The following is a 72,089-nucleotide window of genomic DNA, read 5'->3' as shown; positions in this document are numbered from 1 at the left end:
ACGACATTATTGACAATAGTTATAAAGAGATACACATAAAGACATATAGCACTATAACCCCTTAAGCAAAGCATTCAGCATATTACTGGTACAGAATCCAGGAACATTGGTTAGGTTAACTTTCAATCGTTACATTAACTGGTATACTGTTGAAAACGTTGCTGAACCAAAACAAATGAACAAACAACTATTGGAATTAAATATGGCACACCGGCCGGCCTTTCAAACAAATCAAATTAATGAAATTTATTTTTTGCTACTAACCTACACTGCCGCCAAATAGTACGTTATCAAAAGTTGCTTTCACGTTAAAAACTTAAAATAGCAACAAACACGTAATTCAATTACCTTTATTCGTGAGCTCCTGCAATATATAGTACAAAAACCTAACGAAATCTACAGAAATATTGCTAGTTTTTCATCATCCACGTCTGACCATCAGTATGGTTGCAATCCTCTCTTGCATAGTTTAACACCAGATTAATATGGTAGAGTGTATTTGACGGATATGAGCTACCGGCTCAACGCTGACATTCTACTTTACATCTTGTAAACCCAATAATTCCGCTCAGCTTGTTCATTTTGCACAAAAAGCATCGATCAGTTCTCGCACTATTTAAAACACCGTCTGATGCAAAATCATAGTACATTTGTCTGTTGCAGGAATAAGGCTTCCTTATCCATCATGTAGTTGTAACATCTGAACTGCAGGATATTACTTTGTGATATGTTGCAAGTTTTCTTTAAAGACCTATAAATATGACTTAGTTGTGATGCAGGCTATGTTTTCAAACAGCAGAAATTGGACTACAGTTACAGATGATGTAATCGCTTGTATCTGTAACTAACTTATCGTGACACTTTGTATGGAATTTTGTGTCCAAGTAATCAATTTAAAGTTATATATGGCATAAATTTTAAAACATGCTCGCATTTACCGAGGATATTGTAATTTACATGAATATATCCAAAGATACTTGGTTGATTTTGCAGAGTATAAAAATGTATACGTTTCAAAAGATTGACATTTGAAGTGACCAGATCGTGATTGGTTAAATAGGTCACATGCCAAAAAATTATAAAGATTAGTAAAGGAGGTGATGATTTATTTCCGTTAGACAATATGTATGTATTGGAGTATTTTGGCAAAAGTATGGAACACCAAACTGGACATAAACAGGGAAAATGAAATAAAATTACCAAAACTTTAAAAAGATTTACATGTACCGTTACTTTACTCTACGACAATTGCAATATTAGGTAATCCAAAACATCAAGGAATAGAACATACTTATTCCTCTAACATGAACTTCGTGAATCTCATTATACTGGTGTAGTACAGCTATACTACAAGATGACAGGTGAAAAAATCCGTCCCTGAATTAATGTATTTTCACAACTTCATCTGCAAAATTAGTTAGTCTCTTTTCAGAATTGTTTTGGCAACATAGATAATAATCTTACCCTGTAGAAACAAAGTGGTCTTAAACTGAGCTAAATACATCAAGCAATGTGTATAATGCCACAATTATTTAATAAAATGTTTAGACATTAGACACATTGTTTGAGCCAAATATATGTTACTGTCTGCTGTATTTAGAAAATTGTATTTCTCTTTTCTTTTCATGCGAATTCTGTATAATTACCATAATGGAAATATTAAAGAATACAGTTGTCCTGTGGTACATCTTTGAGGAATGAAACTTAGTGATGGTCACTATGCGGCAAGTAATGACATTTGCGGGAACAAACAATTTTGCGACCCATTGTACACTCTATATGGGATAAAATTTCATCTTATTCTGACATACGATATTCAGAAACAGATTGATGATTTGTATATATCTCGATGAAAAGGTTATCAATATTTTGTCGCATATTCATTTTTATAAAACCATTTTTTCTCGTATGGCTGACTCAATTTGAAAACTATCGACGTTAGTTAAACTTTCTTGATTTTACGTCGTCCGTTAATTTGGTTTCTTTAATAACATCACAAACTAATACGAAATTTACATGTTGATACAATGTATTGAAAATATTGACAAATTCCTTTTGCTGAAAGTATTTCCCTTTCTGTATTTAGCCTTTGTTTCAATGTAATCTATTCGCAATTGTCAGCAAGTTAGTATCTTAGTAATAGCATTTCTTGCATACTGGAAGAGGTTTGCCCATGTTTTTACCCGTGTTGGAAAACTGCATTGTACATCTGGAGTGCAAGTTGACTTGTACTGTAATTGACATAATGAACATCATTATAGAATATTTATGCAGTGCTTGATATTTTGAAACATTAAACTAAAATAAATACCTTCTTTGTTTCTTATAGCGCATTATCGATTCAAAAACATTATTTGAGAAACATTACACTACAGGTGATAAAACAACACGGGAAACACATTGTAATTTATTCTTGAAACTTCATGACGTCTTTCCCGTTACAGGACATATTTTCTGTGCTTTATATACGGTTCTGATAGAAAAGAGAACTATAAAGAAAGAAATTACTTGACTTTTAAATTATATTTGTTAAATGTGGTATTCAGGAAAAAGATCTGTTAATGTTAGGTGCAGATAGCAATATCCGGCTAAATGACATTGGTTTTCTAAATCTAGCCTTCATTTTGATGTATATTCGAATGAAGTCGCTTTCGTCTTTCATAACTGTTTTCAATAATATACTGTTTGTTTCTTTAAGCGAATTTGTTCTTACATCTCATTATTAACATATCACTACAAAAAAGCCTAAAAACATACGCTTCTTCGGCAAAGTAATACCATAAGTCTTGCTCTCATTTTGATATAATAATGTCCCTTTGTTGTACAGAACCCATAATTTGTTCTTTCCTTTTCATGAATATTTAGTTAGCTCTTGTCAGTGAATTAGTATTCCGTAACTACAATACAAATTTTAACTGAATGCAACTTCACATACCTCTTTGCAATAATAATGTTAACTGAACGACGTACCTTAACTCATACTATCATATTGATGAGTTTATACCCGTTTGTTTTTTTACTTAATCAGTTATTACACAAATCATTTTCTAAGCTCTTTCTTAAGTTTATTTTTAATTCCCTGATGTGAAATGGGACAGAAACATGGAAATGTTGTTGATATATCTGTATGACCACCCATCCCTACTCACCCCTCAAACCCACATCTACTCAAAAGTGTTTAGTTTTTTATGTTTCTTGATGCTGTCTTTTGGATAATTGTCTTGTACCTCACTACCCGCTTACATTTCTCATACCTCTTCTACCCCCCTCCCCCCTCCTCTTGGCCCTTTCATCAGTAATACCTTCATGCATATTCGAAAACGATTTAATTTAGATTTTGTTTTCGTATGTGCTTGTTTGTATGTGTATTCCGGTTGTGTATTTTGAATAATTCTTTAGTCATATATAAATGTCAGTTTGTAATATTGAGTACACTGTCCATTCTTTATCATCTGCCTTAGTGAAATATAACAGATACTCTTTAAAGCAATATTTTATTGACACTGGTCTTTTTGTCCTAAAACTTCTTGTTTTTGTCGAGTGACTAACAAGAAGGGAAACACTTTCGCTGATTTGATAAAGTCTTGTTATGGCCGGGCCGGGAACCGAAGAATATCCGTACTGCGAGAAGAACATTAAAAGACCTTAACACTGCCAATAAGGTTTGCAAGACCTAAACACTGCCAACTTCTTTGCAAAACAGCACAGTAATTATTAAACTGTCAAAGAAATGTTACTTTATCACTCTTTAAAGACGGTTTGTGACAATAAATCCCAATAACAGGTAAATTATTATTATTACAGAAATTGTATACTGTATATTTAACATAAAACTTTTCTTGACAAATTATCGAGGAACAGAATGTGTATCAAAATTAATTTTATTCGATTGTGGGGTATGCATGTCAGTGGTTGTCTGACTGCAGAAACTCTGTGCAAATTTCATGACTGAACTTTGCAGCAAGAAGGATAGCAGACAACGGAGCCAGACCTTGGTGATGAAAATGTAATAAGGCTACAGTATGACAGACAGTCATAGCCAAATTTGATTAGTTCTGTATAAGACGAGAGAGTTAACAGTGCTTTTTCAATATAACGTTGTGACATTTACACTGTGCATGCTTTTATTGTCATCAATCGATTCAAGTTATATTACAGTATAGAGATTTGTGTATATTAAGAGGAAAGAATGATCACAAGAGTTAAGAAATTTCTGTCCCACTTTACAGTGTCATGTATCAAAATAATTGTAGTTTCTGATATATTTAATGCCATTTTCGAATATAAATGTATGAAACACACTTAACAGCTACAAAAAGATGTTATTTTATGAAAGAATCTGTAGCAGTATTTCACGAAATCTCACTATGTTTTGAAGTAAATGCAAGTGCTCACAGCCATATCCATCAAGTGGTATAATTTAATACTCGGTGCTGGACAAAGTCGTCCTAACAATAACCCACTCATGTTAAATGTAATGCGTCTACCAGTTGCAAAGGTCAGAGATCAATGTTTTTCCTAATTCCACATGCTATGAATTTACGTATCATCATATCATTAAATGTTTGATTTTAAATCTGGCAAAACTAATTATTATTTTTACATTCATTATGTGTAATGAACAGGAAGAAAGGTTTATTTTTGTTTAAAGAACATTTGTTGACTATCAAGAATGGCCTTTTTTGTGACGTTGTATGTTCGATCTGACGTAGTTCACAGAGCATGATCAAATGTGTCGTAGGTATAAATCTTTCAAAATCGGGCAATTATACATTTAACTGAAACCTATTTTTCTGACTTGAAATTGAATCGATACGATTTTTGTGAAGTTGTTGTGGATTAAAAGATATTCTATTTTAAAGGCACTGACCTCCAGATTTGGCTTAAAATAATCCTTCTTTCAGATTGAAATTTGGTCATATTATGAACATTACAATATGAGGTTTTGTTTCTAAAATATTTTAAAAATTCCAAATCAAGAAACAATATGACCGCGTCGGGAATCGAACCGGACCGCCGCGGCAATTAAGACATTTCCCCGTTGTCGTAACCAACGTAACGCTATACGGGAATTAGTGAATATAGATATTTATAATTGAGACAGTTTGCCTGGAGTAAAGCTGTTGATTTTCATCGTAAAAAGTAGTACAAACAGCAAATTCTCATGTGTTTCCGTAACATATAATTTGTCAGTAATTAAGTTTTAAAGCCTTAAGAAATATAGCATTTATTTCCAGATTTCTAAACAATTTTTTTTTGGTTGTCGAACGATCTGGAGGAGTCCCTTTAAAATGTCTTGTAATTTTAAAATAAATCGCGTCACATATCGCCGAGAAGAAGTTGAATTGAAAACGAAACATCATTTACATATACAGGTTTATATTAAATTGCTAAAAGCATACGATGTTAAAACATCGCAATGAAATAACATAAGTAGTTTACGTTGAACTTCATATTTTATGACATATGCCTGTTCTGAAAAGGCTATACAATAGTCAAGTCGTACGTTACTGTTTGAATGCGATCTAAAGCCCAATAAGAGATAGACGGTCCTACTAGCAATCGTGATCGTAACTTTTAGCGGCAATTGATTCAATGCCATTGACGTTGAACTCTTGCCCATTTGGAAAGGATGTTATTAAGCGAGGAGTTCCCATCCAATGTCTGATGACTATTCCCGCCGAGAGGAACGTATTGCTGATATGTGCTTCTTGGAAAATGGTCGATATAATTGAGGCATTTTATAAATTTAGGCCGGATAATGGGTGAGGGGTCAAAGCAGATCTTGTCGACGACGTTTCCGTCCCGCGGTGGTTCTAGTTCTGTTTCATTATCCCCCGATGAGCTGATGCACGATAAAGCAAAATTACATAAGTCTCTGCCGATGCAAAATTAACCAGGCATAAAGTCAACGTGTTTCAGTTACCGGCATGCTTACCGAATATGAATCAAAGATTCATCATAGTACATCATGTTCGTAACTGCAGCCTTTGTCTAAGAATGCAGTGCCTTTTCAAATTAGGTCTTTCGACGTTACCTCTAGTCAACATACCCTATTACATTATGTCCCTCACGCCGAGTGATGTGTCTATAACATAGTAACAAAATCAATAACTCCGGGTAGTGGTGTTAGTTTTTTTTTAGCTGTAAGTTTTCGTTTCGGCTTCCCATTGAGATATTCTAGTGCATGTACACGCCTAAACGTACTGTACAATTAATCCTGATCGCTATCTTAATGAAATAAAGAAGAATTCAAATGTTTATATTGGACTTTTATTGAAAATGATACGAAATTTTTATTCAACATATTATATGCAAGTTGAACTAAAATTGGACAGGGACAGATTTTGGGTTGAACAGGCGGTAAAGATCTTGTTACATTATGACCAGAATCACAACATTCCCGCCATTAATTCTTTTCATGAAAAATAAACTAAAGGCAGATCTGTAATTAGTGAATCGCGCGTATTCTTTCAATTTCAGCCACCACCCAAAACTGTGTAAATAAAGACGAATCCTTCACTCATATGATCGTGGCAAAACGGTTTCTATCTAAAACAAAGAGCTCCTCTTGTTAAAAATGATAAAACCTAGGCCACGGTATAGCCATAAAATGAAACCCAACAGAAGTCGTAAGGACAAGTCCATATTTTTAAAAGTATGGTCATTATTTTATCTTGCATATGTTGATAAATATCCGATATATGTAATGTCATGCTTTACAGGTAGAGACTTAAGCTAAACCATCTTTACCCAAGTTTCGATACTGTTTTTAACATAACAGTTGCCAAATAAGAGTTGTAAAGGAAAATCACAATCTAAGATCAGCCGATGATCTCGAAACAGCATCTATAAATTCTTCAACTATTCCTGGCTAATATTTCGAAAGATAAAATTACAAAAGAAAATATCCTGAACATCTTCTGAAGGTAATGCACCAGAACTTATGAAAACAGAATGAAACCCAGAAGTCATCATGCAACCTTTCAATGTTACTTCTGACGAAGTCGAGTTGGTTTTGAAGTCCTAACCCCTTAGCAAGGCCTCTTGGCCCGACTCTTTTAACAGCAAAACTTTTCAAAGAAGTTTCTGTCAAATTATCTCCTCCTCTCACTTATCTTTTTAACCAATCTCTGCAGCTGTATCCCATGATGCTTGGAAACAAGCTTGTGTATCATCTGCCTTCAAATGTGTTGATGAGTCTATGCTTTGTAGCTATGGTCCAGATTCACTCTTTAGTAGCATAGGTAAGGTATTCAAAAATACCGGTTTTCGAACACACATTCAATTAATTTAATAGAAATATGATTATAACTTCTCTTAAGTCTGGCTTTGTACCATAAATGGTAAATCAGCTTACTTACTTATACAATTTTTCACAGAGGCAACTGACTGTGGCGAAGAGGTTTGGTCTGTATTCTGTGGTACTAAGCGCTTGGACACATGTGGCACACAGGTCCTGTCCACAAATTGAAATGTATTGGCATAAACGGCAGCCATCTGTGTATCATCTCGTCTCTCTCATAGGAAAAAAAAAGGTAATCTCGAGCGCCAAATCCGACTGGAACTACATTCGAACCGATATGCCCCGGCGCTCGATCCTCTTTCCTTGAAATCGTAAATGACATTTTCATTGACTGGCGCCAACATTCGTCGTTTTGCTGATATAATCTGCCTGTATTTGTGTATTGACGATCCAGCGACAGCTGCAGAAATCATAAACTCTTACCTAATTAAAATGTCAATGTGGGCACCTCGCTGGCTCATAATTTCAAATTTAAAAAAAAACTGAATCTCTTTTTTTTCCGAAAAGTTAATCAATCATCCCAGTGTACATATGTTAAATGAAGAAATCAAGGATGTAACCAGCCACAAACACTTACGGTTGGTATTGAAGAAAGACCTAAAGTGGCATGCCCATATAGACTAAACTTTAGCAAAGACCTAAAAACGAATTTATATCATGCGGAAACGTAAATTTATTTTCGGTGGCAAATCTTTTGAAACAATTTTCTTTTCAGTTATTCGTACAATCCTGGAGTATGGCGACGTCATTTTTCATAATTGTATGATCCAAGAGACATACTTGAAAATGTCCAGTATGGGGCTGATACTATAATAACGGGTGCTACCAAAGGTGCTTCATGACAGCAGCTTATGAACGATATTGGATGGGAATCACTTGGAGTATAAAGTTATTGATGCATGGTCAGTGCATTGGGTCCTCCTATCAGTTGATACATATAATCTGCTAAATCAAGTTAACTCTCAGGTGTCAAAAATTTATGCTATTTGTTATACATGGTGTGTATATCCATCTACTTGTGACAGGATTCATAAACATAATTAATGCATTTATAAGCACCATATATATCTGTTAGATGTAATGTTAATTAAACTTTTCAAGTTCGATTATAAATATTGATGTCGCAGAAGGTAGCTAAAATGAGAATATTTTACTTATTTGGCTATTCTTACGACCTGGTTAAGTACCACTTACAGAGAATCAAATACCTGCTTTAACTGCATGACTGCACAAATATATGCGTTGAAAGTACAGGACAAATACAAAGTATATATTACATTTGCAGTACTTACCACAAATCTATATGTTCTTTTGAATTTTTGCTCAAATAAAGTACTTGCAAATTCACGCATGTGGTAATTGCATGCATCTACAAAACAAACAACTGAAATGACTTGTGATTCCCAGCGTTAAGGAGCCTTTTGTTTGTTGACAACTTCTTTAAGAGCAAATGATTAAAACTAACAGACTCAAAAGTGTCAAAAAAAAGAGCAAGATAAGGAGCAGAGTCTATGATAATCTTGACAAGATTGACATGATAAGAGGGATAAATTTTAAAGTAATTTAACATAAACATCTCAAAAGTTTGTTCGGTTTTCGGAATAGAGAGATTTCGGATTACAAGGATACTTTTGCAATAATGATTACGAATATTAGGGACCAAATAATTTGCTCGGTTTAGAGAGGTTTCTAGATTAGAGAGGTTCAATTAAGGAGGTTCCATTGTAACATATAATGTACCACCGATAGTGAAAGAGGAACAACATGACTGTTTTAAATTTTGACAAAAGCGATTTTTAATGACGACTTTCTGAAAAAAAAACTCATTATTTCTTTCTTACATGTTTACATGTTTTACCGTTTTAGTTTTACATAGAACAGGTGATATTTTATTTGTGTTGAGGAGACATTGGGTCAAACCTGTCAAATGTTTTAACGTTTGCAATTTATTGTGCATTTAACATTGCTATAATACAGGCATAACATATATTCAACTTGCATGTTTGTCGACAACTTGGAATTCGTCTTATTGGACTAAAATCATTTCAAATAGCGGAATTGCTTTCGCTTTCGACTTGTACACATCACTTTTATGTATGGTCAATTTCACAGTTTAAGCCAATCTGAACGTGTTTTACTTTAAATTAAGTACGACAACGTGATAATGCATGACATGATTGTCAAATTAACTCTTCTGAGGAGACTTTAGTATTCGTCAACGAATTAAGATTCGCTTTGACGATCCCGTCATGAGATAATTAATAATAATTTGTTGACGGTGTGATTTATCAACAAACCACTACAGCAAAGTCTAATTTAGGCGTACGAACAAATCAACAAAGTGAGTTTTCTGTATATGATTCAAGCATACGTGTCAATTCTTTACGCCTACAAAATAATTTGCTGTAACATATAACTGTAGGGTTAAAAACCGTTGTTCTGACATTTTTGGTAAGATCTTGTAGAAACTTTTAAAAGGACCATAATTAAATAAGATCTGAATGTTTCAATGAAAAGGCAATCATTTTTGTGTATGTCCATACGTAAATGTTTATAACAATACGAAAACATAACGTATTTAGAAACATTTTGAATAAAATCATTATCTATGGACTTACATGAAATGAAAAAATATTTTGTTTGAAATGCATGTGTATCAGTCTGTGGCAACAAATTGATTAATGCTTGACTTATACTTTTTCGTATTTCTACAAAATAGTACCTCATTTATACACCCTTTGGTAAGATTAAATTTTAAGGTACATGCACTAGATTCCACGCTTACGAACACATGGGCGAACAGAGATGTATAGATCACATACTTGATTGCTGATATAGGAAATATTCGGTCCCAAGTTTAGTCAATGTTGCTGGCAGCTGTGGCCATACATGCATGTTCACCTGTCCAAGGATACAAATAGGAAAAAGTAACTGAACCTCTTGCTTCTTTGTCATTGTGAATATTGTCCCTATGATTTATACCATAATGCCATCAGACATTTACAAACACTCCGTCCAAAGAAAAGTAGTTTAGGAAAGCGAAACCACGTGATTTAAGAAGGCGAAGGAGACAAAGCAAAAACAGTCAAAAAACAGTGGACTCGCTAGAAGAAAGCACGCTTCTCAGTCAAAAGTAGACTTTTACTCAACTCAAACTGCGGGGTCTTTGGGGAAAAAGCTTGATGTTAACAAGACGCTTGTTAGTCTTTTCGATCCATTGCCACGACACATTTTTCTTACATCTCGTCGTTTCGGCCCCCACTTTGCAAGTTCTCGTTCCGCGAACCGTAATTAAAGAGAATTTTCTCCCCGCCGTTTTATTTCATTAACTTTGACTTTCGTCTTTAAAGGCCGGTATTTGTTTCTAGTTCATTGATAAAAGAACATGCAGTATGGATATTAATTATGAATTGTACAACAAAATAGTAAATGTACATGTAGCTTTGCATTTCTAAAGTCTTAATATTATTAAACTCGATCAAGACTGAAACACAGATGTCATCCTCAACGAACGTTTTTGCAGTACATCAGTGTTTCCAATCACATTTTCCTATACATCTGGCATAGCTGACCGGTCAGTAAACTTTTTGATCCCTCCATACAAACATGAGGACCATGATGGTCCTGAATCGCTCACCTCTTCCCACATGACCCAGTTTTGAGTATGACGTCGTTTTTTCTATTATTTGACATAGTGACCGAGTTTTTGAGCTCATGTGACCCAGTTTTGAACTTGACCTAGATATTATCAAGATAAAAATTCTGACCAATTTTCATGAAGATCCATTGAAAAATATGGTCTCTAAGAGAGGTCACAAGGTTTTTCTATTATTTGACCTATTAACCTAGTTTTCGAAGGTACGTGACCCTGTTTTGAATTTTATCTAGATATCATCAAGGTGAACACTCTCATTAATTTTCATGAAGATCTCATGAAAAATACGGCCTCTAGAGAGGTCACAAGGTTTTTCTATTTTTATACCTACTGGCCTAGTTTTTGACCGCAGTTGACCCAGTTTCAAACTTGACCTAGATATCATCAAGATGAACATTCAGACCAACTTTCATACAGATCCAATGAAAAGTATGGCCTCTAGAGAGGTCACAAGGTTTTTTATTATTTGACCTACTGACCTATTTTTTAAGGCACATGACCCAGTTTCAAACTTGATCTAGATATCATCAAGGTGAACATTCAGATCAATTTTCATGAAGATCCATTGAAAAATATGGCCTCTAGAGAGGTCAAAAGATTTTAATAATTTTAGACCTATTGACCTAGTTTTTGACTGCACATGACCCTGTTTTGAACTTGACCTAGATATCATCAAGATGAACATTCAGACCAACTTTCATACAGATCCCATGAAAAATATGGCCTCCAGAGAGGTCACAAGGTTTTTCTATTATTTGACCTACTGACCTAGTTTTTGATGGCACGTGACCCAGTTTAGAACTTGACCTAGATATCATCAAGGTGAACATTCTGACCAATTTTCATGAAGATCTCATGAAATATATGGCCTCTAGAGAGGTCACAAGGTTTTTCTATTTTTAGACCTACTGACCTAGTTTTTGACTGCACATGACCCAGTTTCGAACTTGACCTAGATATCATCAAGATAAACATTCAGACCAACTTTCATACAGATCCCATGAAAAATGTGGCCTTTAGAGAGGTCACAAGGTTTTTCTATTATTTGACCTACTGACCTAGTTTTTGATGGCACGTGACCCAGTTTCGAACTTGACCTAGATATCATCAAGATGAACGTTCTGACCAATTTTCATGAAGATCTTGTGAAAAATATGGCCTCTAAAGAGGTCACAAAGTTTTTCTATTTTTAGACCTACTGACCTAGTTTTTGATGGCACGTGACCCAGTTTCGAACTTGATCTAGATATCATCAAGGTGAACATTCTGACCAATTTTCATGAAGATCTTTTGAAATATATGGCCTCTAGAGAGGTCACAAGGTTTTTCTATTTTTAGACCTACTGACCTAGTTTTTGAAGGCACGTGACCCAGTTTCGAACTTGACCTAGATATCATCAAGATGAACATTCTGACTAACTTTCATAAAGATCCCATGAAAAATGTGACCTCTAGAGTGGTCACAAGCAAAAGTTTACGGACGCACGCACGGACGCACGGACGGACGGACGACGGACACCGCGCGATCACAAAAGCTCACCTTGTCACTTTGTGACAGGTGAGCTAAAAAGAAGCCCTGAAGAAAACAAACAAGCTGTTTAAGAGTGTCAATAAACATATTTAAAGTTAAACCAGTCAAAATGGGGATGTCTTCAAGTAAATAGGGATTTACAACAACCTGGAACTACATCAATAACGGTATGACATTTTCGTGCTTTCGATCCGCGAAAATACAACAATTTTAAAGATCGTTTAAATGACAGGGTCGCGCTGCGAAAAAAACTTTAAAAAATTAGATTGCGTAACGAACATGAGCATAACAAGGGAGCTTTAAAGCGTTTTTCCGTTCCGCGACCCCCACCGTTATGTCTCTTAAATTTGACCCGCGCTCCCACTAATCAGTGTGATTTCGTGCCACTTCCCCGCGGAGTTATTGTCCTGCGACCCGGCCTTTATGCGTCTTTAATCAAGACTTTCGACCCGCGCTCTGTCTATTATTGCCCTTAAAATGACATTATAAAGCGATCCCAAATATTCTCAATTTAATCAGATTTTCACATGTACATGAGAACGTACAAAATTGAAAATGCAACAGATGATACAAACATTGTTGTAGTAGAAACAGATGTCATTGATGATCTAGAAATAGATGATGCTAGTGGTCAGACAGACAACATAGCAACAGATGTGATTCGAACAGAAGAATGAAGAAACATAAAGAAAAAAAATAGATATAGCAGAAGGGGGGGGGGACAAACATGGAAAAACGTAAGACAGAAGACGGGAATATTGAAACTAGACAAAATAGGAAACAGAAACGGAAACTCGACACAAAGAAACCACCGAAGCCACCTCCAAGAACACTCAAAAAGCCTGAATGGATGAATGACTATCGCATGAATCAGATGACTTGTAGAACCCTTGATAATAGAACAGATGCTTTGAATCAACTACTGGAATCAAGGATTTTAAATACAGTCAGTACAGATATAGCTAACATATTATGGGAAGCAGTGATGAAGTAAGTGTGAAATGAAATTGAAAGAAATGAACAATTTTAGTGTTTTTTTAAAATGGCATTGAATGTTTGAATCAAACCCTCGGATGAATTTTAAAGTTACACTTGTAGTGTAATTGTGACAAATAGATATACACTTTGAGATAATTAAGTGGTTAGGCTAGCCTAGATATATAGATGTATATATTTAATATTTAATAAATAATTCGTTTTATTTCAGATCACAAAGCTCAAGCTTGTGGATGATCACAGGAATTGTGTGAACACAATTTCTCGAGCAGGGGAAGAAAGAGGATTTTGTCCAATATTTCTATCTATGAAATAGTTGATGGTATTTAACAGGGATATCACACGTTCCAATGAATTCTGGGTTTTTTTTTCAGTTGAAATATGTGTTTTTACGAATTGTTGTATTTGTAGACTAGTTCTTTTTGTGATATGTCGGTGCTGTTACCAAGACATTTTTGTAATTATACTTGTTTCATTTTATTAGTTGATTGTTGCAGTCTCTGTTAGACACTTCAGTATGTTCATCTATGGCTTTGGATAACTTGATGAGGCTGATTGTGTACAAATCTTTCTTGACCCGGGGAGCCGAATGGAACCGGTGGACCCTTAACCATAATAATAATGTAAGACATGCTTCTATTGTATATTCAATCGGGTATAACTCTTTTGTGCCATCATAATAATTTTTTAATTGTTGTCTTTTACCAGCGGTGCATTCTTTTGTTGTCTTTTTTACCCGCGATGCGCGACGGTATGAAAAACTGCGCTACATTTTGTACCAAGGAAGCATAACAGAACGAAAGGCATGCTGCGTCTTGGTGCAACGGTGTGACTATGATTATTTACCTAACTTATTCAGATTTACATTAACTTCAGCTGTTAAAAACGTTGGATATTGTCAAACAGTTGAGTCTCAATCATTGTCATGTGAATTATCCTGACAAATGCCTGTCATACCTGAAATATAACTTTGTCAGGAAATTAGATGTTCACAATTATTGTACAAGGTAAAACCGTTTGTTCCTTCAGTTGAATAATTATGTAGCAGCCGCAGTCTTTTACTATAACAATATTTTAACATAGAATCCACTTAGTCTACCTACATCAATTCAGTCCACAGATAATTACAGAATTAATTTAAGAAACAAGTTAGGAATCATTTCTCAAATGCTTATTGCTGTTGAACTCGTCCATTTTTTGCGATAATCTATATGTGATATTTGATATGATCTCACATCCATATGTGATATGTTTGTTGAGGAAATACATTATGATATTTGTATAGTTCTGAGATGTAATATTTGATAAAATATCAGAAACATATTTACAAGTGTTTGAAATATTCACGACATAGTTTTCAAGTACGTTCTTTTATAATCTGAAGTAAAACCAATTTAGGAAACCATTTTGGCATTTCTTAATCAGTTTGCTTTAATTATATATTGTTTTGATCACTTATTTCCTGTTTCTAATATATATAAAGGACCCCATTGGAATATGTCGCTAACCTGCCAGTACATTTTATTTTTGTTGAAATCTGCTTCTTTTAAAACAATTCTCTAATAGACTAAAAAATGTTCGTTTGATTTTCATTGTTAATATTTTTGTTGGACTTTACGTCATATCAACACAACTTCGGCGACTTCCCAGCTTTTGATGATAGAGGAAGATCCCAGGTGCCCTTCTGTGCATTATTTCATCACGGTGAGCTATTGTGATCACGCTATTTCCGTCATCCGTCGTGCGCATGTGCGTGCGTGCGTCCGTCGTCAAGAATTTCTTTAAACGACTTCTACTCCAAAAGCACTGAATGGATTTTGATGAAACTTGGCCTGTATGTTCCTTGGGTGGTACGGTACTAAAGTTGTTCAATGGTTTCGCTTAGTTGCACATAGGACCACCGGAGCTAAACACAGAAAAACCTTTAAAGGTCATCTCCTAAACCGCTGGTCTATTTTGAAATAAGTTCAAAGGGTCGTAGTGTGACCCTCTTCCAAGATTGTTCAAATTATTCTGATTCATGCATAAACATGACCGCCAGATGGCGTAATCTCTTTCATTATATGTATATAGTGGATGCTTTAAAAATCTTATTGTGTGAATCTGCTGACCCGATTTTAAAATAATTTCACACAAATGGTACTTGTGTGACTTTCTACCTAGGTGTTTCAAATTATTTTGATTCAACAAACACTATGGCCGTCAGATTGTTCAAATAATTCTGATTCGTCAAAGCAATGTATATGTGTATGTATGTAGTGGAAACGTAAAAAACAGATCTTGTATGAAACTGCTGGTCCGAGTTTTAGCTCACCTGGGTGAGCTATTGTGATCAAGCTTTGTTTTTCCTCCGTCGTGCGTGTGTGTGTCCGTCATGAACAGTTTCTATTAACGACATCTCCTCCAAAACCACTGAATGAATTTTGATGAAACTTTACTCAAATAATCTCTCCGTGGCCCTCTTTCCAAGTTGTTCAAATGGTTCCGGTTCATTGAATACATGGGTCACTGTGGTTAAAAAATAGGTTTTCAGCTCTCAGACATTAACAATCTTCTTCTCTAAGAGCCTTGGTATTCCGCTTGTAATATCAGAGTTTGACTCGACCGTAATTGTTCAAATAATTGCCCTAGGGTCAGAATAGCGACGCCGTATATACTATATGCTTATATATAAGAAACTTTGAAAATCTTCTTCTCTAAATCCATAATAGCTAGAGCCTTGATATTTGGCATGTGATATCAGAGTTTGAATCTCTACCAAAACGTTTAAATTATTGTCCGAGGGTCAAAAATAGCTAGCCACGCCCCTGGGTATGACATGTATATATTTATATATAAGAAATTTTGAGTCTTCTTCTCTAAAGCCATACTAGCTTGAGCTTTGATATTTGGCGTGTGATATAAGGGTTTGAATCACTACCAATATTCTTCAAATTATATAGCTAGGATCAAAAATGGCCAGGCCCCTGTGTGTGACATGTACTTACTCTAGGCTTATATATATAAATATATATATATATAAGAAACGTTGATAATCTTCTCTGAATCCAATATATCTAGAGCCTTGATATATGACGTGTGATATCAGGGTTTGACTGTCTACTGTAAATAATTGCCCTAGGTTCAAAAATACATGCCCATGTGTGTAACATTCATATAATATAGGCTAACATAATAGCTAGAGCCTTGATATTACCCTAACTGTAATTGTACCATTACGTTATACAAACTTTCTTGAAGCAGTTTACACAGGTGAGCACTTTAGGGTCTTGACCCTTTTGTTTCTGTGATAGTATTCTGTGAGTTTTAACTTATACGACTTATTCGTTTATATATTTCAATGCAGAGTAATATATATTTTATCTATTGTAAATATTTGTATTGTATATATTACTATGTAATGGACTTGTTTGCTAAATAAAAACGTACTGTACTGTGCTGTGCTATGCTATACAGTAAAACATTTTACTATTATAAACTACACTATTTTATACCTTACAGCTTGTAGTTTATTGGATCTGTTTTATGCTTCGCTATTCTAAATTAGTTTAGTTGAAAGTAGGATGGTATATTATTTCTCTATTAAATGTTTTTAATATGTACCGCATTAGTTAGTGTAATAATTGACAGTATTATTACGAAAACATGACTTGGTTTTTGGTGCGTGGCATTCCCTGTTTGATTTTTGTCTTTGTTTTTGTTTTTTTTTTTGTTTTTTTTGGTATTGATGTGCATATCACGGTTAAAAAAATCTCTGTGTGTTATACTGTTGCTTTACTAAGTTTTCATTTTATATTTTATATATCATACATTGTTTTATGCCATGTTAAAGATGAGCACTAAATGTCAAATAAAACTTACTTACTTACATTATACTACATTACACTGTGCTATACTGTTCTAAGTATCACACCTTATATCATCGCGCATCGCAGCTGAAAATACTACATAACAGGTTTACATATTTGTCACAAAGTATCTGATATTAAAGTTATAACATGTAAGACATAGAGGTACGGTTACTCTGCTCTGCTCTGCTCGTAGTGAGTGAGTTGGGATTTACGGCGAATCGACACAAAATGGACATATATTGCCGAGAAGACGCCAATTGTTAAGCATACCTTAAATCATTTATGTTAAAATGTAAAGCATATCTAAAATCATTTTTGTAAAAATGTATATTCGTATGTGTCAAAATATCAGCTGCAAACATAATAATATTGCAAAAGATGTGAATAAAAATATGAACTGTTCAGATTTTTTGATAAATTCCTAATAGTATCTGCTTTAAAAACGATAAAATATTTCCGACTGAAACTTTTTCAAATAACTCTTTCAAAGATTGAACTTCATAGTATGTACTGCGTTGTGGAGCAAAGTCCACACAGTCGATTAAAACATGTTTAATAGTTAGCGGTGTTTGACATGGTACACATTCGGGTTGATCTTTATTCAAAAGATAAGAATGAGTCAAACGGGTATGACCTATTCAACAACGAGCAACAACAACTTCCTCCCTGCGAACAGATCTGTTTCCTTGGTGCCATTCCTCTAGAGTAGGTTCAATATCATAAAGTCTATTGAATGAAGCATTGTTCCATGACGATTGCCATTTAGATAAAATATTTGTTTATATTTGGCCTAAAATATGTATGTGGTAATTTCAAATTAGATTGTGATAATGAAAGGGATTTCTTTATTGCAGTATCAGCATCCTCGTTTCCATGAATACCAACATGACTGGGAATCCAACAAAATATGATAGACTTTTTTAAAGATAGTTCATGAACCCTGAGAAGAATATTTTGAATGGAAGGATTTTCCATATTTCGGTTATGAATTGACTGTAAAACAGAAAGCGAGTAAAAAAGGTTAATACATTTTTCTTCACATATTTTGATATAAAATTTAGGGCCAATTCAATGGTCTCGGCTGAAAATATTGTTGCATTATTTGGCAAACGTAATTTTGATTGATGAAGGTGGCTGACAGCAGCACAACCTTGATTCATCCTTTGAACCGTCTGTGTAAATTGCAAAATAGTCCATGTAAGTTGTCTGGATTTCATTATATTTGGAATATTTCAGGGTTTGTTTCAGAATTCCGAAAGGCAGTTTTCATATTAAAAAGAACTGTAGGGGAATTAAGGGTCCATGGTGGTATATCTGGAATTGAATTTTCTTTAATACCATCGAATTCAAAGTCAGTTTCATTCATAGAAGATTTTATGCGAAATCCAAGCGGTTTGATTTGTTTTGTTTTTTTCTCATATGAATCGAAGTACTTGGGTTTAAAAATGATTTTATGAGCAGGATTAGATTTGTTTGCAGCCACTCTCAAAGCATATTGCAATGAAAGTTTTTCTCGGCGTGTGTAAAGAGATGGTTCGTTTGCTTCAGCATACAAGCTTTCAACTGGCGATGTTCGGAATGCACCGAGAGCAATACGAAGACCTTGATTATGGATGGTATCTAACATTTGTAAAGAAGATTTTCTTGCTGAACAATAAACGACACAACCGTAATCTAGTTTAGATCTATTTAATGCTCTAGCAGACCAAATTAAGAAACAAACCGTTTCATGCATGGTTTCATCGCACTGCATGCCATTGTATAGAATCCTGGATGACAGGCTAATTTGATCGTGGATTCCATGCGATTACATGCGAATATACTGGTCAAAACAACATGAAATAGTCAATAGTCCTTGTGGTTTAAAGTTACATAAACATTCTCTGTAACGTATAACCTAAAAGAAAACAACCGATATCAAATAATTATTTAAACCAAACAATACCAATGGAGGATCACAATCAATCTTTAAATGTCCATATACACCACTGGCATACGTACTGTGCCAGCCCGCTTAGCGCGGATCTACGGATCGTGGGGTCGTGAGTTCGATCCCCGGGCGAGGATTTGTTTTTATATTGTTATGAAAGAGACTTTATGTTTAGCCTTTCTCCAGATACGCAAGCAGATATTATAACTGCATTTAATTATACATCACGCTATCTGGATGATATTCTTAATATGGATAATCCGTTTTTTGGTCATTTGGTGGGTACTATTTATCCTAGGCAGCTTCAGTTAATTAAAACTAACAATTCGGATACTGATGCTTCTTTTTTAGGTTTACATCTCTCTATTTATGACAATATTATACATACCAAAATTTATGACAAGAGGGATGATTTTAATTTTAGTATTGTAAATTTTCCACATTTGGATGGGGATGTACCTCAGGCTACATCTTATGGGGTATATATTTCTCAATTAATTCGGTTTGCCAGAGCGTGTAGTCATGTCAAGCATTTCAATGAACGTAATCGATATATTACAAGTAAACTTCTTCAGCAAGGCTACCGTTATTACAAATTGCGTAAATATTTTACTAAATTTTATTATCGTAATTCTGATTTAGTTTTAGAATTCAATAGTAATTTAAAGACACTTCTGCGAGAAGGTATTTCTAAACCCGTTTTTTATGGGGATGTGGTTTACAAACTTCGTAAGATCTTGGGTCATGGTAATTTTCCAAATGTATTTGAAAAGATTATCAAACGTTTTATTAAAAGAGGTTACGACCCAACTGTTTTGAGACATACCGCATGTTTAGTGTTCAACCCGTTTACAGTTGGACACTACGCTTCCCTCTTTGATTGTGTCTGACGGAAGAGGGGGAGGACTCTATGATGAACAGTTTTTAAATCCTACCAGGACTGAACTGTTTTGATATTTGTCTCCTGACCTGTTTCGTCGGGCCCTTAAGGGTGTTTCTCTTGTTGCTCTGTCTTCTTAAAAGGCATTGAGTACATACGTTTTTGGTTCTTAAGGTTTGCTTTTTATATATTTATACACGAGCATTTTTGTGTTTTACATGCCATGCTTTTTTGTTTCCATTACGTGTGTTAGAGATTCACCTGGAGGGAATTACTTTTATTTACACTGTCCCATGTCTTTGGAACATGGTGGGGGTAAGAGTGAGGTTGGGTGCGCACCATAAACCGGTTTAAGCTCCCCAGTGGTGTTTTTGCCACTGACCGTTCCAAGGCGGTGCCCCACTGTGTTCCTTTGTTTGTTCGTTTTGTCCTTGTGTGTTGACTTTGTGTGCGCGCATGTGTGTATGCTTATTGTTCGTCTTGTCCTTATGTGTTGGCTTTGAGTGTGTGTGTGTGTTGTTCGTTTTGTCCTGATGTGTAAGCTTTGAGTGTGTGTGTGGTGCACGCGTTTGCGTGCTGGGGGGTTCGTTTTGAGGAGGCTGCGCTTTTGGTGCGTGGCACTCCCTGTTTGATATTTTTCTTTGTTTTGTGTTCTCCTTGGCGATTTGATAAAAGACATTGCCTCCACCTCTTATTCATGTGGGGAAGATGGCAGTTACTCGCAGAGAATAGGTTTGTATTGGTACAGAATCCAGGAACACTGGTTGGATTAATTACCCGCCGTTACATAACTAAAAAACTGTTAAAAAGGGCATTAAACCCAACACAAGGGGAGTGGTGGTCTAGTGGATAAGGTGTCGGCCGCGCAGTCCAGGGTTCGTGGGCTCGAGCCCCACTGGGGTCATGACCATGACTTCTCATATGACACCAGTACTGGTTTTTCCAGGAAGCGGACTCGGGAGTGTTCACAATAAACTTCAAGTTTTCATCACAATCGAGCTAAAACAAATTAGTATAAAATAAACCCAACACACACAAAAAAAAGCAAGCGTGTGTGTGTGTGTTCGGGTTAAACGTCTTTTCCAACAATTTTTCAGTCATATAAACGACGGTGTCTACTTGTAGCAGTGAGCATAATGACCAACTTTATAGTGCTGCCTCACTGGAGTATCACGCCGTAGACACGTGGCTTGATACCCCACCCAGTCACATTATACTGACTCTCCGGAACAGGTGTCATCTTACAAAATTCTCTCACAGTACCTGGGAGATGTAACAAAATGTGGAAGAAAAACACAAGTGAACAATACAAGGCCCCTTGTCCTCATGATAATAATCCAGTGTTTGGAGTAAAGAAATAACCATATACAAAAATAGAAACATTGAGCGTTGTAATAACGGCAACTCTGTATATATGGGTTCGAAACAGCAACAGTACGATAATACGGAAATAAGAAAACTACGGTCCAGTAACCACGTTCAACTTGATGAAAACACGACACTACAATGGTGAAAAGTCAAAATTATTTCGTATTCTTACCATCATCATATATACTTTCGGTCTTTTAGCATCGTAGTTTCGTTGTTTTCACTTTTCACCATCGTAGCTTTGAGTAGTCTCGCCTTCCTGTGAAGTTTCCACTTTTCTCTATTTTCCTGTTGCCTTTGCGCGCACGTCTGTTTATCCTTAAACAAGGTTGAACGTAATATTGCCGTCTGAAGATAAAGGTTCTTTGTATCTCATTTATTCGTCCGTTGCTTTGAATCCTTTGCATATGTATACCAGGAACGCGATACTACGATGGTAAGAAGTCTAAAGCACGATGTTGACAAGTCCAAAGTACGATGCTGTAAAGTCGAAACAACGAAACCACGATGGTAAGAAGTCAAAAGTACGATGATGAAAGTACGAAACTATTTCCACGTTTTACTGTCATAGTTTCAATGTTTCGACTTTTCAATATCGTAGTTTAGAATTTTCATTATCCTGGTTTCGAAATCGACTTTTCACCACCGTAATTTTTTTCTGATCTTTCAACGTCATAGCTTTCTTCTTTTGTTGTTTTGGGGCTCTCAGTTTGTCCAAAGACATTTCTATGACATGGTGTAGAGTAATTTAACAGAACGTGGTAAAACTGTAAACTGCAACGAACTTCGACTGCTGTTGTGGGTGTAATAAAAATATAAGAATGGGACCAATAAAAAAATAGCAGATTCAGTCTGTTTATGAGTAATGAAACGTACATGTGTCTGTTCATGAGATGTAATGAAATGAGCAACCCCCATATCCCCCCACACCCCCACCGACTGTGGTGAAATTACATTATAGTGAATCTGAGTATTATCTATGATTCCAGAGGACCAGATTTGTTTTACTGATTTTAGCAATGCATTCAAGTGGTACCATTTGACTAAACATTGGATACCAGGTTTGGTAAACCCTCATCATGGGGTATTGAGCAGAAGTCGTTTCAGTGTTTTCTATTGTAGCTGTGCCGGCCTCATGGTTGTCAGATGCATCTATTTCAACAAACTTAGGCTGAATTTAACAACATGCTAGATAAATGTTCAGAAGACACCCGTTACAATGTCCAGTAGAATTTAAACAAAATTATTATAGCTAAAACACAAGAAAACACCAAGAACAATAATGAATTATAACATTTACAGGGAAAGTAGCTTGTCAACGGATGATATCCAATGCCCTTGTTTTCTGTATGCTGCAAATGTTATAGATTTATTAAAGGAGTATCAAGATGTTCCAAGTAAGAGATGTCGACATAGGTAAAATGGAAACACATTTCCCGCATAAGGATAGGTTTTTGTAGAACAACGATTTCCGCTTAAACCAGTGCTAAAGGGCATGAGGGGTGTTACACATTTCATTATCTCCAATGAAGATAATAGATCAAACTGAGTCTGCTATTATTTTGCTGCTACCATGGGATCTTATAAATATATTTTGTTTCAATATTTCTTCCCAGACAGTCGGTCTGATGCACGGTTAAGAGGTATTGGTCAGGTGAGCAATTTATGGGCTTATAACCTTAACGTCATTAACGACCCAAGGTACACGTTATCCGTATTGTTTTATTTCAGAACATGTTCTGTTGTACTTTTCAAAGTTGTTGCAGTATCATATTTTTATCATATGTTTTGAATACTTGTTTCCACAGATACCACAGTTGTTATCATAATAACAATATTAAGCAATGTGCTTATTTTCCAAATTGCCGTTTATCCATATATGAAGTTTCGTTTAAAATACCTGGTACGTTTAAAGATATTGCAAGATCTCACTTAAACAAATTTCATCATGTTTCTGGACTAACTGTGACAACCAAATTTTGATACCAAAACAAGAATTAGGACGGATTGCGTTTTCTTCATATTGCTTTATCCATATACAATGTACACAGATCCATGAAAAATATCTTGTACCTTTTATTTATATATTTTATTATTTTATTTCAGTTTAGCTCGACTATTCGAAGAATAGTCTGAACAACTGTACTTTCCCTGGCGTCGGCGTCACACATTGATGGCAGCTGATATTTTAACACACACGTATATACATTTTTACATAACTGATTTTAGATATGCTTTACATTTTTACATGGATGTTTTTTAGATATGTTTTACATTATTCATAGTGTTCTTTACATTTTTACATGGATGATTTTAGTTTTAGGTATGCTTTACACTTTTTACATCAATGTTTATGCTTTACAGTTGGCGTTTGCAATATGACTTCTTCTCGGCGATATATAACCATTTTGTGTCGATTCGCCGTAAAACCCAACTCACTCACTCACACATTGATTACCTTCTTGCACGCAAGTACGTATAGCTATTATTTCAAGGCATACAGCTTTGAAAATTACTTTTTCTTTTCTAGGTCAGTTACCAAACTCACTGGATCAGGTCCCATAACTCTGACATGTATTTGGTCAAATAATGCCCCCTGTTGGACTTAGAAATATCCTTCCAAAAGTTTTGCATGCAAGTAATTATCTCCAAAACTAATGCAAATACTGGATTGAAACTCTATAGATATTTTAACATTTACGGAAATATTCCTGCTTCTGGACAACAATTCGAATAGTCGATAACTGGCTGTCTTACGGACAGCTCTTGTTAATTTCATTTTTATTTTGCAGTTTCCCTCACTATGACCGAGGGACAGACAGACAAATAAACTGTGGTCAAACAATAAGTACCCTCCGGTTTAGGTTTCATCGATAAAACCTAAACCGGAAGGCATTTGTTGTTTGATCTCGGTTCTCCTCAGTGTATAAAAATGGTCTAAACTTGCGAATTAAAGCATTTATTGTGCTATAACGCCGTTTAAACTTTTAGGCTTAGTATTTTTGATAGAGAAAGTCCATATCCCTCTCAAACGATTTCAATTTATATCTCAACCTACGCAAGTTAGGATGATTATTGTTTGGTATCCCTAGTTTGCAACAGGTTTACTAATGCACTGCGACTTTATTCTGCATGACCCAGATATAAACTGTACATTGGTCGTAAGGTGTTTGTAGATGCTCATAGGGTCGTTTTCAATTTAACGTCACAATTTTTAAGAAATAACTTGACAAATTTACAAAATGTATGCGTGTGGATATAGGAATATAGCTTTTATGTTCTTTGAAATTCTGGAAGTTGTGTAGCAATTCATTCACAAGTAAAGCCAAAAATAAGTTTTGAAAAAATAGCGTTATTAGAAAATGCCCCATTAAAACTGTTCTATGATAATAAATTCAAAACATAACAAGATAATTATATTGAAGATAAAGAAAGATCATATTACTACTCACAGATGTTTTAGAATAATACATGTTCATAAGTCAATGACTTTTATCTAAAGGAAAATAAGGGGAAATCTTGTTTCGAAAACATGTGGATGGAACAGTGAGTGGGCGATTTCTGTATGACATTTTATTCTAAAAGTATTTTATTTCTTCATTTAATGAATCGGGATTGCCTAAGGCTTCGAAATAAGGAGAAAAAAGCTGAAATTCAAATGCTAAAGATGATATACTAAGACTTTAATTTGACTTTCTAACGGAACTTTTTATCGAGTTAAAGGCTGTGTACCATATGGGATCAGGTTTGTTTACATAACCAGACAGGTACGAGGTATGATCTTATCAAAAAATCAAATTGTTAAACTGAATGATTTATCTGTGTTTTACTAGAGCCATTCTGAAAATAATAACGCCTGAGTACAAACTTTAAATTTAGTTTATTCCTTTAAAGGTATTTGCCCTTGACTTCCGTCCCGAAATCTAAAAAGTGAACGCTGCAGAGTAGTCTCCCCTTTGTTTGGTCCTAAGTTACTGAAAAATACCACTCCCAAGTGCATTTTTCGATAAATATTTGCGCTCAACCATTTTTTTCAGCCTTTGAAAAAGAAAAAAAATCACAGGACTTAGATCTGGTGAATTAGCGGAAAGACTGATTTGTACCAGTTTTTTAATTTTTCATCACTACCCCAGCGAAAAAGGGTTCTTAAGACTTTGAACTGTTCATGAACTGTTCTGTACTTACATCAAGAACAGTTCTTAATCCGTACATGATGCTTGTCCATGTAATGTTTACTTGAACTGTGCAAGAACACTTTTTAAGAGTTAAACAAACTGTTTAGAATTTATCGAATTCATAAACTGTTCCTGAATGTTTTAAGGACTATTCTTGTATACTGTGTGTTCTTAATATGTTCAACTGTCACTGAAGTGATTTCAAGAACAGCCCGAGTATATTGTAAGAACTACTATGACTATGTTCTTAGCATGTTCTTGAAGCAATTTCTAGAACAATTTCAGAATAAATGTGGAACTTAAGGACTTCTTTAAGTGTTCTCAAAATGTTCTCAGAGTACCCTTAAAGTAATCAATTATGGACAACTTCGCCATATTTTAAGAAAAACAGTGTTCATTACATTTTTATTAATGATAACAGTTTTCTGACATGTTGTCACAACCAATTTAATAATAGCTACAGAACTGCACTGTTCTTAAAATGTTCTTCTTGTGTTCTTGGTGAAAAACAAGAAGCAATTAAGAATAGTTTTAGAACAATATCCTTCTATTCATTCAACTTTCATAATATGTAATTCCAAGAACAATTTGAGTAAAGATTTAGAATTGCAATGCTATTCTGCTTCTTTTCTCAAAATGATACTAAGAGCAATAATACATGTATTAAAATCTGACATTTTGTAAAAAAAAATATCTGCCTTCTTCAAATGTTCTAACGCTATACTACGAAAATGCAAACAGGTGACTATTCTGACTATTATTCATGTATTTGTGTCAAAAGAGGAAATGTACTGAGTTAAGTGATGGTACATGTATTGGGTTAATGTCAACCAGTTATGAGTTATTTAATGACATTGACTCTTTTAAAATATAAAGTAGAAATTGGATTTTGAAACTTCAAATAAAAAGCCTTGTCCATTTTGTGTTATGTTACTTTGAACTATACAGTCCAAAACGGTTATCTCGGCTTCGATTATTTCGAAATTTCGATCTCGCGTGGATTTTCCAGGTCCCGATTTCCTTCTTATCATATATAAATCAACTGCAGATATCTCGATTTGGTTATTTCGATTTTTCATATATTTCGGCTAAACTTTCAATCACAAACTTTGAAATTTACTCTTTTTTAGGTAGTTCTTTCATGAACATTGAAATAGGCATTTATTATACATAAAGTGCATTAACTTTTAGGAACATTAAATTCATAATATCACATGATCAGTTTCCACCAATTTGTTGCATGCTGGGAAATGGTTTTGCAATTTTCTAAGAAGTTTGTATAGCAAATAACAAGGAAAAATTTAGGAATGGTTTAAAAAGGAACATGAGGACACTGAATATTAAATAAAACAGAGTACATTATCAAAAGGGAAAGTACACAAATTCCCAAATAAATGACCATTTTCCTCAAAATTACCATGTAAATATGTACCCATATTTTCATACATGTTGAACAAAACTTCACAAAAACAAGATGTGTTTCATGGTTTTTATTTCAAATGAACATAAAATGCATCAAATATATGCCTGTTAGGCCAGCCTAACAAATAAATACATAAATATGAAAGCTGAATATTTGATAAAACATAAAAGAAGACACACTGTGTTAGGCTGACCGAACAAAATTTTGAACAGTCTGAAAAACAATTTAAAACCGTTCGGTCAGCCTAACAATTCATATACAGACCATTTAGGCCGCCCTTACAAAATTTCAAAATAATTTGAAAAAAGGAGATTAACTGTTCGGCCAGCCTAACAAATAAATACATAAATATGAAAGCTGAATATTTGATAAAACATAAATGATATAGATCTTCACAGAAGAAACACCGTGTTAGGCTGACCGAACAAAAAATTTTGAACAGCTGAAACCAATTTAAACTGTTCGGTCAGCCAAACAATTCATATACAGAACCATTTAGGCGGGCATTAACAAAATTTCAAAATGATTTGAAAAAAGGAGATTAACTGTTCGGCCAGCCTAACAAATAAATACAAATATGCAAGCTGAAAATTTGATAAAACATAAATGAAATAGATCTTCGCACAGAAGTCAACAGCTGTGTTAGGCGGACCCGAACACAATTTTGAACAGTCTGAAAAAACAATTAAAACGTTCGGGTAAGCCTAACAATTATAAACAGACCAATTGGCCGGCCTTACAAAATTCAAATGATTTGAAATAATGAAGTTTCAAAACTGTTTCGGCGGCCGGCCCAACAAATATACATGAAAGACTGTCAATATCAGTCATACTTCTATACAACTATTGTTTTAATTTGGCCGAACAGACTTTTGAAATATTGGAAAAAAATAGGTTTCAAATTTGTGTTTGCCCAGCGTAACAAAAAAGGCAAGAGAAACTGTTCAATATCACATAAAAGTAGTTGTGGTTAGGCGGCGAAACAGACTTTCACGAGCTTATTAACACAAATGTTTCAAAACGTAAGGAAGCCTAACAAAAATACCTAGTAAAGTATTTGATATCACATAACAGACGATACGACTTTTCCCGCTACACCACCGAACACACTTTTCGAAATGGTTTGAAAAACTGAGTTTCTACATTGTTCGGCCAGCCCTTACAAAAATAAAATTGCCAGCCCGAACAGGCTGTTGAAATAAATAAAAAAACAAAACAAATTGAAACTGTTTTGAACCACCTAACAAAAATACAAGAAAGACCTTACAATATCACACCATCACAAGAAAACGTGTGGTTAGGCCAGCCGCACACTTTGAAAAAATTGTGAACCATTTTAGCCGGCCTTTACAAAAATTTAAAAATGATTTGAAAAAAAGGAGATTAACTGTGTCGGCCATCCTAACCGAAAATACAAGAAAGACTGTTCAATACCAGACAAAACTCTAAACACTTTGTGTATGGCCGCTGAAACAGGCTTTTAATCATTTGAAAAAAATGTTCGAACTGTTTAACCAGCCTAAACAAAAAACAAAAAAATTATTTGAATCACATATCTACATACAACTTTTCACTACAAAACAACCAGCCGAACAAACTGTTTGAACATTATTTTGTAAAAATATGTTTTCAAAATGTTTTTTGGTTTTTTGTTGATTTTCAACCAGCCTAACAAAAATACAGAGAGACTTTCAATACCACATACAAGTATCGTGTTTAGGCTCGGCCGAACAGACTTGACATATAAAACAAATTTTTCAAAAATGGCGAGGCCAGCCTAACAAAAAATGTATACATGAAAGGCTGTTCAATATCAGTCAAACCTCCTAAACCACATTGTGTGTATGCCAGCTGAACAGGCTTTTGAAATATTTGGAAAAATATGCTTTTGAAATTTTCGGGGCCAGACTAACAAAAATACATAGTAAGTCTAGTAATATTTGATATTACATATCTCCATACATCTTTGCGTTTAGACCACAGAGCAAACTTTCTAAATGTTTGAAACACTGAGTTTTCTACATTGATTCGGGGCAGCCTAACAAAAATGGGGGCCGAAGACAGTCTGTTCAACATCAGAAAACCTCCAAACTCCGAAATGATTTAAAAGGAGATGTTCCAACTGTCTACAGCCTAACAAAAAATACCAGGAGACCTTTCAATATCACATATTTCGATAACATACATATTATGTTAGGCCAGCTGAACGGGACTTTTGAAATTATTTTCAATTATCACAGTATAACATACCATAACATAATATGTATAGGCCACCGAACAAACTTTTGAAATGATATTGAAAATATGTGTTCTAAAATGTTCGCCAGCCTACAAAGATACAAGAAAGACTGTTAAGAATATCAGTCATACATCTAAATCACATTTGAGTAATGTCGGCCGCACAGGCTTTTAAAAATTATTTGAAAAAATGTGACAAACAGTTTGCCAGCTAAACACAAAATTACAAGAACGAACTATTTGATATCAAATTTCTCCAATACATCTTTGTTTTAGACCACAGAACAAACTTTCTCAACGGTGTGAAAACTGAGTTTATCTACACAGTGTGGCCAGCGTAGCAAAAATGCCAAGAAGAGATTATATGACATAAAAATGCCTCTCATGCAACTATGATGTTCAGTCCAGCTAAACAGACTTTAAAATGATTTGGAAAGATATGTAACCTATTTTAGGCAGCCTAGAAAAAATACAAGAAAGAGTGTTCATATTACATAGTCTCCTACATGTCGAGAATGTTAGGCTGGCCCAGTAGGCCTTATTGACATTATTTGAAACTTGAGCTCGGCGAACACGAAATGCCCCCATTGATGCATTCAGTAATTGTACAAGGACAGAAATTATATGCACACTGTTAAACAAAAGTTCCTAACCATTCTGGTTTAATCTGACCTTGACCGTAAATCTATTTACCTAACAAGAGATTACAGTGATCAAGGCGTCATCTACTGAGCCCTTTTGAATGTTCCAAATTTCAAGACTAGCTCAAGGTGCAAAATCAAGTTCCAAATTTTCAATTCAGTAAAAAACAATATGTATGTGGTCCAAATTTGGAAAGCTGTGCTTGAGAAATGATAAAGTAGGTAGGTTCACTAGATCAATCTCAAATCAAAGTTCCATTTCGGACAACAAAAGCTAAGCATGTGGTTTAAATTGAAGGCTGTAGCATGAGAACGAAGTAGGTCACAAGGTCAAAATCAAGGGTCAATTTTATTCAGAACACACAACTTTGCAAGTGGTTCCAATTTGAAGCCTTTACCTATACAGAAACGAAACTATCCTTGTGGGTTCAAATTTGCAGGCTGTAGCATGAGAAATGTGAAAGTAGGTCACTAGGTCAAAATCAAGCAAGTTTTTTATTTTTGAACAAAAATTATGCAGTGGTCCAAATTGAAGCCCTGTAACCTTCAAAGATGTGAAAGTTATGACACTAGGCCAAAAACAAGGTCACAGTTTTTTTCGGTACAACAAACCTATGCAAAATTGAAGGCTGTAGCAACAGAAATGTGAAAGTAGGTCACTAGTCACGATCTATGTCAAGTTCATCTTGCCACTCAAACACTATCCATTTGGTTCCCAAATTTTTAATGATGCAAGTTACGGACATGAAGATTCTAAGTTATTCCCTATTGTAAGTCTATATGGCAACAATTGACCCCTGGGGCGGGGTCATATTTACCCTAAAGGGATAATTTTAACATATTGGTAAGAGAATCGACTAGATTGATGCTACATTACAAACTATCAAAGCATATCTTTGTGGTTTGACAAGAAGATTTATCAAAGCTTTTCCTATATAATCTATGTAACCCATGTGACCACCAGGGCGAAGCATATTTTGACCCTTGGGAGGAATAAATTGAACAATCTTAGTAGGGGCCACTATATTAATGTCATATACAAAATACAAAGCCCTATGTCCTGTGGTTTTGGACTAGAGGTTTTTTAAAGTTTTTTCCTATGCAAGTCTATATAAACCATGTGACCCCCGGGGTGCATGAAGTTCAATTCTTGGAACAATTTTGAAAGGTGGTCACCCAAGGATCATTCCTGTGAAGTTTGGTGTAACTCTGCCCAGTGGTTTTCACGAAGAAGATTTATTTAGAAAATGTTGACGGACGCATGACACACAACAGACATTGAGCGGTCACAAAAGCTCACCCTGAGCCTTTGGCTCAGGTGAGCTAAAAACATAATTGAAATTATTCTAAAACAAAATTGAAGCATCTGTATGCTTTACGTAACCGAGCATGTGTAGAGTTAATTCTCCCACACTGAACACACACAATCATCGAATGGCTATAAACATAGTTTAAACTATATTATACACTCATTCCGTGGCGTAAATCAAACAGTTGGGAATTAATGTTGATGGTATAATAGTGTATTTTAAATCGGTGTCTATTTCAAATATCAACTTCTCGTGTGGAGTAAACAATCAAAATGTCTCTTTCTTAGAATGTAAAAAACAAAACAAATATTAAATGCAGTCCTTAAACCAACACATATTGTCCCCAGAACATTAAAAGTATATTGAACAGTCTACTGGATTCGGTAGTGAGTGTGAAGCCAAAGCAAGCCAAGGAAAGAAAAAAGGAAGCAATAACATGAATCACTGAATTGAAACTGAACTGCACAACAAGTCCAGTGGGTTTACACACCATAAATATATCACCAAGTTTATTTTACAAATTGTGGGAAAACTGATTTATCAAAATACCATGAATTGTGTTAGGATTTAAAACCATTTTTCCGGGGGGAGGCGGGGGGGGGGGGGGGGGGGGGGGGGGGGGGGGGGGGGGGGGGGGGGGGGGGGGGGGGGGGGGGGGGGGGGGGGGGGGGGGGGGGGGGGGGGGGGGGGGGGGGGGGGGGGGGGGGGGGGGGGGGGGGGGGGGGGGGGGGGGGGGGGGGGGGGGGGGGGGGGGGGGGGGGGGGGGGTGGGGGGGGGGTGGTGGGGGGGGGGGGGGGGGGGGGGGGGGGGGGGGGGTTCAAACAGTATTTCAGTTATGTAATTGTGGGCAATTAACCAAACCAGTGTTCCTGGATTCTGTACCAGTACCACCTGTTCACCAACTTCCCCACATGAGTGTGAGGTTGAAGATGAATGATCACAGAGAACATACATCCCACCCAAGGATCAAACTCACAACACAACCATAACGTAGACTGGCGCACTCCCTATTAAGCTAAGCGAGCAGGTTCACATGTATTGTACTTAACATAATAAAAAGGAGGTAATTTCATGTACAAACGAAAAATAGAAAATTAATTTAGGTGTCCTGTAAATATACATATTTATTCAAAATTATTTGAATAATATACATCAAATGCATAAAAAAGTTACAGACCAGAGAAAAAAATACCAATCTGAAAAATGTTCTTTCCTCAAAATGACTTTGACCTTAGAGCTAGGGGTCTGGGTCTTGTACACAGTACATCATCTCATTCACAATGTTTCATATTACTTTCAGAATTGTTCAGCTGGCCTTCAATTAATTCATGAAAGACAGTTTAATGTCTTAGAAACTAAGTGTGTTCAACTTGTTAATCAAAGCTTAGGCATTGCTTGGTCAACCTAGCAAAAGTACAAGAACAACTGATAAACATTAATTATATCTATACAAGTTTGTGCTAGACTGGCAGAACAACCTTTTACATAAAACAATGTTGACATGTAGAAATATGCATAAAAACAGTGTACTAACATGCATAAAAAGGCTATTTAAAATGGCATAATCTCATCGACTGGCTTGCTGAACAAGACTATGTATCAAACCATTCGAAATATACAAATACACAAAGTGTTTCTATTAAATTCTGAACTTTTAGGCAAAACTAAAATTACACTGACTAAGGAGTAATCAAAATTTAAAATTGGTATGCTTTGACTGACACAATCTTAATATATGGCAGACATCATTTAGACATAGATTGTTTATAGCTTGCTGAAGTATTTTCAAATGCATAAACAAGAAATGAGAATCAATCTGTCAGAAATTAAACATATTATTTCTTTTCGTTGTTTAGTATAGATATATATTGTATGGATGATTTTGTTTTATTCTGTCATCTCTTTTAAGTCCTGGTCTGAAACTTTCCTCTTCTTGTTGTCATCAGTGAACACAACATGGTACACTGAAAAATAAAAAGAGAGTAGTAAGCAACAGATAGTAATATCAATTTCTTAAAAGAATTTTTGTGAACATCTAACATCTACCCCAATGCCTAACTTAAATTAAATGCTTCCACTCAGGCCATTTCTACACAAGGCAGTTATGGTATTTCTCATTTTAGTATACCAACTGCAAATTATCAAATGTGATGATGGAAGTTGACTTCTTTTGTGACATTTGAATGGTGAACATAATGGCATTGTAACCTGTGCATTTTCATGTGTTGTGATTTATCAATCTTTTAGTTTATTCTTGCTTAATTGAGATGAAAGCTTGAAACTTATTTGAATCATTCTCGAGTCCAATTCTTTGTGAACAAGTGCTAATGTCCTATGAGGTGTGGTAATCTTATCAAGGCTCAAACCCACAACCCAGGGTTTAGCAGCCAACACCCTCACCATCAGGACTTTATCTTCTTTTGATACCACATCTCAAATGGATAATGACTGTATATTCATATAAAACTAATCTGAACACAAACAAGAGCTGTCTCCATAGGATGACACATGCCCCCGATGGCACTTTGAATGAATAGTTATGGCCGATGTTAGAGTTTAGGACCTTTGACCTACGGACCTGTGTCTTGCGCGCGACAAGTCATCTTACTGTGTACAACATTCATGCCAATAATTTTAAAATCCATGGCAAGAATGGACAAAGGTATGGACCCGGACACGCCTCATCAAAGCACTAACCAGAAACATGAAGCCTTTAACGTCAAGTGTGACCTTGACCTTTGAGCTACGTGACCCGGGTCTTGCGCATGACCCGTCGCTTACCTGTGGTACACATTCATGCCAAAGTTATTCGAAAATCCATCCATAGATGACGAAGATATGGACCTCGGACATGAAAGCACTATCCATGAAAATGACCTTTAGCCGTCTAAGTTGAACCTTGACCTTTAGCTACGGATCTGGGTCTATGCGCGCGACACGTCGTCTAATGTGGTTCACATTCATGCCAAGTACTTTGAAATCCATCCATCGATGACAAAGAAAATGACCCGACACGAAAATTGCAGACAGACTGACAGACCGACAGACTGACAGACAGTTCAAAAACTATATGCCTCCCTTCGGGGGCATAAAAATTACACATAAAGAATACCACCGTTATAGAGTTTAACAGGTATTTTTACCTGCTGTCAATTTTTACTATTTCTACAACCAAACAAGATTTGTAAATATTGGCCTTATATTAATTTGCTGCATAAAGTCAAGTAAACCGGTATCATGTAACAAATTACGATGTGTACAAATGGTGCTTTGATATAAATGGGAGACAACTTCCACAATTTGTCAAATGCCGTACCATTCTTCTTTTATCGGAGTTTTATACTTATGTAGATTATAAATAAAGGACAATGTAATGAAATAAACTAGAAAGTTTGGACTAATAAATTTAATATTTAAGCCTCTTTTAACAACTGATATTTTCTAAATTTATACCAAATAACCTGTTATACGGTACTTTCATTTTTACGTACAATTTTTACATTGCATTATTTCACAACAACAATCTTCCTAAATGTAATTTTTACTAAGTTAAGGTGATTTGATGTCCTCTAGTGTAGTCAAACATTATTCAGTATGTGTGCATTTGTAATTCACATGATTATATAATAAAGTGTAAACATACTTGTTTCCACTTTCTGTACTTTGGCAGTGTAAAATTCATTGTCGCACCATTTTGCCCTGACTGTATCACCAACATTCCACTGAAAAAAAATTAATATCTGACTCATTTGATTTGATTACCTTATATTTTAGGTAAAAAGCAACAGAACAATTGATTAGTTCAGCCAACTTGGCAAATACTAAAAGCCATTCCTGGCTGAGAGACCAACACCACAGTCCTTGGCCTTATAACAAGGCCAATATTATATCACATAATAAACATTATTCTATTCTTGAGAAGCTTTAAAATTTGAAAATGTATCTACATCATATATATATTCTAGGTCTTTTGACAAGATAAAAAACTTAACTGAATAAAGATGTTACATATAATTTAAATAAATGCCCCTAAAGTTATCAACACATTTTATGCCCTAAACTGTCCTGAACAAGAATCTCAGAATGTCAGAGCCATGATCATAGAAAGATAAAACAAAATGGTATGATGTATTTCTACATTTCCTGGCTAATGGCCTGGTAGGAAAATAATTATTACACATACCTTTCCCTGATTATTTTGGGAGTCTGTTTCTCTTCTTCGTTTGTTTTCTGAAATAATATTTAAAAAATGCTTTAACTGCTAATATACATTATATAACATATATATATAACTATAATATACCTAGAAGTAATATAAACAGTCTTATGTTCGAGAAGAATGTGAACTATTTCAAATTTATCTACTACTAACTAGAGCTGCTTTTGAGAAAAGCACATGTCTCCCACAAGACAATGCTTAACTATCTACACAGGAAGTCAGTCCTAATGTACTGTTTACTCACTACAAATACACATTTCTATAGCAAAAAGGCTGTTTTTCGATAATTCAAGGGCCATAATTGTGAAGTGCCTCAGTGATGTGGCTAGTTACATGAACTTTGTGCCAGAGAGTTTACGGTCAAACAATGGTTCCAGACCGGTAAGACAGATGAAAACTGTTCAACTTAGAGTGCAGAGCAAAGATAACTAGGAAGGTTTCCGATAAGTCAAGGGCAATAGTTTTAAAAGTGCCTAGGCAAAATAGCTAGATATCAAACTTTGCCTTAAGACTTCAACACGTTCTGTTCAAGTCTGGTGAAAAACCGATCAGAAATGTAAAATTATAGGGGAGGACAAGATAAAAACGCCTATTTTCCCGTAAAACCAGGGTCATAATTCCGAAGGGCCAGGGGCCGCATTGGCAAGTAATTTGAACTTGCCATGGTCCTTTATTGTCAAATACATTTTGATTTAAAATTATGAAGATTCAGATGAGAAAAGATTGATCTGAGAGTATGTGGACAAGATTTGTGACAGACGAAAGACACACACCCAGACAGGAGTAAATCAAAAATGTCGCCTACACCACTATTTGTTATGGGAGACATAATTTCTATAACTAGAGATTTCAAAAAACTTTGAGCATAAATCTCTCACATAAACCTTTAATAGTAACCTATACATTTTTGCTTCATTAAAGCCATATTTATTTAATCCTTGTAAGTAAGTTTGTATGTATTCTTCCATAAGATGAATGCATTTGACCCGGTTTGGAGAACATTCTACAACCATAAAATTTTTAAACATTTAATATTAATGTTCTGAAGTGGCAAAGGAGGCCACATTTTTGTAAGTACATAATCTGGCCACATTGTAAATTTGTAAACTAATTTTCTGTTCTCTGAATATCATCTGCTTTAGCCAGAAAATAGAAAAGTTAGATGAGCAAGAATTTGAATATGTTTATGTACTACAAAATGTATATTAATATGTTGCTAAACATTGGAAAAAAAGCAATAATTTCTAACTTTACCTGTAAGACTGTCAATCTGTTTCTGCATCTGATTTTTCTCTTCTTGCAACAAAGAGATCATTTTCTGTAAGAAGATAATTCAATCATTTAATATTGGAAATTAAGAGCACATTTGAAATGGCAAGATATGTCTAACATCATTTTCCAACAGTTTTTTTTTTCTGTTATGTAATGATGAGTTGTTAACTAACTCTGTTTTCCTGGATTCTGTACCACTATTAAACCATTCGCTGCAAGTGAAGGCCAACTTTTCCAAATAAAACACAGTGGACAATGACTGATTTCTGACAAAGACTGCCATAGGCAACATATGCCTTTCCTATAGGCAACATTTTGTCTTTCCTTAATCATTGCACTTATACTGCATTTTTCACCAGTATTCATGTATCATACTATGATTCTGTTTAAACTCTTTGTTAAATTTTAACGTTGTCGTCATCAACGTCGTTTGACGTTGACGTCACTTCCTTTGTTATGTTTATTTTAACCCTGAAGAAGGTTAATATAGTCAAAACGTTGGTTAAAAATAAAGTGACTTATTTTACAAAGTTTTTGTAGTTTTGACTAGTTTTAATACTTTTTTCCTATTGAACAAATTCATGACCATATAATAAGAATATCTGTGCTCTCCTTATTGAGCTAGGCGGCCAGGAGTTACATTTTGAAATGTATCAATATCATTCAAATTAAAACAAGAGCTCCCCAAAGTGGGGCAATATACGCCCTAATGGTTACATCAGTAGATGGTAGAAAAATTTAAAGAACTTGACTGTTGAAGGACAGGAAAAACAAAGGGAAGAAATTCACAAAAGTCCCCCTAAAAAATCGTAACCAGGTATGTCAAAATAAACCTAATATTGGAGGCACCATCAATGTTGTATCACAGAAAAGTGGTCTCCATTTTTTCCTACGACCAATAATAAAAAAAGTTCAAAATAAGCTATTTATAGTGACATAAAAGGGAAGTATATCAAACATTTTTTTGTAAGTAAACAAAACGTGATCTGCCATATAAAAAAGAGCACTGCAATACAGAGCAATATACACAAAATAAAGTCATATATGACCTTTTACCCTTAAGTGTGACCTTGATCTTGAAGTGAGTCATCCAAAACATGCGCTCTGCACGTCATCTCTGTGTGGTTAACATTTGTGCCAAGTATCTTTGACATCATCCAAGCAGTTCAAGAGTAACAGAGCAGACACAAAACATACTGATATGACCTTTAACCCTAAGTGATCTTGACCTTGAAGGAGACATCCAAAACATGCCACTCTGCACATTGCTCGGTTTGGTGAAGCATATTGTGTCAAGTTTTCTTTGAAATCCATCAAGGGGTTTATGAAGTTAACAAGAGTTACAGAGTGGACACGAAATTGCTAAAGGACAGAGAGAGAGACGCACGGACACCAGGGGTATAACATAATACGTCCCTTGGGGTGTATAAAAATTATCAACTACAAAATACCTTCAACTCTACTGAATCATCTATGTCATTTTCCTTTTCATCATCTATATGTTCAACATCAACTACAGCAAGTTTCTTCGAACGCACCAACCCCTGTCCAATGTATTCTGCCCTGGAATTTAAAAATGATGAGTCATTTAGAAAATGTAATCCATTTTGAGAACTATCACAATTTAATTGTAACTGTAACTTATGTAGCAAGAATAAATAATCAGCATTTCTTGGTATAAATGTTCACCATCATGTGACGGAGTGTCATGCTCAAGAACCACATCCCTAGGTCTAAGGTCAAGGTCACAATTAGAGGCTAAAGGTCAGATACAAGAATGACTTTGTCCGGAGCATTCCTTCTTCATGCATGGAGGGATTTTGATGCAACTTGGCATAAATGTTCATCACCATGAGACGGATCGTTAGGCACAAGAACCAGGTCCTAAGGTCTACGGTCAAGGTCACACTTAGAGGTCAAAGGTCAAATTCAAGAATAACATTGTCCGGAGCTTTCTTCTTCATACATGGAGGGATTTTGATGTAACTTGGCACATATGTTCACCACCATGAGGCACCCTTGTTTTTAGAATTACGTCCCTTTGTTATTACTATAAAGAGATTATATTGTAACTTTTATTACTGGTCGTAGGGAAAAATCGAGACCATTTTTCTGTGGTACAATATGCGTGTTACATCTTACCTGGTAAAGAGTTTCTTGTGGACTTATATTATACCGATGTTTTTTTAAAAAATGAGGATTAATTTCCCTTTGTTGTTACTATAAATAACTTATATGATAACTTTTTTATAATCGGCCAAACAAATGACATATGAAAACAACTATAGGTTTTTATATATACAAATTTTAGTCCAAGTGTTATGTTATAACAGGTATATATAGTATAATATTGTTTATACATCATTGACAGATATCAGTTCATTATGTTATACTGCAGTAGAGAAAATTAGGTGCCTTCCAGTAGGGGACTTTGCATTGCATGGCAATACTTCATTCACTTGTTTAGAATAGGAAGTGGAAACTCCACAGGTCGCTCAACACGACAAAAACGAAATTGTTGCAGGCTCAGTTTGATTGAGCCTATTCATGGCTGGTAGTGGAAATACATGCTGCCGTCCGCGCCCTCTGGCCCGCGTTGAGCAGAACTCAACATTTACGCATGCTACAAGTACAGAAATTTTTTTAGACATCCGCAGATGTGTTCATACGGCGGTGCACAAGGATCCGTCACTAAAACTATAGTTTGTTCATGAAGGTATTTATGCAAAACGCTTGCGTACTTTCGGCCCAGTCATCTCGTCTCCAATTTTAATATTTTCGTTCCGATGACAAGTTAGCTTTGTTATTTCTGTCTCTTACTTTGTTTATGCCAGAATATTGAATATGAAACAGCAGGGGAATTTCTTTTAGATGATGGGTTGCACTTGTTACAGTAAAATGTGAGAAAATATTGTCAGTTCAAACATCCTGTCAGTCATACCTAGCACATTCGTGCAATACTTTAAGCTTGCATGTTCACTGCACTAAAACTGTACTTGAATTTCAAATTTCACTACACGTATAGCATGACTGAATACTGTTAGGGTTGAAATTCATGTTTGTTTTAGCTCACCTGAGCCAAAGACTCAGGATGAGCTATTGTGATCGCTCATCGTCCGGCGTCCGTCCGTCCACACTTTCCTTTAAACAACATCTCCTAAACAACCAGTTCAATTTTGATGAAACTTCACAGGAATGATCCTTGGATGGCCCCCTTTCAACATTGTTCAAACAATTGAATTCCACACAGAACTCTGGTTGCCATGGCAATCAAAAGGTAAAATATAAAAAAATCTTCTTGTCCAAAACCGCAAGGCTTAGAGCCCGGATATTTGGCATGTAACATCATCTAATTGTCCTCTATGAAGTTTATTCAAATTTTGCCCCTGGGATGAAAAGAGGCCCCTCCCCGGGGGTCCCAAATTTTACATAGACTTACATAGGAAACAAATTAAAAAAAATTCTTGTCTGAAACCACAAGACTTAGGCCTTTGATACTTGGTTTGTTGCATTGCGTTGTGGTCCTCTACCAAGACTGTTTAAATTATAACCCTGGGTTGAAAAGAGGCCCTGTCCCGGGGGTCCCAAATTTTACATAGACTTATATAGGAAAAAACTTTAAAAACCTTCTTGCCTTAAACTGTAAGGCCTAGGCTTTTGTTATTTGGTATGTTATATTGCCTAGTGTTTCTCTACCAAAAGTATTCAAAGTATGCCTCTATGGTGAAAAGAAGCCCTGCCCTGGGTGTCCGAAGTTTTACATACACCTATATAGGATTTTTCTTTTTAAAATCTTCTTGTGCGGAAGTTCAAGGCCTAGGTCTTTGATATTTGGTCTGTAGCATTGCCTAGTGGATCTCTAACAAGATTGTTCAAATTATGCCCCTAGGGTGAAAGGAGGCCCCGCCCCGAGGATCACTTGTTATATGAGTTACATGTATATACGAAAAAAATTGGACCACATGTATAATATTTGATTCAGATTTCAATACCCATATTGCATAGTATTAATTGTAACCTACTGACTTTCTTGTTTCTGAAGTTTAGATCACTTGTATAATTTTTGATACAGTTTAAAATAGTCATCTTGAAAAATCTTAATCTTGACCTACTGACCTACCTCCTTTTTTTGAAGGTACAACATAGAAATATGGACCACGTGTATATTGTTTAACTTTTGATACAGATTTCAATACTCATTTACTAATTTAATATTCTTAACCCTGACCTACTGGCCTTCTTTCTTGTTTTTGAAGCTACAGCAAAGAGATTTTGACCACCTGTATAGTTTTGTAACATATTTCAGAAGTTATCTTGAATATTTTTTACCATGACCTACTCCCGTATTTTTTTTTGTTTTTGAAGCTATAGCAAAGAAATTTGCAAGCAATTAAACTCTGGTTAGCGATATAGGGCCATCATGGCCCTCTTGTTTAATTTCCTAATTGATATATTGTTTCATTTTACTTTAAACATTCTACTTTTATTTCAATATGTATTTTCATACATATATAATGAACAGCAAAGATAAGATGTGTATACTGTCACTAGTTAATCCCTACCAGCAAATGACTGTACTGTCATTGATTACCTTATTAACACATATGGAATATCATAAAGGGATTATACAAATTCATTTTTGGTAATAACTTTAGGTAAAGGATAAAAAAATGGTCTCAATGATATTTTCTAGTATTTCCAACTGTCCTGGGAAATACAAGATTTTGCCACTTTAATGCCAACCAACCCTGTCAGATTTGTTACCTTCAAATCAAGGTGATCAAGCTAATAAATCACAGTTTGGAGTACATTTGACTTAAATACAATAATTTTATAATTTAATGGTGATGAAGGATTACCACGATTATCGGAGATTTGTGGAATTATGTTTTTTCTTAATATTAAATTGTAAAAACAGGTTGTTGTGTATGACCTCGTCAATATCTGCGTACATAACATGTAAACAAATAACCAGCTGTTCAGTGGGATGATAACCTTTGATATATAGAGATATGTAAAGTTTGTTGAGTAAATAGAAATGTGTTTACATTACTTCTGTTAGGCTTCTGGTTAGGAAAGTGTGGTTAGTTTGCATAAACTATAGATATTAGATTTTTAGGATATTATTTAATATATCTAGATTGCCATAACCTGTAGATGACCCAAATTGTTTTTGAGATCATTAGCTTACAAAATATTGCTCACAATAAAAAAGGACATTCATTATGACTGATCTGAATATACATTTCTGGCGCGGAAAACTTTTGACTTGTTATAGTCTTTTCACGGCTATATAATTATGATTAACATGAAAGCCAGAAACATGATTTTACATGTCAACTAAATAGTACAATACTAACGAAAAACTCGTGTATATTTGCCGCCAAATAATAAACTCGTTTATTTCTTGAAACTGAGATTTCAAGTACGGTGTATGCTCCCAATTATAAATACATTTATGCTCTTATTCGTTACTCTCAAACGAGCATAAATCATTTACATTCTTCGACCGTACACCTTAAAAACAGTATAACACAATACTGAATTTGGTTAGAGCGGGATATACAAACCTACTATGTCTCGGGAGGGGTGGATATTTAAGGAAGAGGGTCAAAGGCGTTAGTAAGCCGACGAAAAAAAAAAAAAAAGAACGGGGGAATTACAAATCTCCGTGTAAGAATATTGAGAACAATCGTCTACTGTAACGGTAAATAGAAATAACACTGCGTTGGAGTTTTGAATTTTACCATTTGTTAAATTTACATTCAGCATAATAACTATAGATAATAAGTTCCCCAAGTGTGATTTATCGTAGAATAACCAGAGTTTTTCGTTCTTATGCGAAACAATACGGCCTTCGTGATATATTCTTACGCATAAATAAAGATTTCAGGTATTTTCAAATTTCGAAGTCGGACAGATTTGCATCTTTTGCCTGGCTAAAGATGTATCTCAAATGATGTTACAATGTAGAGCTTTCGTGAGAAAGCAAAAGGATATCTTTTTTTTTCAGTGTGAAACATTTATGCTGCCGTAAATTCTGGGATTTGCATGGGCAAGAGTTCTTTTCCGGTGATTGAACAAGTTTTCTCAGTTTAAAATGGACGCATGACTTTTCAGAAGTATTCAACTATAGATACTTTACATTAGATTCTGCAAGAAAACTTTGACCCACTGAAAAGAAAATAAAGCCCATTATTTCTGATATCATTTAACAAAACTGTTACGCGAATTTATACCATATAAGGTAATTGGTTTTTGTCACATTAGGATTTTCTGGCTTCTTAAAAGTTTAATAATTGTATAGATTTAATCTAAAAATGTCATTGGAGACATTGATGTGAAGTTAAGTGTCACAGCAAATTTGGGTTTATGATTAAAAACATGTTTTCAGTGACAGCACAGTTAAAATATTTGGCGTATTTTACATTGTGTGTTGCTTTTTATTTCAGGTGTGAAATTTATTTCATATGTATATTTATATTCTAACACGACATACTAGCATCAACAATGTTAGAAAAAATGATAACTACTTTTTACGACCGTGCTACGCACTTGAATCGGATGACGTCATTGCACGCGAGTGGTTTATTGCAGAATAACCCGAGATAGATTTTGCTCTACATGTATGTAGGTTATTTGCGGGTCGTGTTAGAATTTTGAATGAAGTGAGCAAACTTCAAAACAGACCCGCAGGATTCGACCTTAATTTTTCAATGTTGGAGTTAGAATTCTGTCTCACAAAATCCTTTTACTTGAGGCACCCTAGAAAAAAATGATATTGACAGTTTTATTTTGAGTTTTATAATTATTTACCAATAGTTTGATGTTTCTTTTATCAAAATTATTGGCATAATGAATTCTCTGCAAACGTTTTGGATAGTGACCATCACTTTGAAATTTGTCTCTACTTCAGCTTGAGGAAATACCATAAATAATACAAAATTGATAATAAAAAAAAAACGGCACGGTACAAGATTTTTAAAAATTGCAACACAGTGTGAAACACGGTCAATTTTAAGAATATACCAAGCAAATGCCTTTTTATAAACATTACTATTAGGGGTCCAATACCTTATCACACGCACAGTATTTGGGTATAGTTTTCTATCTCGCTCATTCGAAGCACATGTTGACAATATGCATAATAAGCAATTGAATCTAAATTCATTCACTCACATTGCAAAGACAGGCGGAACATGGGCAACCCAGTCTTAACCCTAGGGCTGTTATATTTCGATCTTCCCAGATCGTTCAGCACGACTTTTATGTCGTGTTATTGGTACTGTTTAGTTTCTCAGCATGAACATAGATTTACACACTAGTGTAGCATTGAAGGTTCCATGTGCACCGCCGTATGAACATATCTGCGGATGTCTCTTAAATTGTTTTTTGTACTTTTAGCATGTGTAAATGTTGAGTTCTGCTCAACCCCTGGCTAGAGGACGTGGACGGTAGCATGCATTTCCACTACCGTCCATGAACGGGCTCAATCAAACCGAGCCTGCAACATTTTCGTTTTTGTTGTGTTGTGTTGGAGTTTCCACTTTTTCTATTTCATTTCTTGGAGACTACAATATTAGACATTATTTTCATACTGTTTTCAATAAAAGTGCATATAAATATTTGACTGTGTTCAAGCATATGAAGCAATTAATATATCTGATACGTGAATATTCGTGATGAAAAAGCTGACTCTAGAATATGTTTAATTGATAGAAACAATAGCTTTATACCCGTTCAGTTCCAAAAATGCTGAGTTTTTTATTTCTGTTTATACCTACAGTGTCAGCAAATATGGCAATGTACATCGTTTATTATTTATTTTTACCATTTGTTTTTGACCTTTTTATTGAACCAATAAAGGTTCTCATCAAATAAAAACAGCTGGACGACAGAAATTAAAGCATGCGTACTTTTATTTGGCTGAAATTAATATACTGTCTCACAAAAAGTTTCGTTACATTTCAACAGAGTATTGCATAGATTCCAGTAGATACTGTCTCTAATGGCGTTTATCGAATTACTGTAGACAGGATGTATAAATACACGTTATATTGGGAGTTTTACCTGAATGATGATTGGTTTTTAGTGCTCCAAACAATTTATGTATAGTGTAGTTGACGGGCTATCTCCGTTAACTGTAATGATTAATTTTCACTGCATAATACAATTGTTTGAAATGACTTTGAATCACAAAATTCCGTCTATTTGCTGGTATATCTACTGAAAAGTGATAGAAATGAAGTACTGATTTAAAATTGCACGGGAATAATTGACTTCCTTTGTAAAGCGTCATAATTTTGTCAGGAAGTTATTCATTTCTTACGTAAACAACGCGCAGCAGACTGTTCTTTATCTTAATTATATACCTATATAAATTTTGTAAAAAATCGGCTTTGTATTACATATTTAAATATGAATTGACAGAAACAAATTCCGTATTGTACCTTTTAAATTCCGTATTGTACCTTCCGTATTGTATGCTGCCGGTCTACTTTCATTAATATGCATGACCTGACACAGTTCTATAAATAGCGCACTTAAAAACTTCACTTAGTTCCATTTTAATATCGATAAACATTAAGATTTCGTTCAATAAGAAATCAACAAACAAGAAGGTAGAGGTATATAATAAAAGGGTCATTATAACAGTAGCTAGATCTGGGATTTTGTATTCGGCTCTCGTGGATTTTGCAAGGTCGGATCACACTCCCGTGAGATCCGATCCGGCAAAATTCCACTCGAGCCGAATCTAGCATCCCAGATCTATTTACTGTTATAATAACCCTATTATGTTGCAATCCGAGGTTTTCATTACATTAAATCCCCGCCAACGCCGAATGTATTTCTTAAAGATATTTCTTGCACCTTTACGAACATATCGTCAATATTAAAGAAATTACTCCAGGCACAGTTATACTACGTAACCGGATATACGCTCAGAACAATACGGAATTTGATATCTGTCAATTCGTATTCTTTGCTATAATCAGATACATGTATAATAGAAAGGGGCAATTCATATGGTAAAATGTAGTGTTGCAGAACCGGATATGCAGCTAACTGTCAATTTAACTTTTAATTTATAATTAATTTGTTTACGGAAATGTTGATATATGATTTAAATCCCTATAACATCAGCCTGATATTGATATGGTCTAATGTAACGTATCTGAAAACACATGTCTTAGTTTTGTATCATACGTTTAAGACCACTGCAATATTTTACGTATGCATGAAGTTCCATTCAAAACTACATTCATCTGTATCATCATTTCCGTACATTAAACATGTATCATCAAATTATAGCATTTCCTGCCCGCACGAATTAATTGCCATTGAAAGCAATTTGTTTATGAACACTATTACTTTGATTATGTCAGCTAAGAATCAATACTGCGACTTTTTCGTCCGCTTGAATGGTATTTTTTGTTAAATCAACTTTCACAACATATGATTCGCCAAAACATATACAACTACCTTAAAATCAACAGTGGTAACGACCGTTACGTTAGAGATACGCATCGCAACGCGTCTTTTTCATCATTGTTCAATAAAATACTTGTAACAAGAATATCATGTTGTACACACGTGACATGATACCCAACCCACCACATTATAATTATTATAACTTTAATTCAAAGAAAACGTTTAAAAGAGTACAATCGTATAATAACGAAAAAATGTATGTTAAAAAATCTAAATATTTTCACTTTTGAAAAAAATGCAATTGTCACATGGCTGTTTTGGTTTTTAAAAAGTGATCATAATTTTGTACCAAACCATTTGTCTGAATTATCATCAACTGCTTACAACGATAACTTGAAACAAAAATCCACATACAAAGCCACACAATTGTGGAAATCATTTCCCTCAAACATAAGATAATTTATCAACATTTAATCACAAAATGAATAGAAGGATTATTTATTACAAGAACAACGATTTTAATACTGAGAGTGTTTATTCTTACTCTTCTTTTACATATTGTTCTGGTTATACCTTTCAAATTACCGATTATCATACATGTTTTGTGACAAATGCTACCTTTTGAAATTTAAAATATTAATTGATGAATTTGCATGATTGTATGCATTATGTTTCATTAATTAATACCGCAATTAAAATTATTAAAAAATTGAGAAGTGTTTAATGTGTTTGTCGTGGTAAGTTTCTGTATAAAATTTTGCTTCCCTTATTGTGGCAGATATTGTGCATCTATTTTTACTGGAAATAAGTATGTATTCTATTTACTATTTACTCTTAATACGTCATCTTATAGTTAACATAGTTATTATAATTGTTGTTGTTGTTGTTATTATTTATATCATCATTAATATTATTATATTACTTCTACCAGGTCAACAAAAAAGAACACACCCTTAAAAATAAAATAAACAAAAGAAAAAAAAAGAATCAATGTAAATCTTATGTGATCTCAACAAAATATTGTCAAGCACAACAATTTATATGAAATTGTATTATTGTATGTTATTTACTAAAATCTCATGTAAATGCTTACTAAATGAGAGATTTAAAGCTTTTGACAGATCTTAAGACGCATTCTTAGAAACCTGGTCAAATGATGTCGCCGACCTGAAATATTGTATTTTACCACCAAAACAGTTAGACGAGATACGAAATTGCTGTTATAGTTAAGGACAACCATTTCACTAAACTTAACACTGGTTTAATGTATTTAAATTTCAGAATAGCTCATAATGGCGAAAGGAGGGCATGGGTCTCAAAATCTCAATGTCGCAAGTAGACTTGTATCATGTTTAAGAAAGCTGTATGTATGCAATACATCTGTAATAGAAAAAAGTATGCATAGTTTTAAGTAATGGTATGCTGGGCTATAAGAGGAGACATTACAATTTAAGAAAATAAACAATTTTGTGGGGTTTTTTTGTGTGTGTAATAGTCCTTTGTCGCCAAATCATAGAAATCTACACGACAAACATGAGTAGTGGTCTATATATAGTCTCAGCAAAATAATCCTAATACTTTGCCAATTATAAGAAATCATCACTTTACTGTACTCTTTTCTCTTGATTGTATTTGCAGTGTCCAACAATTTATATCCAAAACATAATATTAATACTATAATCTACGAATTTAGTTTAAAAGTGTCAAAAAGAATTTGCTTAAAACTTGTTTGATATGCCTTAAGAAAGACTTTGATGTTTATTGATTGCATATTGCTTTAGTCTCATCAATAAAACACTCTTCGATTTCAGTTAAACATTTTGAACATAATCTTCGAGTCATAATCTACAAGACTAACCCGGTGAACTGCTGGATAAAACATTATTTTTTTACGTTGATTTAAGTTCTTTAAGCTTGTTAATATCCTCTTACTCAAACCAGGCGCATACAGATATCGTTTGCTTCCATGGTGTCGATTTGGCTAATATTGTAACTTTGGTGCTTTACAGACACAGAATCAAACTTTTGCAAACGTTATTTTTGAAATCGCACGTGTAAAATAGATATTGTATTTGTGTAATTTCCTTCAAAACGTATAAGGCTAGAAATATATGTGTTGTTCAGGTAACCCGACGGACAACTTTTACCGCCGACCCTAGTACTTTTTATCGATTTTTGGAACGATTGATGTTCGCGTTTACGAATTAGCCTGGAACGAAAAATATCAAGTACAAACTGAAATACTTTGAAAAAATGTGTCTACCGATATCGATCGTTTAATATTGCAGCGGTTAATGTTTTCCCCTGACTGTAGAAAAATGCATACACGGGCCTAAAAACGGCTTATTAAAGCCATAATTACTTCGTTCTCCGGTGCATGAAGATTCGGCAGGTTCGAAACTCGATGGTTTTATCTGCTTTACCCATCGGGAAATGGGAGACAAGAATCCATTTCAGGTATGGACGAACAACGTGTTTTGATTTAAAAAACGAATTTAATATTTCAATGCAATAACTTCACTGACTGATAGGGAGGGAAAAATATAGTATTTTGAGAGGAATCATTTTGTCCTTGCCGGGATTTGAACTCTCGCATGACACTCGGACATTCAATCATGTCACTAAAGAACTAGCACAACAGCAAGGCTGTTAAAAGTGGCCTATATTATAAACTACTACACTCCTCCCCTCTCTGCAATTGCTACTACACACCTCCCCTCTCTGCAATTTGCTACTACACTCCTCCACTCTCTGCAATTTACTACTACACACTCTGATTAATTAGAGCATGGCACAACTGCATGATCCTTGCAATTTCTAGCCAGGCATCAACTGCACACCCTTGCAAATTCTAGCCAGTTACCCGCACCCCCCCCCCCCCCACACACACACACCTACCCCTCTCCGGTCCGGTGGTCAATTTTTGAAAGCAGTGTTCTTCCCAAGTCAGTGGGAAAAATAATTTTATTTCAAATATAAATACGCTATGTGTATATCTATAAATTCAGCCGAGCATGATTATGTGTGAACTGCTGAAGTTTGACGTGAAACATTTGCTTTACATCTGCAAACCGAATAGTGCTGATGGGGCCGCTGTGATCTTACAGATGTCAGTGCAGCCGCCACTAGCAAGGTTATTAATGCTTTTGTGGTCGTGATAAAAGGAGGTCGTGTGTTGCCAAAAAAGAAAACCAGCCGGTTAAACATATTGTCTTAATACTTAGTTGACTTTATTTTCTATTTATTTTCAAGACCATTTCAGTAATTTCCATTGTCCGTCCATCTGACATTTTAGTACAACTCCTATTCCTCCAGGCAGTTTAATTGGAATGAATTAACTGAAACGGTTCAAGCAGAACTTTGGTTTCGTTGCAAAATGTAAAACTTCAAAATATCTTTTTGCCTAAAACTACTAGCCTAGTTTCAAAAAAAAAAACAAAAAAAAAAAATCACAGGACTGACATTTGTTCAGTTCTGGTATGAAGGATGGCATACACAGGAAGGACGCCATGTACAATATCTGGTTGACATGTGTTCTGCTTATTCTATTTTATTATACAGCAGCGTTGTTTGTGCCGTGTGGCGGCCGTAAAAAAGTCTCCCCGTACATTCAGTCAGGGCTGTTATATTTTGATCTTCTCAGATGGTTCAGCACGAATTTTATGTCGTGTTATTGGCACTGTTTAGTTTCTCAGCTTGAAGATTTCGGTCTGGGTGGTTCCAATACTCTCGCTTTCATAGCTTTTGGTATTGTATAATCACCCCTTAGATATGGTGCGTGCTTTTTAATTCTGTCTTCTAGCAGTTCCTGTGATATGCAGGCTCCATAACCTCAGACCCCTTTCTAAATTCCAGTTTGTTTAGTTCTGCTCATTGTTTTCTCGTTCAGGGCAAACCCATTATTTTAACTGGGGACCATACGCCGCTTTTCATTGAATTACATGCAAGGGTATTCAAGGTTCTATCTTCACCGCCGTATGAACACATCTGCGGATGTCTTTAAAATTATTTTTGTACTTGTAGCAGTGTAAATGTTGAGTTCTGCTCAACCCGGGGCTACAGGGCATAGACGTTAGCATGCATTTCCACTACCGTCCATGAACAGGCTCAGTCAAACCGAGCCTGCAACATTTTCGTTTATGTCGTGTTGAGCAACCTGTGGAGTTTCCACTTTTTCTGAACAGGAGTTAGACTTTACAAGGATGTCGAGTAATCAATATATTAGAAGCAAACTACCGTCATTACAAAAAAAATGCGTAAATATTTTGCTAAATTTTACTATCGTAATTCTGCTTTGATTTTAAAGCTCAGTAGTAATTTAAAGACACTTCTGTGAGAAAGTATCTCAAAACCCGTTTTTTATGGATGTGGTTTACAAACGTCGTAATATATTGGGTCATGGTAATTTTCCAACTGTATTTGGTAAAATAATAAAACATTTTATTAAAAGATGTTACGACCCAACTGTTTTGAGACATACCACATGTTTAGTGTTCAACCCGTTTACAGTTGGTCACTATGCTTCCCTCTTTGATTGTGTCTGGCGGAAGAGAGGGAGGGCTCTGTGATGAACAGTTTTTAAATCTCACCAAGACTGAACTGTTTTGATTTCTGTCTTTGACATGTTTCGTCGGGCCCTTAAGGGTGTTTCTCTTGATGCTCTTCCTTCAGCAAAGGCATTGAGTATATACGGTTTTGGTTCTTAAGGTAACGAAGGCGTAATGAGCGGGAATTTCAAAATCAAGTTGCATCCTTGATACCATGTTTAAATAATAGCAAAAGCTGATCTTTACCTGATTTACAATTATCAAAAAGGTAAAATGCACACTTTTTACGCAAATGTTGTCGAAAAAACACGTTTTAGCCTTGCCCTAAATAGTTATGACGTTGCCGTTTTTACGGAAATTAATTTAGTTCAGAGTCGTCCATTTAATTAAAAAAATATATTATTTTTCTTTTAATATAACATGCCCGTTGAAACCTATACAGTGATGTAATTTTCAAATATGTTCTCCGACTATTCGCCGACGGAAAGCTTACTTTATGCAAAAATCATGCCAAAATCTTTCTACGAAATTGTTGTTTTCGAGCGGAATGACTAAGTAGTGTGTAAAAACTGTCCCATAGATTAAAAAAAAAAACCAAAAAACACTGATGTTATCAAATCAATTTATTTTACTGTAAAATGAGCGAAAAAAATATGGAGGTCTTCGACTTCGTTTTCAATGATTTGTCTTACATGCTCCCCTACCCCCATTTTCACGCGCAGATTTTGTGCGTCAAACTTTCACAAAGAACTGTTTGTATTTTAGGGAAAAATAAGTTATTCACAAAAGAGTTTACAATAAGATAAATTTCATTTCCTGTTCTGATTTTGTAAGCCATTTTCCGATTTCTTTCCGTTTTTTTATTGTCACACTTGTATACGTGAATGCATGTTAAACACAAAAAAGCGTTATGAAAAATGATACTTCTTATCAAACATTTTACTGCTCGTTTTCTCCATAGAATTTTTTTAATTTTCTGAAAATGTTCCGGAAATGTTTTTGAATAAAATAAGATTATAAAATTCATTGACTCACGAGCTCATTTTCACGGTACGAAACTGGGAAGTTTAAGCAAAGTTAAAACGTTACGTCTTTTCCCTGTTTTTTTTTTCAACCAAATTCACATTGTCTGTTTGTGGGATTTATTTGCAGCCTTTATTGAAAGCCTTGTTGCATTAATAACTGGTTTCAATCCGTTTCAACTGTTTCATAAATAGTTAAAAACAATTTTTTCCCGGAATCCGGCGATATCAGTTCGAGCCCGACTAGCTGCATTCAATGAAGTGGGAAAGTTGTTATTTTTTTACGGAGAGTGCCTAATGGTTAGAAACTATAAAGAAAGGTTGTGTAAGCAGACCGCCGTGACATAATTGAAGGTTGTTGAGTAACGACGTAAACCCAACACAATTAATGGCTATCAAATGCATTAGTGCAATAACTTATTTATGTCATGTCGTTTTAACTGCATATTTCGACCAGTTTAAAGTCAGAAGTAACTGGAAATAATTGTTGTTTGTTTTGATGTTTTCGTCAACATTTTATTTTTTTGCAAGCACTAAACTCTTTTTCCACAGTAACTTACAACTGTCCCATTGAAAAATATAAGTCACGGATGGGCGACAGTATCAGACACTAAACCTATGACCGCTCGATTGACGGGCGAAGGCTCCAACCAGTGTGTCATTCGGTCCGATATGAGGGGTAGGGGTCATTTTTGACTGGATGAATTACTAGTATACAATAAACTACTTTTTAAGGGTCAGCTGTATTTGAAGTTTTCAAAACGGGAATTAATTCTAAAATCTGAATTAAAAAGATGGAAGTTAACATTGTGAGAATGGCTGTATTTGTTGAGACAACTTGTAGCCCGACCTAATTGTGTTTTTTTCTGTGTTAAAGAGATATGCTTGTATTATTTTATGCATGAAACAAAGAGCCATCAAGTATGATAAAAATAAAATCTCTGTCAGATTTAAAAATGCCTTTCATATAGCTCTCCTAATGAAATACTGTGAAAACAAATGGTTGCGGGGCACTCATTTTCATGGAGCCAACTACAAATTGAAGCGCTTTTGCCTTTTATTTGTAATTGCAGGCATAAATCAATGGATTTATTTACCAACAAAATTGTCATTTTTCTAAAAAATTAGCCCACTACAATGTTTTCATGGTACATTTAAACATAGATATCTACTGTTTCTCAAACACATTTTATAATACCTGTTTATGTTTTCTTTATCTGAGTGGCTTCTGGGGGTGGTGGGGGGTTGGAGATTATAATACTGGCGATGGTTTAGTTAGTAGATATATTGTAAAATATTGATGCTTACAAATTTAAAATATACTTTCATATTTAAGTTTAAATGGCATGTGCATGAAATAAACCTTTTCAATGACTGGATAAAATTGCTGTTTGTATTTTTTTTTAAATCTATCTCCAGTGTCATTATACCAAACATGGGGAGCTTGTTAGATAAATATGTAAATTTTGTCAACTTAGACAATTTATGTTGGTTATATTTCTAAATATGTAAAGTTTGTCAAATGAGAAAATTTATGTTTGTTATAATTCTAAAATAATTTAAATGCCAAATTACGCAATTCACTTTGGTATGTGACAAACCATATGCTTACAATAAACGAGAACGCCACCAGACAGAAAAATGTCTCCGCATTTCCGGGTGTGCTTTTGAAGTTCTCTGGTTACAACGACACAAGAGGAAATAGATTTAGAGCCATCTTATGTCCAGGATTGCTCTCAGAAGACATGCTGACACTCTGTACAGTTTGTTGGACATGGAATTGAAAAAAATGTACAGAAAAGATTCAGCTACAGTATATTTCTGATGTAGAACATACTCGAGTCATGCGAAAACCAGCCTTATGGCGATTGCGACCAGTGCTTGCACATCCGTGCAGTCTGATCAGGATCCATACTGTTTTGCTGTTCTGTCAGTATCGATATCATGAGATGTTCAGCGAACAGTATGGATCATGATCAGACTGAAAGGATGTGCAAGCTGATCTGAATCCATACTGGTCGCAATCGCCATAAGTCTGGTTTTCGCATGACGCGCTCAATTACTAAGATAAACACATAAGGCGCTTCTAGTCAATACATTTTATATACATAATATTCAGATTCATTTCAGCTGATGTAAATATTAAATACTGTTTAAATTCTTACTTTCTGTTTTGTCAGACTTTATTTTAGCTCACCTGAGCACAAAATGAGCTGTTGGTGTTAATAGCCGTCTGTCGTCCATTGTCATCCGTTGTGCAACATTTTGCCTCAAATGACATCTAAACCACTTGGCAAATTTTAATCAAACTTCACAGGAATGTTCCTTGAAAAGTCCCCTTTCAGAATAGCTAAAACAATGCATTCCGCGCAGAACTCCGGTTAAAATAGTTTACTGTAAGAACAATGCAAATTTAATGGCATTGCAGTATAAAGCGTTTTGTCAGGACAAGGATTCGAACATTGGTTTCAATCCGAAGAAGGGAGTATGTCTTGACCACTAGACTATCATGGTGCAGTATGGTGTATGTAATAATAAAATGCCACTAAGAATTGCATAAATTATGTTGGTGATATGCTTTCAACGTGCATATATCACACAATTGTGACCAACCACTTGCGTCTCGGGGGAAAAAGCCCACCTACCTTAGTACAATATATGTATGCTCTCCGAATGGATGAGCATATAGTCGCCGCCTTGTCCGTCCGTCGGTCCCTCTTTCAGTTTGTATCTGTCCGTCCGTCACACTTTTTGTGCGGAGCATAACAACTAAAAAATATTGAAGGTACTAAATTGTAACATTGAAAGGAAGGGACCTGCGTGCCCAAGTGGTAAAGGTTGACTTCAATTTACTTGCCCCTTATCGATGTGGGTTCGAGCCTTACTCGGAGTGTTGAGTGTTCTTCATGTGAGGAAGCCATCCAGCTGGCTTACGGAAGGTCGGTGGTTCTACCCAGGTGCCCGCTCGTGATGAAATAATGCACGAAGGGGCACCTGGGGTCTTCCTCCACCATCAAAGCTGGAAAGGCACGATATGACCTATAATTGTGTCGGTGCGACGTTAAACATAACAAAAAATCATTAAGAGGAAGTGCAGTGATAAGGAGCCATAACTCTAGGTGGTCCGGATTTTTTTAATTGTCTCCCTTTCTGTAAAAAGCTTGTCCAAAACTATGAAAGTGATTGATTTGATACTTTACATAGTGATAGAGGTCAGTGAGGAAGTGCATTACTCGAGCTAACCCAATTTTTTTAATTATCTCCCCTTATGTGAAAAAGTTTGACTTCCTGAGCATAATTTGAAAACTATAGGAACTTGATACTTTACACAAATATAGAGATCATTGAAAGGAAATGCAATAACTAGGACCTATAACTCTAGCTGGCCCCATTTTGAATTATCACCCTACATGTAAAAACCTTATCCTGAGCCTAAGTCCAAAACTATGGAAGGGATTTACTTGATACTGTGCATATAGATAGAGGTCAGTTAGAGAATGTGCAGTATCAAAGAACCATAACTCAAGCTGACCCCATTTTTGAATTATCTCCCCATATGTGAAAAAGGCTTATCCAGAGCATAACTTGAAAACTATATGAGGGATTAACTTCATTCTTTATATATTGATAGAAATCGGTGAGAGGGAGTGCATTGTAAAAAAAACAACCCTAAATAACCCTAGCTGACCCTGTTTTTGAATTATCTGTCTTTAAGTATGAAACTTTTCCGGTGTATTACTTGAAAAGTATATATATGGTTGATTCAATACTTCACACATTTATAGAAGAAGTGACGTAACCAAGAACCATAACTCTACCTGGCCTCATTATTACCTTCCTTTGTGTTAAAACTTTGTCCAGAACATCTCTCCTTAACTATAAGAGATACTTTCTTCAAACTCTAAATTCTTATCGAACACATTGAAGGGGAGTGCAGTAACTAAGAACCAAACTCTATATAACCCTGTTTTTGAATTGCCCTTCTTTTTTGGATATTTACTTCGGGGAACATCCATCGGTATTACCGACTGCCTTGTTTGACCAATCTTACTTGAAGCGCACATTTTCTTTGCCTAATCAATGTTATTCCAGTTTCCATATGTGGGTAGTTATTTCATTGAAACGATGTCCTGTAGATTATAAAGAAGTGTCCCGTTGGTTAAAGGGTAGACTAATGGAAAGTTTGACAACTGAATTTGAACAATTTTAGTAACTCCTCATTCTTACTTTTCTGTAATGTTTCCCAGACATTGTGAGTGCTGAAAAACATGTTCAACAGCTATATTCAAGAAAATGTTGCTTGCATATGGAACATTTATTTTAAGAAGTTTGCAGAACATTGTTTTTCATATAAATCTCACCAAATGCATAATAAAGCAAAGCTTGTTTCAACGTAATCAAAACGCCGCTGATAGTTTCAATGTCTTGGTTACCAGAAACCAATATAACTAATGGAGATGTCAGAGTGATTTGTGAAATACAAGATAATTAAACTCATGAACAGACTCAATCAAACCGAGTCTGGTATTATTCTTCTTGGTTGCATTCTTTGCTTCCAAAGGATCTTTTTACAGATTTACAGAATAATAGCAGACTCGGCTTATTTGAGTCTGTTCATGAGAGGTAATGAAATATGCAACACCTCTCACTCCCCTCGAACACCGGCTTAAACGGAAACTATAACACATCAATTGAATGGACTCCATGATCCCAAAAGGACCAGAAAATGTAACAACACTAAACCGCTGGTAATCCTTAAATACTAATCAGAAGCGAAAATTTTGACTTTCTGTTTTCTAATATCTCAGTCGACTAGGTTGTCTGAGAATGCGTCTTAAAGTCTTAATACAAATTTGACATGTCTAGTTAAAGGTTTGCTAACACTTCTACCTTCCAATTCGATCTTTTAAAAGTGCTTTCAAATACTGTAGCTTACAACACGTAAACAAAAATATAATTATAGACTTAACTAACTGTCAATTTCTTTATCCAAGTCACTTAAGACTTCTTATTGTTCCAATTTGTGACACTAATTATGGCCATTATTGTGTTAAGACAGAACAAATTCCTTACAAAAATATACTGAGAATTTGTCCAGTGAGCATAAACAGCTTTTAAATACTTATTGTGTATTGCAGCAATGCTGAATATGCAATACAACTCAGGTAATCCCAGGTTGTTCTTTGTCATGTGCCTTGTTCATGAATTATTCGCTTACATTCCCTTTAGTCTAGTTTTCATGAATGGTAATTGATTACCTTTAAAATCAATGATTAATATCGAACAGGGAAAGCCATGTTCCAAACACACAGCCTCCCAAAACCTAAACCCAGCACGTGGACGTGCACACGATCAACAGCCACACAAAGCAAACACATGAGAACAAATCGAACAATTATGCTCTTGGTGCTCTGACTTCAGACAAGTTGTTGAGTACATTGGTGTAATTATATCTTAGATTGAACATAATTTTATGTTTTACTTAATATGATCTGGTATTTTTTCACTAATGTTAGAGACGTTCCCAGCGGGGAGTGATTTTATTTACATTGTGTTGTCTAACTTGTTAAATAGTGTAAGTGCGAGGTTGGCATGCACTAAACGCGTTTAAACGCCCAGTTTCATTTATATAGGTTACTGACCGTTCCAAGGCCGTGCCCCTATTTTCAACTTGTTTTCTGTCCGTCTGGTATTTTGTGTTGCGTGTTTTTTGTTGTTGGCGTTCCTTTTTTCTTTCTGCTCACCCGCTATCGTCCCCTCCCATCATTCCCCACCCCCTTGCTTTTGCATCCCCTCTCCTTTTACTATGAGTAAGTTTTCGTGCCAACCTTGATTTTGGCTGCCGGTATCCTTAGGCGGTGCCAGATTGTTGTTTTTGCTGCTTATGTGTGTTGTGTGTGTGTGTGTTTGTGAGTCTGTGTGTCTTGAGCGGTGCCCTACAGTGTTGTTATATCTTGTCTGTTTGGTTATCTATGTTAGTTATGTGTGTGTGTATGTTTTTGTCTTTTATACGTGAGTGTCTGCGCTGCTGTGGTTTACGTTGTAGGGTTACTGTGATTAAGGAACATATCATTCCCTTTTGAATATTCATCCTTGTTCAACGTTCCCCTTAAACCACCACCGTCCCTTTTTCTATTCCCTATTATTCTGTATTAATGTACTTGTTGGATTTTTGAAGCAACCCGTCTATAACGTTTTTCCGAACCAAAAACGCATGTACCCCATTCCTTTGAAGAAAACGGTTTTAAAGTCCTCAATTTGTAAAGTAATTTTTTGCAACATGTGTGTTAACTAATTGCTTTGAATATACATTTATCTTATTTTGTTATTCGCTAATATGCTTATTTTTGCTTGTTATGCATTACATCCCATAAAGAAAAGGTCCATAACATTATCGTTATTTTGTGACATCCTAAGATTTTTATCTGCCCTACTAAAATCACTTAATTGTCCTATCTATAAAACGAAATACGTCAAATTAACATAATCTTAAACTGATAAATCAATTGCTCACAACACGAAACTATTAATCCTCAAATAAAGATGCACAATTCAGGTAATCGATTGTGAAACAATGAATTTAGGAAAAACAAGATCATCAAGAGGAAACATGTTTTGTTCCCCTTCCTTGAAAAGGAACACGAGGCAAAATTCAGGGGACGAGCTTTTGCAGCATTCTAAAATATATAAATGAAACGAGCCCAAAAGGTGGCGGTCAATGTTTTAACCGACCAAGTGTTATTCAATCCTGAGAGTCAGTTCTTTGAAGAGATATCATTTTCAGTAGATATGAAAGAACGATGAACACTGGTCTCAAGAGTTAATGTATCGTGAGGTCTGAAATATCCGTTTAAAGGACATTGATTGAATCTTGATTTTACGCTGCGTTTTTATAAAACAGTACACTTTTGTAATAACTATGATAGTTTCTGCATGTTTTCGCTACATTTCACACTAGACAATGAATCATCGACTGGGACATATATCTATCTTTTTAAATATTAAAATGTATCTAAGAAGTTCCACCATCTGTAAAATTATATAACAAAAATCATTCACGACGGAGTGTCTCACAAAAACTAAGTAATAGCGCCCACACGCTATAATGACGTTCTTCTCCAGAGAGACTGTGTTTCCAATGTCAAGTGCAGTGCTAGGCGGCGTGTGTTTGTTTTTGACTGAATAATATATACGTAGGTGTTAAACAAAAAAACTGTTTGTGGTCGTCTAAAACTGTACATAATCAAAACTAAAGCACATGATAGTGAGTGAGTGAGCGAGTTGGATTTTACGGCGAATATACAAAAAAAGGTCAAAAAAAGGTCATATATCGCTACGAAAAATTAATTCTGGAAAGTCATCTACAATTTAACAGCGTATCTTTAATATTTGACGTAAAACATATTTATTGTATCATAATATAATAACGTTGTAAACATAATTATATCGCAATAGATGTGAATAATAATATTTCCTGTTCAGATGCCTGTCAGTGTGAAAAAGGACAAAAACAAAATGTAGATAGAAACTGTTTTGACCGAGGACATGGAATTTGATTTAGAAACGTATAAATGCCAATACATTTTTTCGCTTGCAGCGTTTTCGATTCGCGGTATTAGAGTCAGCATTATACCATTTTTTATTTTTATGTTTACCATTTCCTAAAATTTCCGGAAAATAAACGGCTTAAATAACAGAAAAAAAAAAGATTATAAATGTTTTAGAAATTCTCCAATGTCAAATGTTGTTTTTTTTCTCGTTTTGTTTTTTGTTACGTAAAGTTGAAAATTGCTTCCTACCACCTTTATTTAATTTCAGTACGAATGGAGATTAATATTCTGTGTCATTCTGCTTGTTAGATTTTGTAATGAACGAAAAAGGTTGATGTAAGTGATGAAATGGTAAATGTTTCACTAGCAAATTTCTAGCGTCTGGAAACCAAAATTTTATGCCTGGGCTGTTATATTTCGATCTTCTCAGATCGTTCAGTCGTGCTATTGGTACTGTTTAGTTTCTCAGCATGACCGTTTAGGCCTGGGTTTCATAGCCTTGGGTATTGTATAATCACCCCTTGGGTATGGTGCCTGCTTTTTAATTTTGTCTTTTGACAGTTCCTGTGATATGCAGGCTCCATAACCTTAGATCCCTCCTAAATTCCAGTTTGTTTAGTTCTGCCCATTGTTGTCTCGTCTGGGGCAAACCAATCATTTTATCTGGGGACCATATGCCGCTTGTCATGGAATTACGCGCAACACGTGTATCATTGAAGGTTCTATGTGCACCACCGTATGAATACATCTGCGGATGTCTCTAAATTGCTTTTTGTACTTTTAGCATGTGTAAATGTTGAGGTCTGCTCAACCCGGGGATAGAGGGCGTGGACGGTAGCATGCATTTCCACTACCGTCAATGAACAGGCTCAATCAAACCGAGCCTGCAACATTTTCGTTTGAACGACCTGTAGTTTTTCCACTTTTTCTATTCTACGTAAATTTGACATGGGGGACTCCTTTTCGATCTTTTGTCTTGCAATCAAGAGACTTGGCTAAATGTGGCCGGCCGCAATTCACATTAAACCATAGACGACTGCAGGGGTCCTGGTCAGGCAAAGGTCTCCCTTTGGGCAAATGTATTCTTCTCGTTGATATAATTATAACTCAACATTACTTCTAATACATGCTATTCCTAATACCAAAGAATATTTTTGAAAACTATAACTCGTTAAAATCTGAAAGATGCAAACCAAGAACTTGGTATTTATTAGCTTGCAGTTAGTTAGTCCCGATCTGTGACTCTAGTTACCTTCCCTGACAGTACAAGCAACGGCTCAAAAAATTGGCATAATCGAGAAACTTCAGTCGTTGAGACATGATTGCTAATACCATTACCACATTGGTGATGTCATAGCGAACAGAAACATATATCTGAATAGCAAATTTGCTTTTGTTCTTGGTTTTGTGTAAAAACGCAATATGCCGTGCCACGATCACTTGAATTCACTTCCTAGTACATGAAAAAAGTAACGCACTGACCTACCCTAGACTCGATTTAATTCGCTATTGGCAACGTCACAACTGGCGCAATTCTTTCAACGTCATAATCACCCGAGATATATTTCTTTAGAGCGCGCTGCAGTGAACAGATGTACTTTAATTTCAAAATTGCTTTTGTGTTCCTTTGTTTGTTCGTTTCGTCTTATGTGTAGGCTTTGTGTGCGTGTGTGTTGTTCGATTTGTCCTTATGTGTTGGCTTTGGGTGTGTGTGTGTGGTGCACGCGTCTGCGTGCTGGGGGTTTCGTTTTGAGGAGGCTTCGTTTTTGGTGCGTGGCATTCCCTGTTTGATATTTTTCTTTTTTTTTATAAATTATGAAAGCAAAGAATAAGTCAGTATGCTTACTATTTCTTTTCGTTTACATTGAAGGCTTTATTGTTAAGAATTTACAGCTGTAATATTTTGTTTTCTTATAGTGTATTATATTTTCCGGAGGGGCCTCCGTGGCCGAGTGGTTAAGGTCGCTGACTTCAAATCACTTGCCCCTCATCGATGTGGGTTCGAGCCTCATTCGGGGCGTTGAATTCTCCATGTGAGGAATAAAATCTGAAAAGGAGATCCCTCGGAAGCACCGAGAACAAGGCAAACAGTGAAAATTGCAGACTCGGTTTGATTGAGTCTGTTCATGAGCAGTAATGGAAAATGCAACACTGCCCACGCCCCCTAGCACCGGCTTAAGCAGTATTCAATCTTCAAATCTAAATGAATTAAATCAATGCTCCCGAAGGACCAGAATCCAGCTGGCTTACGGAAGGTCGGCGGTTCTACCCAGGTGCCCGCTCGTGATGAATAAATGCACGGAGAGGCACCTGGGGTCTTCTTCCACCATTAAAGCTGGAAAGTCTCCATATGACCTATCATGTGTAGGTGCGACGTTAAATCCAACAAAATAAATAAAAAAATATTTTCTGGTCCTTTAGATCAACGCGGTGTAAATATTGTAAATAGATCAAAGTTCTTGGGGAGGATTTCTTGTTTTTTTTTTATATCTCTTATATATGTTCATTATAGGAAAAGTCAGCCCCGCCGTAATGGGTCAATGTTTTGGTTGATTACATTTGTTTAGTTTTTTCAGCAGTCACTACAACAGTTATCTCCCGTAGGAAAGGTGGGTTGTAAACGACAGAAATTTGATCACAATAACTCGACGTTTGTCTTCTATAATTACATTTGCGCTAAATATGTTTTTTCTTAACACTGAAAAAGAAATATCAACATGTTTTGTGTTTACATAAATATACAAGAGCATTTTTGTTTTACATTACATGCCTTCTATTGCCTTTGTGTATGTTAGGGTTCCGCCTGGCGGGGATAACATTTATTTACGCTGTCCTCCTGTGACTTTGGAACATGGTGGGGGTAAGGGTGAGGTTAGGTGCACCGTAAACCGGTTTAAGCTTAAGCTACCCAGTGGTGGTTTTACCACTGACCATTCGAAGGCGGTGCCCCACTGTGTTCCTTTATTTGTTTGTTTTGTCCTTGTGTGTTTGCTTTGTGTAAGTTGGAGGTGTGCGCGTCCACGTGCTGGGTTTACGTTTTGGGGAGGCTGCGTTTATAGGACGCGGCTTTCGCTGTTGAATATTCATCCTTGTTTTTGTAATCTACTGTGAAATACACTAAGCCAAAATAATCGGCGCTTAATATAACAAAAACAATATACGTTGGCGTGTCTCGCATACGATACTATCTTGTAATATATAAAAAATATAAAAACAATCTACTTGGGTGTGTTTCACAAATAATACTTGCAAAATATAGAGCCTATGAGACAAAATAACAACCTGAAAGACAGTTTCCGATGTCAAGTTCAATGTAAGGTTATATATGGAACCGATAAATGATATTCACGTAGGTGTTCATCGAAATAGAATTAACCACCAAAGGGAAGTAGAGCACACGTTTGGTTAAAGAGAAAAAAGAATCGGCAAATGTTCATTTAAACAGACGTTCACCTACGCCTAACTTATTTTACTGTGAAAGAAACAAAAATTAAGTTCGCGCTAATTTTTTAACAACGAAAATGTTAGATAAAAACATACAGCACAAAACATATGTTGTATTTTATAGATTCTATTTCATATTCTAAACAATCGAAAAGTGATAGTTCAATACGACATAAATGTCGCAGAATCGGTTTGAATTTTCCTCGACTGTTACTGTGTATACCCTCTAGCCTCGGGTAGAACACTCTCAACATTTACACAGTGTCATGTTACAAGTACAAATGGTTAGATACACCCGCAAATGTATTCATACGACGTTGCACATTAAGGTATTAGATGCCTGATAGTAATGTTTACAAAATGGCATTTGTTTGGTACATTATTAAAGGTGACCGTGTTTTGCACTGTTTTGCAATTTTTAAGCAACTTTTACCGTGCCGTCTTTTATAAATTTTGTATAATTTATGGTATCTCCTCAAGCTCAAGTAGAGACAAATTTCAAAGTGATGGCCACTATCCAAAACGTTTGCTAAGAACTCATTTTACCATTAATTTTAATAAAAGAAACATCAAACTATTGGTGAACAATTATAAAACACAAAATAAAAATGTCAATATCACTTTTTCTAGGGTGCCTCATGTAAACGGATTTAATGAGACAGAATTCTAACTTCAGCATTGAAAAAATAAGGTTGAATCCTGTATTTCTGTTTTGAATTTTGCTTACTTCATTCAAAAATAACCTTGGGGCAGACGTAAAACCTACCTCTGTGGCCGAGTGGTTACGGTCGATGACTTCAAATCACTTGCCCCTCATCGATGTGGGTTCGAGCCTCATTCAGGGCGTTGAATTCTGCATATGAGGAAGCCATCCAGAGGGCTTACGGAAGGTCGGTGGTTCTACCCGGGTGCCCGCTCGTGATGAAAAAACGCACGGAGGGGCACCTGGGGTCTTCCTCCACCATTAAAACTGGAAAGTCGCCATATGACCTATCATGTGTCAGTGCGACGTTAAATCCAAAAAAAAAAACCTACCTAAATTTCTTCCACGATATGTAATCTAAAGAGTCTCGAATAAAACACTGAACATTTCAGTTTCGAGCTTGAGTAAGATCCAAATTCGATGTAAACTCGAAATTCTTCTTTTTGAAATTCTTAATTTCGATTCTCAAGCTGTTTAGAATTGACTATTGGCTGTTAACAAAATCATATTATGGAGCGTCCACTAATAGGCAGGTTATAGTTAAACGTATGGTCAAAATCCAACATGATATATTAAGCATGGAATAGGTAGCGTAAGTTACACGAGATAACACAGAAAAAAGTCCTCAAAAACACACTTCTACAGGACACATTATATTAATTAAGGAAAAAATAGTTTCCAATGTCCTTTATCATGCACCGTGTGCTATGTTTTCCCTACTTCCGGTAAGAAGTAAACATTGGAGCTTTATGTCAAATTGTGTGGAACACCACTCTATTCGACGAATTCCTGGTTATTGTTGAGTGAATCGTGCATGGTAAGTAAAGGAATTTACTGATTGAAGTATGTCAAACGTTCTTTACTTGGTAAATGCAACATTAAATTATATAGTTATCAAGGCTGATTGATTTTCATGGGTTTCCGCGAAGTTCGCTACGACAATGTTTTATTCAAAACAGTGAGTGAGTGAGTTAGATTTTACGGCGAACCGACACAAAAAGGCCATATGTCGCCAAAAACAAGCGCTTTGAAAACGTAAATTGTAAAGCATCTCTAAAAAACAATTATGTAAAAATGTATAAACATATAAAATGTAAAGTAAATTGTAAAGCACGTCTAAAAACATTTATGCAAAAACGTATATATAGGGTTAAAATATTAGTGACAAAGAACAATATTGCAAAATGTGTAAAGAAAAATATATGATTTCATATTTTGTGGTAAATGCCTCTCTGCTTTAAAAAGGACAATCTATTGCTGACTGAAATGTTTTCAAACAACACTTTCAAAGATTGAACGTCATAGTATATATACTGCGCTGTGGAACGAAGTCCACACAGTCGACTAAAATATGTTTAATAGTAAGCGGAGTCTGACATGGTACATATTTAGGTTGTTCTTCTTTGTTCAGAAGATAAGACTGAGTCAAACGGGTATGACCTATTCGACAACGAGAAAGAACAACATCCTCCCTGCGAACAGATCTGTACCAGCCATTTAGATAAAATGTATTTCTTGACATTTGGCCTAAAACAGTATGGTAATTCATATTAGATTGTGATAATAAAAAAAGGGATTGCTTTGCTGCAGTATCAGCATCCTCGTTTCCATCAATACTAACATGACTAGGAATCCAACAGAATATGACAGATTTTTTGAAAGATAGTGCATGAACCCTGAGGAGAATATTTTGAATAAAAGGACTTTCCATGTTTCGGTTGTGAATTGACTGTAAAACAGAAAGCGAGTCGGAAAAAATAATAAACTTCTTCACTATATTTTGATATAAAATTTAGGGCCAAATCAATAGCTTTTGCCTCGGCTGAAAATATTTGGTAAACGTAATTTTGACTGATGAAGGTGGCCGATGGCCGCACAGCCAACCCCCGAATCATCTCTCGAACCATCAGTGTAAATTGGAAAATAATCCTTGTAAAGTGACTTGATCTCATTATATTTGGATTTAAATATTTCAGGATTTGTTTCTGACTTTCTAAAGGCTGTTTTCAAATCAAAAAGAACTGTAGGGGAAGCAAGGGTCCATGGTGGCGTATCCGGAATTGAATTTTCTTTGATATCTTCAAATTCAAAGTCAGTTTCATTCATAGAAGATTTTATTCAAAATCAAAACGGTTTGATTTGTTTTGGTTTATTCTCATATGAATCAAAGTAATTGGGCTTAAAATGACTTTATGAGCAGGGTTGGATTTGTTGGCAGCCACCCTTATAGCATATTGTAATGAAAGTTTTTCTCGGCGTGTGTAAAGAGAGGGTTCGTTTGCCTCAACATACATGTATGATACACAGACCGGTATGAAATGTAAGTGTTAGTATTGGCATTGTTAACGATTGCTAATTCTAAAAATGGTCTAATAAAGTTTAATCAGTCACATAGATTATGCATGGAAAATAAATATACGGAAGCGTGTTTGTGTCATAATAAAGATCTTTAAAAAATGAATTCGTAAAAAGGTACTTAAATATATCCATTTTGTATTTATAAGTAGTAAAGGCATATTTTTTTCAAAAATACTGGCAATTTATTTTAAATACCATTGTTATGTATAGGATCATTTTTGTTATTTTCAGATCAAAATTCGATTGTGTTATGCTGTCTGTGACATGAGTGCTACCGGTTAACCTAACCTGTGTTCCTGGATTCTGTACCAGTACAAACCTGTTCTCCGCAAGTGACTGCCAACGTCCCCACATGAATCAGAGGTGGAAGACTAATGATTTCAGACACAATGTCGTTTATCAAACAGTCACGGTATTTTAATTCACCATCTTTATTTCTCTGTATCAAAACATATGTCATTGTATCTCCTTTGTTAATTTCCAAACATCTCTGATATATGTACAAAAAAGAATGAATTATAAAAGGGACCATAATGAGACTATTTGTATTAACCATTTTATAACTATAGATTGTCATTGGTCACTATATATATAAAAATCAATTGGCCTTTACATTCATTGTTCTTTTTATAAAATTGCAGGCGAACAATACATGTTACACATGGGAACATTGTCCACTGTGAGTGCAGAAAAAAAATACTGCCACCCAAATCTACTTCGAGCTGCAAAGGGTACCTCTAACGTAGCTAAACGGACATGCTCATCTGACTTTTCTTTTATCTCAAATGTCTGTTCTGTGGTACAGATGCCAAACAAAATGACAAAAAAGGCATATGATGTTTTTATAGTCAACAATAAAAGATCTTTGTAAAACCAGAAATGATGTATGGGAATGTGAAATTTTCTGTAGACTTGAGAAAATAAAGCAAAGGGCTCCTTCTTTGCGCTATATAAAATATTTTTAGCCGTGCAAAAATCGATGGGTCTAATTTTCCCATATGGAAATACAATAGCAATTTAAAAACACTTCTGTGAGAAGGTATATCAAAACCTGTTTTTTATGGGGATGTGGTTTACAAACTTCGTAATATTTTGGGTCATGGCAATTTTCCAGTTGTATTTAGTAAAGTCATTAAACGTTTTATTAAATGAGGTTATGACCAAACTGTTTTGAGACACACCGCATGTTTGGTGTTCAGCCCTTTTACAGTTGGACACTGCGCTTTCCTCTTTGATTGTGTCTGATGGTACAGGTGGAGGACTCTGTGATAAGTAGTTCTTAAATCCCTCCATGACTGAGCTATTTTGATTTCCGTCTTCTGGCCTGTTTCGTCGGGTCCTTAAGGGTGTTTCCCTTGTTGCTCTGTCTTCTGCAAAGGCATTGAGTACATGCGTTTTAGGTTCTTGAGGATTATATATATATATATATATATATATATATTTGTTGCCTTTGCGTATGTTAGGGTTTCTCACTTTTATTTACACTGTCCTGTGACTCTGGAACATGGTGGGGGTAAGAGTGAGGTTAGGTGCACCAAAAACCGGTTTAGGCTCCCACTTGGTGGTTTTTCCACTGACTGTTCCAAGGCAGTGCCCCACTGTGTTCCTTTGTTTGTTTGTTTTGTCCTTGTGTATTTGTTTTGTGTGTGTGGTGTGCGTGTGTTGATCGTGTGCGCGTTTGGGGAGGCTGCGTTTTTAGAACGCGGCTTTCCCTGTTGGATATTCTTCCTTTTTTTTAAAATAATTCAGATTACTAGTAAAGGCCGAGTGTTGGCCCAGAAATGTTAACAGTTGTCACTTTTGAAATGCCTTTACAAGTAATGAATTTTCCAACAGTATGTCCATAGTTCTTCAATAAATCTGTGCTAGTGCCTGAAGTAAATCAAGTTTTTAAGAAAACAGAAATAATTCATAATTTTGCGCATAAATATAGACAGATGATGCTATAATGTTAAGTTTTGGGTCGATAGGATATCCTTTTAGATTGCGTATGATCTCTTTAATACTCGTCTTCTTGCCTGTTTCGTCGTGCTCCTAAAGGCTTTTTTTTTTCTTGTTCTGAAATGTCATTGAGTGCATGCATATTGTGTTATTTTCCTTTTTTATATACTTGTACTACCTATGTTTTTATCAACACTTGTTCTGGTTAACACGTCGTGTTTTGTTACCTTGATGTGTGTTAAGATTTAACTTGACGGGGATAATGTTTTATTGGTACGTGCAACTTTGAAACTTTGTGGTGCTTATGACTTAAGTATGGTGCGCGCCATTATCAAGTTTGAACTTGACATTTTTTGTTATTTTCACTGATATTTCCACAATAGTAATTTTTTACAAGTTTTACAAGTACTTTGTCAATATAATGTTATTAATGTTAAACATGGAAACATTCTGGGAAGATGTATAATTGTAAACTGGAGGGGCCTCAGTGGCCGTGGCGTTAAGGTCGTTGACTTCATATCACTCGCGCCTCGCCGATGTGAGCGTTAAAACCTTTATGTGAGGAAGCCATCAAGCTGGCTTACGGAAGGTCGGTGGTTCTACCCAAGTGCCCGATCGTGATGAAATAATGCACGAAGGCGCACATGGGGACTTCCTGGAAATTGGACATATGACCAAACAGTTTAATATTGATTTTGCGGGAAACATTAGCTGCCAAACACCAAAAAATATCTCGTACTTTGGCAATCATTCATCTGCGTCAAAACTTAAAACGAAATTACAACCGCTTCATTTTCAAGTAACACATCAGGGATTTAGAATACAACAAAGGCGTAGCAGGGCGTGTGATGTTGTAACAGTCTATAGTAATCAAATAAAGTATGCGGTTGCAATTGTAATTACGAAATGTGTGATATACGACAATATAATAATGGTTTAAATAAAACAGTAAATAGCTAAAATAGAACACAGGTATTACCCTAAGGGGTACCAAATGTCTAAAGACTATACTTAATACAACTGAGTGAAAACTATAGAGTCTTTAAAATAGAACAGTTCAGCATTTTATCTGTCTTTAGAAAATAAAGTTATATGTAAAATGTTTCAAAAATTAAAGCTAATAAAACAAAATCACAGTTACTGTATGAACTTGAGATTAACGTGTATCATTCTGAGCATTAATGCGAAGATCCATATTAATCTGAAAACTGTTTTGGGTTTTTCGCCGTCTTTCAACAGTATTTCAGTTATCGAACGGCGGGCATTTAACCTAACCGAATTCTGTACCAGTACAAACCTCTTCTCCGCAAGTAACTTACAACTGCCCGCATAAAACAGAGGTGGAGGAGGAATGACTTCAGACACAATGTCTTCTATCAAATCGTCACAGAGAATATACGCCTAACCCAAGGATCGAACTCACGACCCCGAGGCTATAGATCTGCGCTTACGTATTATGGACTCGACTCCTTACCCCACGTTAAAGGCACGAACCAAACGTATTACCCATTACTTATATAAGGTAAATAAACGGTCAACATAATCTGTTAGTTTATTCATCCGTACTTCAAAGATATGTCTTGCAACAATCGGTTGATGAAACGATATTGTATATGGATTTTAATATTCACGATGTATTAATACGAACCTGCAGTTCCATGTGAACGGTATTTTAACACAAGTGTGCGTGTTTCCAAATATATTTATCTGTTTTTGTTTTCAGGATAGAAGGTAAAACCCTCTCCAGTCGATGTCCACAGAGTCGTTAAGAGTATATCGCCGAAGTCGAAGTCTTGGCTATGTGTACCCGTTTTACTTCTAAAATGTGAACACTGAACAACGAAATAATGTACATTAATTCATTTAATAATCATAAATCTTTTTTTTTTACTCCAGTTAACTATTTTCTATCATTTTTTCCTTATAGTATATAAAGCGACCCGATTTGCAAGGCTTTTGTACAATGTCTTTGCACAGTTTAACTGTAGTGTAAATAAGTATTTGTGACCTAATTAACATAAAGATTCTATATCATTTTGTTTTATACATACAGGAAGTGCGTTTTCGAGTTATATACGATACAAAAGTTGGGACACTTGATATAAATATTATTTATTCAATAGGTTTGCTATAGTTCAGTACACCATATCGGTAAAGGATAAAGTCGGCAAAGGTGCGAATTAAATTTCAACATGACTGTTGTAGAACAATTATAACTTCTCCCGTGACATATTTTTGCGTCAGTGTAATTGGGTCACAACAATGCATAGGAAGAGACATTAAAATGAGGAAATCTGGAAGCGTAACAGCAATCTTTGATGCAATATAACATCATTATTTTCTTTATTACGGAAACAAACCTCATTGTTATCATCATAAGCTCATTATTTTCCACGGTGGATGTATCATTATCTGTAATTCTCGTTTACAATTTCTTGTCTTAAATAGAAATGAGTTTATTCTATTGTCATGGCTTTTTGTCCTAGCTGCATTATTGGATTGTTCTATAATTGAAAGAGCTCGTAATGATTTTAAGAGAAGTTGAAGTCAAATTAGGAAAACAAATATAACTTGGAAAAATGAAGTCTATCTTAGTGCTTTTGACTTAAAAATAAATCTATGTATTAAATGAATTTCTGCCAATGTTTGGAAATATGTATTAAGAGAAATGCATGTAATACAATGATTTTAATGCCCCCGGTGTAGAAGATGCGAGAGGCGTACATGTTTCAACTGTTCGTGCGTTTGTCTGTCCGTCACACTTTCTTGTTTACTCACCTCCTATTGTTTCATGTAATTGAAATTAAACTTTGTATACGTCATCAGCATGAAGTGCATATGTATATATTGTCGCAAGATTCGTGTCCAATCACAATTGACAATGAGATATTAAAAATACTTCTGAACATAAATACCCATATGTAGGAACGTCCGTCCGTCCGTCCCTTACACTATTGTCCAGAGTATAACTTGAAAAGTATTTACGCCTTTTGATTGAAACTCCACATAATCATAAAGGCCATTGAGACAAAGTGCAGTGTCGAGAATCATAAGTCTACCTTACCTAGTTTTTTTTTAATTATCTCCCTTTTTTATACAAAATAAGGCTTGTCCGGAGCATTACTTGAAAAGTATTAATGGCATATCATTGAAACTTCACAAAATGATAAAAGCCATTGATGGAAAGTGCATTGTTAAATAGCCATAACTCTATTTTACCTTATGTTTTAATTATCTCCCTTTATTTTACAAAATAAAGCTTGTCCGGAGCATTACATTTCATTGAATCTTCACAAAATGATAGAGGCCATTGACGGAGAGTGCCAAAGAGCTATAACTCTACCTTACCTAGTTTTTTAATTATCTCCCTTTATTCAGTTTCCTTCTATCCAACTGAATTTTTTTCTCGCTATTGCATTTTTGAGAGGCGAGTATATTTTTCATTGAGCGAGTGGGTTTACTATTTTGATAAATTAAAAATAATAAGAAGAACCTATATTATGCACAAGATCTTACAAGATCTGTGAGCATAGCATGATAAATACATGTATCCAGTTTATATCAAAAGCATGGCAAGATGGCAAAACATTTTCGATTTAATACCCTGTAAGTTCAAACATCTAAGTATCAAAATCGCAGAAATTGCGTATTGTAGGAGAGACAACTTTATATGAAATGTTTTGCCTTTCAGAATGCAATATAACAATGCAATAATAACAATGCCAGTAAAGATTATATTGTAACAATGACAAGGGTCTTTAATATAAATTTTCTAGGTGTAAATATCTATGTTGTTTCTTACACTAATTTTTATCCGACTACATGTTTCTCAATTGAAAAGCTTTATAGATGTAGAAAGAAAGATTTCGGATTTCTGTTATGTTTTCACTTATTAACAATTGCAAAAACTATAAATAACTCTGATTTTGCCAATATATTGCCTACGTAAACGAAAACAAATTGAGCGCTCAATGACGAAATGAAATTCGTCCTCGAGGACATTACAAGATATACATTTACGTTCCTCAAAGGGGATGCTTACTGGCTTTCTCCACCTGCCCGTTTCTATGAGAGGATAGCATAAGTCGCTGCGAAAGTGAAAACCTGTAATTCTGCACATTTAATATGACTAGATATTCGCTGATTTTAAATTAAAAATTGGTTCTATAAGAAATTGCTCTTCTAGAGTCATTGATATCAGAGTTTAATTTTTGTACAAAAATATCCATAATCCTTTGTTTAAGATTTGCTAAAACAAGTTTCTCATCACCTACTCCTTTTAATGATACGTGTCCAA

The 72,089-nt window shown here is 35.2% G+C and overlaps 1 protein-coding gene across 1 annotated transcript; it reads right to left on the bottom strand.

Moving 5' to 3' along the window:
* Positions 1–32,141: 32,141 nt before the first annotated feature.
* On the bottom strand, positions 32,142–70,157 carry LOC123532931 (uncharacterized). The gene is made up of 6 exons (XM_053547236.1): positions 70,153–70,157; positions 38,247–38,358; positions 36,778–36,841; positions 35,488–35,534; positions 34,948–35,026; positions 32,142–33,268 (listed from the first exon to the last, which is right to left on the bottom strand). Exons 1-6 carry the CDS (start codon positions 70,155–70,157, stop codon positions 33,192–33,194), a joined length of 384 nt encoding a protein of 127 aa, XP_053403211.1. The 3' UTR covers positions 32,142–33,191.
* Between the last annotated feature and the right edge of the window lie 1,932 nt (positions 70,158–72,089).

The sequence above is a fragment of the Mercenaria mercenaria genome, chromosome 7, assembly GCF_021730395.1.
Source record: "Mercenaria mercenaria strain notata chromosome 7, MADL_Memer_1, whole genome shotgun sequence".
NCBI lineage: Eukaryota > Metazoa > Mollusca > Bivalvia > Venerida > Veneridae > Mercenaria > Mercenaria mercenaria.
The sequence above is the reverse complement of the archived record's forward strand: the minus strand, read 5'-3'. Positions and strand labels throughout refer to the sequence as shown.

What these genes read in the sequence shown, in the direction of transcription:
- LOC123532931 (XM_053547236.1), bottom strand. An exon ending in ACAGATTGACAGTCTTACAG is followed by an intron (nt 35,535 to 36,777) that starts GTAAAGTTAGAA and finishes ATATTATTTCAG; the next exon opens with AAAACAAACGAAGAAGAGAA. An exon ending in AGTACAGAAAGTGGAAACAA is followed by an intron (nt 33,269 to 34,947) that starts GTATGTTTACAC and finishes TTTATTTTTCAG; the next exon opens with TGTACCATGTTGTGTTCACT.